General features: G+C 33.0%; 3 protein-coding genes across 3 annotated transcripts; 2 read left to right on the forward strand and 1 right to left on the reverse strand.

The window, feature by feature from the left end:
* The first annotated feature begins 16,330 nt into the window (after nucleotides 1–16,330).
* Nucleotides 16,331–19,597, forward strand: LOC126847677 (uncharacterized). Its single transcript, XM_050588055.1, has 2 exons — nucleotides 16,331–16,588; nucleotides 18,672–19,597. The coding sequence occupies exons 1-2, from the start codon at nucleotides 16,473–16,475 to the stop codon at nucleotides 19,324–19,326; spliced, it is 771 nt and encodes a 256-aa protein (XP_050444012.1). The 5' UTR covers nucleotides 16,331–16,472; the 3' UTR covers nucleotides 19,327–19,597.
* Nucleotides 19,598–29,860: 10,263 nt separating this feature from the next.
* LOC126847657 (uncharacterized) lies at nucleotides 29,861–32,827 on the forward strand. Its single transcript, XM_050588041.1, has 3 exons — nucleotides 29,861–30,541; nucleotides 31,346–31,992; nucleotides 32,377–32,827. The coding sequence occupies exons 1-3, from the start codon at nucleotides 29,861–29,863 to the stop codon at nucleotides 32,825–32,827; spliced, it is 1,779 nt and encodes a 592-aa protein (XP_050443998.1).
* A 12,294-nt stretch (nucleotides 32,828–45,121) lies between these two features.
* Nucleotides 45,122–46,142, reverse strand: LOC126847658 (uncharacterized). Its single transcript, XM_050588042.1, has 3 exons — nucleotides 46,108–46,142; nucleotides 45,526–45,782; nucleotides 45,122–45,396 (listed from the first exon to the last, which is right to left on the reverse strand). Exons 1-3 carry the CDS (start codon nucleotides 46,140–46,142, stop codon nucleotides 45,122–45,124), a joined length of 567 nt encoding a protein of 188 aa, XP_050443999.1.
* Between the last annotated feature and the right edge of the window lie 25,947 nt (nucleotides 46,143–72,089).

A 72,089-nucleotide genomic window follows, 5' to 3' on the forward strand; every position in this document is an offset into this window, starting at 1 on the left:
CAAGACAATTTTTCAGTGACCTACTCTTGTAGTTGGTCATAACCAGAAAAAGCAAGAATAATAGCATGCGGATCAATCTGAAAGGAGTCTGCATCGAATCTTTCAGCCCAAGCATCAAATACCTGAGACTTCTGTTAGACCAGAAACTGTAATTCCGCGACCACGCAATAGCGATTGCCAAAAAGGCTGTCTAAACCTACGGAATAGAAATCTCTTGGGGCCAGTAGTGAACAGCGAAGGTTGTTCTCTTACTTAGAACTCCTACTTTTGTTAGCAGGGCAGTAACACCTCCACGGCTGGAGGGTACTAAATGATCGTGACTACCAGTATACATTTGTAGTCAACGAAAGACACAGAGCTATGTTTATAGATAGAGCGAAGTAAGGTATTTTCGCGAAATAGTCAAATTTAAAATATAATTTGATAATCGTATCGTGTATTTAGACGATTCACTTAAAAATTACCTCGATTGTTTAATTAAATCGGTATTCCTAATTTTAACCACTGTACAACCTAGATACTGATTCTGTACCACTATACAAACTAATTATTAATTCTACAATGTAAAATAATTTTCGTTTACTTGACAAAAAGAAACGTTTTAAGAGCGCTGGCTAAATCGATAAAGGGAACAATAAAACATACATAATCGTAACAATTTTTAACAACAACGTAGTCACAATAAACTAAACAATTATACACTTTTAAAAAGTATCTATTGTGAAGCAACCACTACCAGCTTTTGTTGAATCGGATTTCAAATTATATTCAAATGCCTCTAGGACTATCTGGCGCTGCGGGTCTATTCCTGTTCCGAAACTTGGCTAGTGATATACAATATATGTTGCTTCGCACGTCATACACGACGGACAAATACTGGACACCTCCAAAAGGTAAACCCTCACAACGTTGACAGGACTGACATTTAGAGCGTGGTTTCCATTTACAGGGTATATCGTACAAGGGGATGATCCTTTAAAAGTAGCGTTAGAGGCAACTCAACGTGCCACCGGATACTCCCCAGAAGACATAGACGTGTACGCCAAGTTCAGGCGCTGCGTGAAAGTTAGTAAATAATGATTACAATGAAAATGAATTGGTAATTTACTAGTTTAGATTTATATCTGCATGGTATCAATTATAAGTCACGATTGTTGGTTTAAAGCTCTTTATAACCTTTTATCCTATAATTACCATAAAACTCACCAAATCCGCAAATCATTTCAGCTTTCACAAAGAATCGGGTCTATTGATGATTTTTAAGTACTAAAAGAGCAACTAAATATATTGTTCGAAACTAATTATACACCAGACATTCTTTTTGTAGATTATCCTTTAATTGAGAAATACCTATTTAAAATATTTAGATTATAATATGAATTTCAAAATTGATTAAGACCCTTGGTCTTAAAATACCGACCATTTTTAAGGAGTTTTGTATTGGCAATATTAAAAAAAAAGTGGTTTTAATCAATTTCGACCATGTCAATAATTAATTTACTGGTTAATTTCTATAAGCTTCATGGTATTATTTGTAATTTAAATAATTTTGTCCATGAGTAAAAGTCATTTTAGATAATGTAATAGTAAATTTTTTGTCCATTGCACAGACTGAACTAGTGATCCGATAAGTAATCTGAAAATAGATTTGAATTTGTCATGAAATTCAGAAATTCATGAAATTGAGATCGGTCGGAGTACTTTTTTTATATCTTATTTCTACTACGCATAAAACACGTTTGAACATTTTATAAAATTTGGAAATGGTTAAAATTACAAATTGAAAAAAATACTCTGACTGATCTCAAGTAAACTTCATGACGAATACATGTCTGTTTTTAGATTGCTTATCGGATCACTGGTCCAGCCTGGGCGATGGACGAAAAATAATGTGTTTTGACTGAAAAAAACGGTCGGTATCCAGGAGCCTTAAATAAGGTTTAAATAAAAGACATATAAGAATCGTATTTATTTTGCAGTACAGCGTTAACGGTCATGACAAAGAAATCCTATTCTATTTAGCACAATTGACCAATAAGACAAAAGCACCGGTTTTGACCAAAGGGTACGATTGCGTCGTATGGGCCGAGATGAATAGAGCATGTACAATATTAAAATTCAGGGATATGAAAAGACTTACCCAAGAGATGAACAGGATCATTATTGAAAATGAAATGTAAAATTAAAATTAAATAGCACTAAAGTGTATTTTCAATAAAAAAGTATAAAAATATCCTAGACGGTGCGTAATAGTTATACCTATTGATATCATAATTCTTGATACATCAGAATCAGTTCATTTTGTGCTTAAATCTATACGACTGCTATCTAAGCTTTCAGACTGGAAATACGTAAGGATAGTTTTGACTGACCAAACTATAAAGCGCGGGTTACACTATGTTGGTTGCCATCCGCTTCTGTCAGCTGTCGATCAGCTTGGTGTGATCACAAAATTCGTCGCTGACACTGCCAGCCGCCGAGTATTTGTCAGCGGCTGACTTAGTTGGACATGTTCAACTTTTGGTGCTACTGCCAGCCGCTGGTCATCAGCAGCTGGTAAGCAGTCTAGTGTGACCCGCGCTTTACTAAAATATCACGTGACTACAAAGTTATAAATCCAGCTCAGTCCAAACTAAGCACAGTTCAAATCAGCACCGTTCAAACTAGCACAGTCCGAACCAAGCTTTAAATATTACAACCAGTTTATGAGTGAAATTGATAGGCAGGACCAGATGATGAGTTATTACCCATTCACAATATAGACTATTAGATGGCACAAAAAAACTAGGTATACATATAATACAAATGTTACTTTTGTACTCGTACAATTAATATAATGAGTACCACATTGGGCCAAAATAAAGTTTATATGATTTTTGCTTAGCTGTCTTGAGTGAAATATTACCTAAGCCGGACACCAGTGGCGGCTATCCTATACTAAAGGTGTATCCGTCGATATACCTTTAAAATTGGGTGGATGGTCATGGTGAATGAGTGACTTGTATAAAGTCATAGAATTATAGAATTAAATAATATTATATTTGTGTTATGAATGTGTACTGTACATATTAAGGACTAATAGTCCTTAGAATTTTGTGTTAGGGAGTGTGGGTTGTTTATGGCTTTAAAATTGATACACCATTATTTTGCAAGATAGCCGCACTATCGGACACACCTACTAAATCTTTGACTAACGAACATACACCATCTACACGTGAAAATGGGATAAAAGTGTATTTATGGTATTTTTATGCTTTCCTTGTGTTTCTAGTAAAAAGTCAATGAAAATAATCAGAACGCCTATAGGCGTGCATACGCTTTGTTTAAAAAATTATTTAACAATGCTAACGATGCCATTTGGCGTGATGAAATTTCTAAAGCTCAAAGTTAAAAAGAATTATTTATATGTATTACAAGTTGTCCGGACCCGACTTTGGCAATATCATCGATATTGCGCGAAAAAATCGTATACATGGCCTGTGGAACAACGTACTGACCCTGGCCTGGTTAAAAATGATGAAGAAACTGACGATTTAGAGCTAGAACTACAAACAGTTGCTGTAGATAGGGAGACAAATTAGGCCGAAGATGAGAAGACAAAAATAATAATATTATAGTTATCTGGCAGAGTTAGGCATTATTCGAATAAAATGTTATTAGAATAATTATTCGAATAAAACATTAATTACTAAATTATTTTTTATTTGGTTATTTTTTGATTGATGTTATTCTTTATTATGAATAACATTATATCATTCTTCATTTATTATTATCAGTTATTATTATAACTCTTTGATTAAAAGTATTAATATTTTTAACTCTACGTTGTTATAACACATAATTTTTTTTTTTTTTAATTTAAAAGTTATATTTTTTACACAATTAGTAAAGTTAATATTTAAAATTTAACTTTAATTGTTCAACAGTTTTATCGAAAAAATTTTTTTTTTCATTAGCCAACAATTCTAAAATATAGTTAAATTAAAAAGTTTTAAGACATTATGTAAAATAATTGTTATTAAATTACTAATAGTTGCGTTTTGTTTATCGAATGAGTAACACGTATGTTCCGCTTTCGAGTGTCGAATTCGCGCGTTGTGTTTAATAAATATTATATCATGAAAAATGTTTTCGCTAATAACGGAAGAGTGTTAAGTGTTTTAACATAAATTAACTAGGTCACGCGCAAATCGCGTCGTTTTGCAATGAATTCTACTAATCAGCCAGGCAATGTTTACACGGCGCCAAATCAAATTTTTATTTACCAAGCAATTTTAAATGGAATACAAAATGAAAACGAAAATTTAAAAAAAATGGTATTAGATCTACAAGCGAATATCGCACAATTGCAGAGCCAATTGTTAGACTTCCAAGTGAGTAAAATAAATAATACTAATACAAATAAAAACTCTAGTCATACAGAGTTACATGAAGAAACGGGTTCTAGCTCAGGTGCTAGTTATAGTCCGCAGAAAAAACGCGTAAAATTGGGAGAAAACACTTCTGTTAAAACTGTGCCCAAAATATACAAACCACCACCGATTACGGCTTGTGGTGTTCAAAATATACAACATTTAATTAGTTGTTTAACACGCGAAGAAGCTGCTGGTCACGAGCAACAGCTAAAAACAAATGCTACGGTGACATAAAAATCCTAACAGGCGATGAACACCAATTCAGACGCACGTTAAAAATGTTAGACGAAAACAAAATTGAGTATCACAGATATCAGCTAAAAACGGAAAAAAAATTTCGTGTTGTATTACGCGGTTTACATCCAGATACTGATATCTGCGAGATCAAAAGAGACCTTGCCGACCTAGGTCATTCTGCAGTCGAGGTTTCGAATATCCAAACTAAAAAGAAACTTAACCCAAATGAAAAAAACAGCAAATGGAAGTATATAAAACTACCTTTTCTTTTTGTGGACCTAGATCCGCAAGCAAATAACAAAGATATCTATGGAGTAGACAGTCTTTGCTACCACAAAATTAAAGTCGAACCTCCCAGAAAAAAAAAAGAAGTGCCACAGTGTAAAAATTGTCAATCCTTTTTACATACCCACAACTTTTGTTACAAAATACCGGTTTGTGTCAAATGTGGCGAAGATCATAAAACAGAAAACTGTTCAAAACCAAAAAAATCAAAAGCTAAATGTGCAAATTGTGGGAAGCTCACACCGCCAACTGGAAGGGGTGCTCTGCCTACAAAAAGGCTGAAGAACGAGTGCATCCAAAGAAGACAACTGCGGTACAGCGTATTCAGCAAAAGTCAGTTAAAAAAGTAACTACGAACAATACCTATGCTCAAACGGCTAGTTCTTCTAGTACCCGACAGATGACGGCACAAAAGCTTTTACAGCAACAGCAGGAAAATAATGATGCCTCCTTAAAGGAGGTATTATCCGCTCTGGCTAACATTACAAAAACGCTAAACAATGTTACTTCTAGATTGGATAGGTTAGAAAATAATAACCAGTCCAAAGCTAAGAACAACGCGCAAAAGAAAAAGAAATGAACCGTACACTGCGGATCATAGCGTGGAACGCCAACGGGTTAGTACAACGTAAACAAGAACTTGAAAACTTCTTAAATAGTGAAAATATTGACATTGCTCTTGTATCTGAAGTACACTTCACATCATGGACTGTTCTAAAAATAAAAAACTATAAAATCTATACAACATTACACCCGAGAGGTAGAGCACGTGGAGGTACAGCTGTAATCATAAGAGATACCATAAAGCATTTCGAGCTTGAAAAATACTCAGAACTGTAGACGGTTACGGCTATTTATTGCCCACCGCAAGGAGGTGCAGATGAAATTAAATTTACTGCATTTTTCCAAACGCTAGGAGACAGATTCATTGCTGGTGGTGACTACAATGCCAAGCACTCTCACTGGGGATCAAGACTGATTACCCCGAAAAGGCGTGCTCTACTAAAAGTAGCTAACACTATTAACGCTGAAATAATTTCTTCTAGAGAGCCAACCTACTGGCCAACCGATTCTAAGAAAATCCCCGACCTGCTTGACTGCTTCGTTATTAAAGGCATCTCCTCTAATTATGTTGAAGCTGAAGGACTAACAGATCTAACGTCCGACCACATCCCTGTGTTATTATCGTTAAGCTCAAATGTCATTATGAAAAAACGAAAACTTTTTCTAACAAACAAATACACAGACTGGGACCTGTTTAGAAATACTCTGGAAGAAGCTATCACTCTTTCTGTGCGGTTAAAATCGTCAACAGACATTGAAATGACAGTACATAAACTGACTAATGACATTGTTGAAGCGGCAAAAACGGCAACACCTGAAGCTCAAAAGGGCAACGACCGCGAGTTTAACTACCCGAAAGAAATCAGAGAGCTTGTTCAACAAAAACGGCGAGCAAGACGAATTTGGCACAGAACTCGACACCCATCCGATAAAACCGAATGGAACTGCGTCAGCAAAATACTACATGATAAAATCAAAGAAGTGAAAAATGAAACATTTAAATCGTATTTGTGTGGCTTATCTGCAACAGCCGATTCCGATTACTCGTTATGGAAAGCCACAAGAAGATTAAAAAGACTTTGAGTTCATATACCACACATCTGAAAGGAAGATGGCACTTGGGCGCGCAGTGAACAAGATAAAGCTGAAGTATACGGACATCATCTCGAACGTGTATTTCAGCCAAACGACATAATTTCTGAACTTGACAGCATTCAATGTCAGCCACTCATTTCTACAAGAGAAATCATACGGCACTTTACACCACTTGAAGTAGCCCATGAAATCGATACCAACATCAACACGAAAAAGGCACCTGGATACGATGAGATCAGCCCACGCATCCTTAAAGAGCTACCTAAGAAGGCAATCATCCACCTTGCTCACATCTTCAACGCCATCTTGCGAACGAAATTTGTTGCCGAGCAATGGAAAAGAGCGGAGGTAATTATGTTGCTCAAACCTGGGAAACCGCCCGAACAAGCCACCTCTTATCGGCCGATATCGCTTCTACCATTCATGTCAAAGCTATTCGAAAAACTTCTTCTTAAACGACTTAGCCCACTTATTGAAGCAAAACAACTCATACCAGATCACCAGTTTGGATTCCGCCATAAACACTCGACCATCGACCAAGTTCATCGCGTAACGAACGTGATCAGTAAGGCGTTGGAAGAGAAAAATTGCTGCTGTGGTGTATTCCTTGATGTGGCCCAAGCTTTTGATAAAGTTTGGCACAAAGGTTTATTACTAAAACTGCAAGAGCAGCTCCCACATACGTGGTGTGCACTTCTCAAATCATATCTGACTGAAAGACAGTTTCGTGTTAGATAGGAAGAAGCGACCACTAACTGGAAGAGTATATCAGCTGGAGTACCTCAAGGTAGTGTTCTCGGACCTATTTTGTACCTACTCTATACAACTGATATTCCAACTAATGACGACACAACGATAGCTATGTTTGCCGATGACACGGCAATACTGTCAACTAATATGGACCAACAAGCTGCGACTGAGATCCTACAAGTGACAATCAACAACGTTTACGACTGGACAAAGCGTTGGAAAATAAAAATCAATAGTGACAAGTCGGTGCACGTCAACTACACGCTACGTAAGACCGCATATATCCCAGTCACGCTAAATCAACAGATAATCCCACAAAATGATTCAGCAAAATATCTGGGAGTGCACCTTGACTCGCGACTTAACTGGAAACATCATGTACGCCAGAAAAAGTTGCAAATCAAAGAAAAAATGCGCAAACTGTAATGGCTAGTTGGGCGACACTCCGAGCTAGACCTAACCAGCAAACGTCTCCTGTATGTATCGATCGTTAAACCGATTTGGATCTATGGTATTCAACTGTGGGGTTGTGCCAGTAAGTCTAATATCGAACTCATCCAACGTTGCCAGAACATCATTCTTCGTACCATTGTTGCAGCATATCGGTATGATAGGAACGACATCATCCACCGCGATCTAAAAATAACATTCGTTTAGGATGAAATTACCCGGGACCTAGGACCTACTTACTACTTCTATGAATTATGACGTTTTTATTAAAAAAGTACTCAAAAAAAAAAAATGTTTTAATTTTTTTCTAAATTATTTTTTCTATTTGAACATTGAAATAATATAATTGTTTCGTTGTATTATGTTTATTATTTTTATGCAAATATTTATAATACAAGTTAAACATATTACTTATAATTTATTATATAACGTGGTACTGATGCCTTATAAAGCACATTATTGTGTTTACAATGATTTTTCTTGATATTTAATATTTTAACCATCTACAGATTCGCATTAAAACGTTTTTATAAGTGAAAATTCATTCATCTGGCTATCAAAACCATTTCTAAAACAAAAGGTTCTAGTTTTCATAAGCAACAATGTACTAATTTTTGTAAGATCCAAGATTTTGAAAGGAAAAAAATAATACGTATCGGTACATTCTAGATATAAATTGCAGTGTTTAAAAAGTTTACAGTATGCTGTATGCATAGGCGGAGATTTCATTAATTTTTTGGAGGGGCTAGCATTTTTCTACCTAAAATGACCTGCAAGGGATTTACACTCTTATTTATTAATATATAATACTATATAACATTACAAATGTATAAATAAAAATCATAATAATTATAATATAATATTTGTATATTATTTAAGTAAACACATATTATTTTAAGGCAATGTACCTATTCTTAGATCCAAATATATCAATAATTTTTTCTACATCAATATTTAAATCGTTTTCAATGTACAATATGGATGAATTATTAAACCTGTCTTGCAACATACTAGTAGGTAACCATGTCTTAATTTTGCGCATAGCTGAAAAGCTGCGTTCGCATGTAGCTGAACTAATTGGCAAAGACAAGGCGACTTGAAATAATTTGAATAAGCTGGGAAATACATTTAGGGTTAGAGCCTTTTGAATTTTATCAATATTTATTGCGTTTTTTGAAAAATGTATAACTTTATTTAGCACTTGAATTAAAATTAAATGATAACGTTATCAAAAACATTGTTATAATGTTTTGCCGTTTTGGAACTGAAATAATTTTCATAATTTATTCTTATTAATAATTTTAGTTTTTACTCCATTAATTAAGGAATTTATTACTTTGATGAGTGATCAAATAATTGAGGGGGCTATTGATAATTTTGAGGGTGCTAAGCCCCCCCAAGCACCCCCCAATCTCCGCCTATGGCTGTATGTTACAGCAGTACATTTGTGATAAGTATTTAAAGAGACTTCGGTACGCTCTAAGAATACGTGCATCTCAAATAAAGGTCGGGACACCGGAACACTCTCATTGAACATTAAATTTACTAAACGTTTCAATAACTAAGCGATCTTCCTTTAAAATAAGACCACCGAAAAAAAATCTACTCATAAAATTAAAAAAATGTACTTATGTATTAACATGTTTTTGTTACAGTTGCAGTGAAACTCAATAAGCATACATATTGCATATTGCAATAAAACATAAGGGCATCATTTGGTGGTGGGCAGGGTGTGCGACAGCCCCACTAACTTAGAATTATTAATAATTTACCTGCCATTAAAGTACCAAAGCGCTGTCATTATTACCTAATAAATTATGTATTCATGTATGATATGGGTTTTTCCAAATGCAAGAAAAAAACCTGAGTAAATTCTCAGGGGCTCGTTCGATTCAGCAGGCGGCACTCGATCGTTGGTCGATCCTTGAGCTACACAACTAGCATGGTAGGATCTGAGAGATGGTATGAGAAGCCTACAACTGGACGGCATAGCTATACCGGCACAACAGGAGCAAACAAAGATGTATGGTGCGAGGACATACTGTTGAAGTGAGTGCCCTATGCGGTATTGGTTATTGTTGACAAGGATATACCCAACCACTGTTACTTGGCTTGCGGAAAGCATACCCTGCATATAGGTCCGCAAACCAAAATGAGTGCGGCAAGCTTCTATGGAGATCATTGAGTAGGTCATAGCAACGAGGAGATCATAGGCCTAATAGACATACCGATAAGAGAAAAAACATCTGTTCCCTTTGAGACTCTCCTACTGTATACTCGCCAAAATGTACTCAGGGGAAATTTCACATAGACTTCCGTGGAAAACGCTTAAACGCAACAAAATATAAATATAAATTATAATTTTAGTATAAAGGGAAACTTAATGTTATGTAGTTATAATTAACTATGTGTTATTTTTTTTATAGTCGTTGTAGAAAACTTTCAAAAAATAAAAATAAACAAAAGCTGATAGATTAGGGGAGGCAGGACAAGCGGCTAAAAACTTAAGTGTGCATAATGAGGCTCGGTCAACAATTCTTGACAATTACCATAGTTAAAAGTTTAAATACATGGAACAATAGGTACAATTAAAGGACAGGGGTGTAATTGCCAAAGAAAAAATGGCAGAAGATATTCTAAGATTAAAGCTTTAAAAGAGACGTAAAGTAAGTAATATAGAGCAGTCAGTAAATTGTATTTAAAATTAATTTTATTCTATTAAACTATTTATTTATTGTGTTTTTGTTATACTTATTATGAACTATTTATGATTTAATGTATTAATGAACCAATTAACTTTTTGTTTAATAGGTGCAATTATTGTTTATAAAGTGAACAATTTTTTAAAATTTTACAATTATAGAATTACCATAAAAAAAGTAAACTAATATAATTTATAAAAATATATTATTAATGGACATTAATCATTGTTATGAAGATTAAAACTTATTTGTAATCTATTAATTGAATTATGAGTAATTTTGATTTTATTAAATACCGTAAATATTTATTAACCCATATAGCATTGATTTTAGAATATACAGATAAGCGGTAGTATACGAGTTTTTGGTGACTAATATTTTGTTTCTTCTAATCGTCGATAGATATCGCTGTCATACTAAATTTTTTATTGAATTGAACATTTTCTATTTTGTTATAAGCAAAATGCAGGTACTAGAGTTTGGCCGGGCGGTAGACCGCCGACGGTGCCTTATCTACAGATTACAACCGGTCGGCAGTCGGCACTTGACAGTCGTCACCATTGTTTTATTTTCTATAAACCTGTTTTATACAGTTATAAAAACAAACGAGCGTGTATTGATTCCGTCGAAATACCCTTTTTATATTTTAAAACTAACGGCAATAATATTATGGTTATGATACGAAAATACAAAAAAAAAAATTAAAAATCACATAAAACATCTATAGGAATATAAAGGCATTGATTTTAGAATATAATATAAAATCAATGATAAAGGGTTTCAATCCAATCGATTTTGTCGTGACAATAATTCAAATACAAACACAATATTTAAATTTAAAATACACGAACAAAAATTCACTATATAATGTAAAAAAAAAAGTAATAATAAATTATACGGTTATTTGATTATTTAAAATACGGTTATAAAATATAAATTATACGGTTATTTTAAATGTGATTTACAATTTTTAATTTTGCTAATTTAGATTGATGTGATGTAAGTGAAAATTGTTTTGAACGTCTAAAAATTTTACAAATTAACAATTTTTCTATTATAAAAACGTAATGGTCAGCGCACTTATTTGTATTTTCATTAACCCAGCTAGATATTAATTGGTCATTTTTTAAAATATTAGTTAATTTAGATCTTATTTTCTTTTTGTGTTTAAGTTTTTCAAACGTTGATTCGAAAATAGTCAAAGCGTGATCTATAATATTATTTAATTTAATTGATGGTGCCATGAGTCCTATATTTCTGTCTATGCCCGAGTAATTTTTGTGAATTAATAATATTTGATTTTTGTCGATTAAATTTTTGAATACATTTATACGCTAGGTATCCAGAAAAATATGTGACGGAACAATCTTCCAGCGTAATAAAATCGTTTGTTTTTACCGAGTTAGATTCATCTGTTACAAATGTAGGCGGAGGAGATGAAGAAGAAGACACTGTGTCTGAAGACATTTCTGATGAAACATCAGAAATTACTGTTTCGTCAGTCGTAATCACATCTTGTACTAAAAATGGTTCACCTAATTCCTTACTTCTTTCACAGTTAGTACCTGTTGATGTTATTAATGAAAAAACACAAGTACTACGAAAAGAAGTTCGGATTGTCCTAGCCGTAGGATTTTTGTTATAACCCCCATTTTGACGGAAAATTGAAAAAAGATTTTCGAGTACGTCTTGATTTAGTCTGTTTGTAAATAAAAACACTATATCATTGTTTTTTAATTCGTCATCAAAAAAACTTAAGACACCAATTGTTTGAGTGAAGCCATTAAAACAGGGGGGGGGGCGAGTCACTTTGCCTTTACTATTGATTTTATGTAGGTCTTTAAAATAATCTTTTGCTTTCAATAAAAATAATTTAACTACACCTGAATTATTTAAAGCACAAGTGTACGGATTTGCACTAAATAAATTTCTACTGTTGGATCCGCTTACACACACACACGTATGTGGTGAATTGGCCACCCTGTCTGTGCCGCCACCACCGGTTTACGGGATAGCGTTAATATAACGCCTTTCGATACACTCTCGCTCGTTCTTCTGTCCGGTGTGCGCATCGAACGTTTTGGTTCCCGACGCGAGCGCCGATTTCCATCGCCGCCATATTAGCCTTCGCCTCATGGTCGCTAATTAGCAAAAATTCATTTTGTGTTGTTAATCGTCCTAACGATTCGCGCGTGCCCTTGTACGCATTATAGTTAATCGCCCTAGCGATTCGCCCGGACTACACATAGTCGTGTTTTGTTAAAATCGCCCATGCGATTCGCATGCACCCTGGTGCATAATTAGCTCGCCCAGCCGACCGGTGGTGTGTGTGTCGGAAGATTCATATGTGTTGTCATCATCGAATCAACGTCAACACGTGCAAATAATCAATGGTCGATAAGTACCGTCTATTATAATATATTTGTTGTTCTATATTGTTGCGCCGGGTGGCATTAGATTATAAGTATTCTCCCCCCTGTCCCCATTATTTAATAGTTTTACATTAATATTATCATTTGTTAATACATACACTTTTATTGCATTTAATTTCTACATATCTATTTATTGTTTAGTACCGTCTTTTATCTCCATAACATACAGTCCACTTTATCCCTTTTTATCTTAAGAATCCTTTAAAAATTGAACCACGCTAATAATCCGACCCAACCCGTCTATAGATATCCGGGCGGTCGATTAAACATCTACTGTTAAGGCAATCAAACAGGTTATTCATGAATTCGATAAAATCAGCTGTGTCAAAGGCCGCGTTACTTTTTAATTCAGTAGTAGAAATGCACGTTCGAATAGCCGATGCCATAGAGTGGCTAAAAACTTGAGCAGCCAATTTAACACTCATTTTTTGGAACGAATTGGGGTGAATATGAGTATCGGTTATTTTTAGTAAAGCGTTACTTTTTTGATTATTTTTATCTATATTACATGTTAATACAACGTCGTTAAACGATATAATTTTTTTTTTTTTTTTTTAAAGTATTTCCCAATAAATTGTTTCTCACACTTTTGAGAAGGTGGGGCGTATCAAATAAAGAAAAAACTATGGAATCGCGGTTGGTTTTAATTTTAATTTTTTATCTGTACTATTCATAAATGAATCTGCAGAAAAATGTTCCTGACATATGTAGCGGTTATAGAGCTTCGCCTTATCGAGAGACAATAAGTTTACATTTCCTATAGAGTATATTATTATTACAACACTTATTAAATATAAGTCATTGTAAATATCGAAGAAAAAATGTATTTCTCACTTGAATTAATTATCCATGTTTCATGTCTTTCATCTTTTGGAATTCGGAACATTGATAAATTTGGAAATTTTTTTGTCGATTTAAAACAGTTAAAATATTGGCAGTTAGTTACTACCCGGTATTTTAAAATAAAATGTAATTTATTATACACAAAATTAAAATGACACTCAAAATAGCTATCAGAATACGAAATTAATATCACACCACAAGAAACCCCGTCCGTCAGATCACATGAAATCGAGTTTGCACATTTAATTTTGTACATTGGGAAATCTCGAACGAACTACAAAGTAGCAATTTTTAAGGGGAACGGAAGGCGCTTATTTATTAAAGGGGCATGGATAGGCAATATTTGACAAAAATTTATCTAGTAGCAATTTTCAATATGCCGACTTATTATAAGATGAAAAATGATTAAGGTTTTCTAGTTTTAATACTTCTAGTTATTTTTTTACGAGTTATGTTGAAAGTTTGATAAAAAATGACTTTCGCAGAAGTCTTTTTTTAGCGTATCTTTTGGACGGATTGCAATTTTTCTTTTTTTTATATGAAGCTTACTATTTTTTCTATAGGGGTTAAAAGACCGATATTTGATTTAGCAATTAGAAAATTAGTTGGATTTATTAGAAAAAACTATACAATTGTAAAAATTTAAATGCTTATACATTTTTTTGAAAACAAAAATAAAAAATCAACTTTTTAGCCCCCCTAGAAAACATGTTAAACTTAATAATAATAAAAAACGTTCGAAATCGGTCCGATAGACACTTTAGAAAGTGACTTCGCGTTTTAGTCTTTATTTGTAAAAAATTTGACACGGAAAAGTGTCATACGGTAAATTGATCACCTTGAATGGTCACACTGTTTGCCAGCGGCAGCCAGCAATTGTCGGTCACCGGTTTTGTCCCAAGCACCGCTTATCTGTATATTCTAAAATCAATGCATATAGTATTTTTGACATATTAAATTATTTTCTGTGATAGTTATTTTAGATAACAGATACACGGTATACCGCAAGTGTGTTTTTGTGACTGCGAGGGTGGCCTATCAGCAGTTATCAAACATAACGGTTCAAAGAAACATAGAGCCCGACGGAGTTGTACTCAGAACCTTACGACAAGTTAAATGTGCACCAGCAATTTTAGCCATTGCTAAGGTAATGATGGCATAGGACTATGTTCCATCAAAGCTGAGACCTGGGCGAACCATTTTAATTTTAAAAGGTAAAGGCACAGAAACTGACTTACAAAACCGGAGACCAATTACTACCTTTAGCGTCATTCGTCGCATAATTGAACGGTGTCTTGACCAGGAAATAAGAGAAAGGATCCACTTCAGCCAATTACAGAGAGGATTTGTTAATGGAGTATCTGGTGTTCACATAAATGCATCTATTGTAGACGGATGTCTTCGTTTAGTCATAGAGAAACAGCATGACATATGCATTGTAATGCTTGACTTGTCAAAAGCGTTTGATAAGGTAGGTCATGATCACATAAGAAATACGTTTAACTCTCTTCTACTAGCTATAAATTTAACAAAACTAGTAACAACATTGGCCACAACAAATTAGAACAAGAACTTACTATTACACATGTAGGTACTCTGAGCCATGAGGAATCTAATATTGAGGAATGTATATTGAGATAATATTGTTTTTCTTTTAGACAAAGTATGGACAATCTTCTGTCAAATTTAGTAGTAGAACCATCGGATGAATTTGAAAACTTCACCCGAATAAGAGAAGAATGTACATAATATTTGTTCAATAATACGCAGTAGCCATGGTCAGTCAATAGAGTAGACCATTAAATTATTTATAATACGTCAAAATCATTTTAATTAATTTAAAACTAAAATTCTTAGTTTGTAAGTTATGCATAGTGATAATAATAATTTTAAGAACTAGAATTATTTGTACTTACTCCAATTTTTGGAGCCGTTATTGATTTTTTTCAAATTTTGACTTTTGGATGTTGTTAGGTGTTATTTTATGCACATTTTAGACATAAATCCAAAATCATACCTTAAGTAGTTTGCGCATGCGTGGTATCAACTTTTGAAATTTAAATTGGAACTGTAACGGTCAGGTGAAATATGATCGTTACAGAACCCCCATATTTTTTAAGATATTCTGTTAGAAATTAATATTTAAAATAAAAAAATGTTAAAAACACTTTTTAATATCATAGGGTTCAAAAGTTATTGCTATTTAAAGTTCATGTTAGTGCTCTATTCAAAAGCATTTTTAAGTATGTACAAGTCAGATAATTTGATGTGGCTTTTATCAAATGTGTAATTTAATATCTGAACTATGATTTAAAAAAAAAAAATCACAATTAGGCCCCCGTCACACTTGTGGAATTTCCGCAGCGGAGATTCCGCAGCCGAATTTCCGCCGAAAAGTTTTTCGGATACACTTGCGTTTTTTCAGTCGCGTTTTTGGGGCGAAATTTTTTCAAAACAAATTGTTTTTTGTTATAAACGAACGTTCAGTCTGAACTCAGTTACCATCCAATATGGACGTGTTAAACCAATTAGATGACACTGAATTATTGTGTATTTCATTAGCGTTTGACGATACAGAAGAACGTCAACGAGTGCATTGGGTTCATCCACTAAATTCTAATAGAATAACTTTGGGTGAATTTAGTTGTTTATACAGTCACTTACGACAGTATCCTGACCGTTTTTTTAACTATTACCGAATGTCATTAAAATCGTTTGATGAATTAGTTAGTACAATGCGATCAAGCATTTCAAAGAAAAATACGAAATTTCGACAAGCTATCAGCGTAGAAGAACGATTGACAGTTACATTGAGGTAAGATTTTCAATTTTTTTCAACACTGTATACTACTAAATGTATTAAAATTGAATATGTGTTTAAACTTACTTGAATCCTATGAATTGTGAGAAAAATATTTTTTGTTAATATCAAATCTGGTAAGCAATATATTTATCAAGATTATGTACGTACCAAGTTTAAAAAAGAGATTAAATATTTTAATTGTTCATTACTAAATTCTGTTACCTATTATGAAACCAAATCATGCTTAGCTACCTGAAAAATTAAAAATGATTTACAAACAATATAAACCATAGTCCAGTTATATCCTTTATGTCACAAAAAATTATTTGTATAAATGTATATTAATTATACATATATAAAACTAACAAAAAATAATAATCAATATAAATGTTATATTATTATAACTAATAATAACATAACAATTAGTTTCATATATGTATATATATATATATGAAACTAATAAAAGTAATATTATATATCATACAGTTAAATTTAAATTATGACGCATTTACAAATTAGAGCCTAATTAAATTTAACCAAATCAGTTTAACCAAACAACAGTCTAAACAAATATTAAATTCACTTTAAAAACTTTTGTGAATAATAATTATCATAAAATAAAAAACATAAAAATAAAATAATTTCTATACAAGGCTTTTGTATAGGACTTTTTAACTTTTCAACAATAAAAAAATAATCATTATTTTATTGTAGTACATAAATAAATTGGACATGTTAAGGGGAGCTCAGGTCGGATGAATAAGAATCATGAACTCCATAAAAACTGTGGATAGAATTTGTTTTAATAGGAGGATGATACTGGGAATTCTCAGAACTGGACGCAGAATTTGGTTGAACAGCAAGTATAAATTGATATTGGGCATTATTAAAACTGGAATCAGAATTTGATCGAACAAGGGTATTGAAGGGCACTGGGAATTATTAGATGTGGAAGCAGAATTTGATTGAGCGGGGGGTATTGAAGGGCACTGGGAATTATTAGATGTGGAAGCAAAATTTGGCTGATGAGGAGGTATAATGGGGTATTGGTAATGATTTAATATCGTGTTATTTGTAGATGGATTGTGATATTGGTTATTTAAATATCGTACTGGAACATTAGTTATAGGGTAAGTATTTGACTGAGGATTGGGATAGGAATAGCTTTATGTTTTTGGATATTGAATATTTTGTAAAACCTGTAACATCTGAATTTTAAAATCATATTTTTAAAGATCAGACAAACGATTTAAAATGGGTAAAAAAGATAGCAAAAATAATTTATTTTCATCGCTGTCCTCGCAAGTACTAGCCTGACTATTGTGTTGTCGTTTAGATAAAACTTCTATAATACCTCGTTGAAATTCATTAATTTTAGATGATTTACGGGAATTGGGTACAACAAAAATCTCACTATGCTTATCCATTTGTTGATTTGCCACTTCTTGGTCATCAATGGTAATAGAGTCCTCGTTTAAACTTTCATCGTGCTCTATGTTGCTAGCCGTACTATAAACAAATTAAAATTGAATTATTTATATTTAATTTTATTAGCTTTATTAATTATAGATTATACAAGTATGTCATTACCTTCTTCGCTCTAATGTCTTGTCCAAAAAGCCAAGTAAATCAAAGTAAATGTACTTTTTTTTTGCTGCTGCTCCAGAGGGCAGCCCTGCTTTTTCTTTCCGATAGTAATCTTTAATATTCTTCCACTTTTTTTTGATATCGTCAACTTGAAACCATAATACATTTCTTAAAAGGTACAATCCATTATTTTTAAATATTTCTGTACTAAATACTGTAGTACTAACAATTCATAAAAAAATAAAAAACATATAGATAAGACAAATTAGTATAAAATATCAGTAAATATTACAATATTATAATGGTATTTATTATAAATAAAAAATAAAAAATAAGAACAAATCTAAATTATGTACGTAGAATTATAATTATTAATCATTATTATTATAAAAATGATAGTAATTCATTTTTCAAAAGGGCTTTCAACATATTTTTGCAATAAAAACATATCTATTCAATGCAGTTTGACTTAAAGCTGTAAATTATAACAATTCAAATCTTTTTTTAGATTTTTGGTAACTGGAGCGCGGTTTACAGCTTTAAGCCATCAGTTCAGAATGGGTAGAACCACCGTAAGTAATATAATAAAAAACACCTGTGATGCATTATGGAATGTTCTACAGCCAATTGAAATGCCTAATCCTACAGCTCAAAAATGGCAAGACATTTCAAATGTTTTTTATGAAAAAACTAATTTTCCAAGCTGCATTGGTGCAGTTGATGGAAAACATATACGGATATTTAGTCCTCCACATAGTGGCTCTAATTTTTTTTGTTACAAGAAATTCTTTTCAATCGTTCTTATGGCAATTGCTGATGCAAATTATTGTTTTACCGTTATTGATGTGGGGTCGTATGGACGTGAAGGAGATACGAATATTTTTAGGCAATCTGCTTTTGGTAAAAAACTTTATGACAACTCATTAGCCTTACCAGACTCTACTTGCTTACCTAATACTGATGGACCGGAATTACCTTATGTTTTGATCGGAGACGAAGCTTTTGGAATACATAGGAATTTATTAAGACCTTATTCAAGTAGAGACCTGAATCATTCAAAACGAATTTTCAATTATAGACTAAGTAGAGCAAGAAGATATGTAGAGTGCACCTTTGGAATTCTTTACAAAAATTTTAAATATTTTATGGTTGTATCGCGGTAGAACCTGATTTTGTAAGTATAATTGTTCAAGCAGCAGCAGTACTACATAATTTCATAAGACGACGAGATGGATTTGCGTTTGAAGACAGTTTAAGCTGCGACATGTTGTCTATTGAATCTCGTGGAGCTGCATCACGCTCTTTAGAAGGAAAGCAAGTGAGGGATCAGTTTGCCAATTACTTTGTAAGTGAAGCTGGGAGTGTTCCATGGCAAAACGATAGGATTTAATACCTACGTTAAAATTATAATTTTTACAATAAAAATGACTATAAAAGTACCTACATAGTTTTAATTTTTTCTTATTTTAAGTACTTAATAAATATCAATAAAATATTATAATAGTTCCTAATATTAAATACTAATTGTTTTTATTACAATATTTGTTTAACAGTTTTTATAAAAAATGAATTTCTTCTATAAAATTCTGTTTGTTATAGTCAAAAAATTGGTCTGATTTTAACATGTTTTGTTTAATTTTATAACTTTTAAATGAATAACTATTTGTGTTTATAATATTATATTTTATGTTTTCGATATTTGTTGATATTTAAGTCATCAAAAAATATATGACATATGTTAAGAACTATGTTTAACGATTATGCATTTAATTTAAAAATACCTAAAAAGTAATAAAGTCATTATTAGCGATAACACTTATTAAAAATATTAAAATTTTCTGTGAGGTTAAAAGGAACCTATTAATATCGCTATTAAAGTAAAATAGTTTTTTTGGAAAACTAATTATCTCTTTATATAAACGCGTCATTTTTTGTTAAAAAGATTTTATGTAAATTAAATTAAATTAAAATATACTTATATTATCATTTTAAAGTCTTTCAGTTTAAGTTTGCCCACTATCGCGCATGCGGCATGCATACTGAGCCGTCAGTATGTTCAGACCCCTTTGGCCGAGGTCAGGCTGCTCTATGATCTATACACTATATATATATATACGATATAAAACGCGGCACCCGCGAATTAAATACACTGTCAATATTGCCCGCTCACATGTGTTATTATTATTATTATTGTATTATTAATACAATAACTATTAAACGATAGAAAAAATAAAACTTCTTATGTATTTCTTATTTAAGACACCCACTAATAATTAAGTATTAATATCACTATTATTATTTCCTAAATTATAATTTAATTAATAATAGGTAGGTATTATACTAACAAATTAAAAAAGCAAAGTGAATTATTAATTAACTATTAGTAGGTACATACTCCTTTACTTATACCTATTTGAATTATTATTTGATTAAAACTGTATTTAATGTAATCGAAACATACTCAAAATCAGCAAAAAATATCTATTATTTTTATCAACCGAAAAAACGTTTTTTTATTTAAAACTTAACAAAAAACAAATTGAATTTAAAAACAATTTTTCGCAATATTAATCATAAACTGATAAAAAATATAGTTTGGTTAACCCGTGTCGGCTTAAATACCTTTTAATAAAAATACGTATTAAATATAAAATAAGTGTGGGTACTTACCTTTTTTTTCTTGTCGCCTGTTTCTAATTTGTCCCAATCAGAGAATATTTTAGAGCCAATTAATTCCCATTTTTGTTTTACAACCTCCCGGTTCTTGTAGGACGGATCACCCAAATCCCACAAACACGGGTTCGCTTCGACCTCCGAAATTAACAACTCGACATCAATGGTGGTCATTGTTGAAGTGATATTGATCAAACGAGTAAAAATTAAGCGTTTCCGCGGCAAGTGTGAAATCGATAATACAAAACAAGGGTTTTGGATTTATTTTTAGTTCCGCTGCGGAGACATTCCGCTAGACCTACAGAAAAAATATCGCGACACGCAGCGGTTTTTTTTTCCGCGCCGGAATTCCGCCCTAGTATAACCAGTCCCATTCGATAAAACGTACCTCGATTCTGCGGGATTTCCGTGCGGTATCTCCGCTGCGGAAATTCCGCAAGTGTGACGGGGGCCTTAAATTGAATTAATAGCTTTAATTGTCATTTGGAAATTTGTTTAAAAAAACCACTATTTTTTGGAGACGCTAATTGTGCGTTTCAATGCTTTAGTTTCACAACGAAAGACCGTCGGTTCGGAACTTTTCCTATAAGAGTTCGTACAGGTAATAAATAATAATGACTGGCGACCGAGCGCAGGTCCGGCCCATTGTCTGCTATCACAATGCTATTTCAAATAATGGTTATTACTTATCAAATAGGTACGAACGTTTTTAAACCGACAGAGGGCCACCGCTTTTTTTTTTTACCTGCCGTGTGTAATGAAAATGATAACTGACTAGTATAATAACAGCTGACGTGTGCGCGGCGATCTCGCATAACCAAGTCTAATCTATGATTGTGTTATCAATTACATAAAAACGGAATACGGATTTTAGATTATTAAAATCAATTATCAAATGATGTCAAAACTCAAAGTATAGCTAATGTGTACAAAGTATTTGCAATTAAGTCAGTTATAATTTAAAATGTATTTTGCGTGTAAAAACATGCACTATTTTGTGGATTTTAAAATTTAAATATTCTTTTGATAAGTTGCCGCAAAAGTGCAAAATTATTGTTTACACAAACATTAGTTACTATTAGTGTAAATACTTCAGATCAAAATTTTAAATTAATAATATTATACTGTTTGTGTTAATAGTTTAATTTTGTTCATAGAGTACAGTTATACAGTTTATCTTAAATGGAGAATAAGAATGTTCATACTAAAAAAAATTAACTGTCAACGATAACTGTTTAAATATTTTTTCATTATTATTTTTATTATAATAATAATTTAAATAACATAAAGTTTAAAAAGTATTTGATCCTAATTATTATTATATAATATAAAATGTAAAGATAATAATTTCATTTTTTACCAAATCCTAATGTCAGCTGTTGCATTATCTAAAAGATAGTGCTATATAATTTTGTTTGTTAATTGTTTTTTAAAACTAAATAATTTGCACTACATACAGAACAATTGGTACTCCACAAGATATGATAATACTTTATGCGGTAATTATTAATTTTAAATATAATCAAAGAATAAAAACAATAATGAATATCTATTCTTAATAAATATATTTTTACTGCTACAAACAATACATAATTTTCAAAGTTTGTAATACAAACATCACAAGTTTAATACAATAATAAATTATTTTACAAACTCATTACTTTATATAAACTAGTATAATTATTTAATTATATAATTTACAGCTTTTTCTTCACAACTATAGACATTTTTTTTTTAAAGATAAAATAAAATGTAACAATTTCAACTATGGCGCCAAATGTATATTTTGTAAGTTGAAGTGATGGGGTTTGTTCAATTTACAAAACACAGCTATATATAAATTGTTACATGTTAGTTTAAAATTATACTCAAATCTGTATATCTTAATATATATTAAAAAAAAGGTAGCATAGTCCACCTCATTATTAGCTAATAAAGTAAACAATATGTTATGAAGGCTTGCTTACGATCACTTTTTTAATAAATTGTAAAAAATAAAACCAATTATTGGTTAGTGTTTATAATGTACTTAGCAGTATACTGAATTAATATTTTATTTGTAAATCAAAGAAATGGGGAAGTCTTAAATTTACAAAAAAGATACCATTCAGATTTTAATATACATAATACATATAAAATTTAAATTTAAATACAACTGTACTATTGTTATAATGAATTTCATAAATTTAATTTATCGCGTTCATATTTTATTTGTAACTGAACACCTACAATATATTCCTTTAAATTCTAAAAAAAATATTACTTAATATCTACAGGTTATTATTTTAAAAATTCAGTATGATTAATATAATAGGTAAAATATAAATTTAATTTAAATTGTATACACAATACATTTGAACAGAAATTATAATGTTGAAAATTGTTATAAAATAAAAGTAATATCTGAAACATTAACAAGTAAGACGGCTAGTTAACTTGCCGTAAAAAGTTTTAAAAATAAATGATTAAAAAATACCATTTTCTATTTAACAAAAAAAAATGTACAGACAAATGTATGTTTAAAAGATACTTTGTACTTCTAAAAGAAGTATTATTAAGAAAATATTTTACCAAAAACATCATATTTTGCATTGTTTTAGCTCCTAAGTCATACCAGTGGTTTGATATTAAATGGCATTGTTAACATTTTTCCTAATAGAAAGTATTTTCTAATATAGCCAATTTCACCTGAAACAAATAGGTAAAACCATTATTTAGATTCATCTTAATTAAATAGGATATTTAAAAACTTACTATTATGTGTATGTTTAAGCCAAATGCGCATATTTTTTTATTGTGTGCTGCAAATCTGGAATTAATCAATATTCCAGATTTGCAATGGATTTTGTGCGCTTCAAGCTTCTACATTCTTGTCTTACGGGATGCCATCGTATTGACACTATTACAAAGTGTTCTGTTACCTGACAATGATAATAAATGATTAACTCGTTAAATTTAGAAAATAAATATAAATATTTCTGTTCAAAATAATAATAGGTATTTACTTTTATAACATTTTTTCAAGTTTTACAATCAAATATTAATATCTCATTCATGTGAACTAAAATGATTATACATTTTTAATTATTAATTAAAAATAATCACCAAAACTCTTTTAATATGTAGATTATAACATGTAAAATAGTGTATTATAATGGCACTCGAGTATTAAATACAAATTTCAGAAAATATTCCTCAATCAAACAAAAAATCAAATAGGTTATGTTAAATAAGAAATTATTGAGTTGATAATAGTTTTTCGATGATAACAAAAGTTACGAATCGACTTATAAGCGTGAATATCGGCTAATGACGTCATCTTGGGTGCAAGCGTGTTTGGTAGGAAACTTCATAAATTCAGTTAAGGTATAAGAATTCGATTCCCATCCAAGCCCGGTTTAATTTGCGCGTTTTCTTCGGGTATCTGTGAGATGGGGCACATTTCATTCTAGGAGAACGTGCAATGCAAGTCGGGTAGGGTGGGGGGTCGGACATCCTATCAAACCCGTTCGCACTCAAAGATCTCGCTGCTGCCAAGGTGATTCAGGGGGGGGGGGTCAACTATTTTCTCCTCTCTCTGAATTGTCTTTGGCAGTGGCGGGAACCATTTTGCTTAATTTCTTTTTATAATTCTTTTTGAAAAAATTAACTAAAACTTATGTAATAGCAAATATTATAATTGTTAAATCTTATAATTTTATTTAAATTTATTTGTTTATTAATTAATAAACATATTAATACTTAATTTAAAAAATTAGTTTTTAAAATTAACTAATCATAGAATAGTTAATTATAGTGTACAAATATTTATAGTAATGTATTATAACATAAATACAACTTAAAATTAAATATCTCAATATTCAAAATCTTATAATTTATTTATGGTATTAAATACATGTTTTAGTTTCAGAAATTAATCGTGATTAGTAAATAAAATAATTTTCAAAGTTTATAACGCTCACAAAATATTAAACAGACAAATATTTGTAGTAATGCATAGGTAATATCATAGGTAACAAATAAAATTGCAATTTAATAAGAAAATATTTAAAAACTAATAATACAATCAACGAGTCGAATAATAAATAACAATATTTTATGCCGCATAATATCAGAGATGATAGGATATAAACCCATAACAATTTCCGTATAATAACCTGTTAGCCGTCTCTTAAACGATAATTTATCGTCGATACAGTGCAACGGCGGTGTTGATACGGTGTACTAATGTTGCAAGTGTAAGCTTGGCTCTCACAAAAAGCATGAAATTGTCAAAATTTGTCATTTTTGAGCGATAGTATTACAAAAACTACGAGGCAGAAATTCAAAATTAGACCAAAATTTTCTTAAAAAATAAATAATCTAACAGAATATCTAAAAAAATATGGGGGTTCCCATTTAAATTTTTAAAGTTGATACCACGCATGCGCAATCTACTTAAGTTAAGATTTTAGATTTAAGCCTTAAATGTGTATAAAATAACACCTACCAACATCCTAAAGTCAAAATTTGAAAAAAATCAATAACGGCTCCAAAAATTGGCCGTTTTCGAACTTTTTGAACACCCTGTATATAATTACTGTCTTTGTAATCATAAAAATACTATACCATAAAAATAAATCGTATTTTAAGTACACCATCACAACGTTCTATATTTGATCGTGATTTACAAAATGTGGAGTTGTATGCAGCCTCCGGTGTACCATCGAGAAGATTTAAAAAAGGCATCATCATCCATGGCCGGAGTATAATCACCTTTACATAGTGATATCATAATAAAAGTAATGGAAAATAAATATGGTACGGCTAAAGGTGAAATGAGTAATAAATATTTATTTGCTTCGAAATATTTACTTTCTATAAGGCAATCCATTAAATCCATTTTATTTCCAATAGAAATAATAAATAGTAATAACACTAAATGTATAAATAGTATAGATCTAGTAGTAGTAGTTAAAACTGTACTTATTTTATGTATGGGATTTTTTTTTGGACAGGTCCATTGGGTTTTAACATCTACAACTTTTAGTAATATACACGGTACTCGAACACGTATAAAACGTATTTAAAATATAGCTCGATTTCCATATTATTATTTGTTATTAAAATTAAATAAAAAATGCCAAGATGTGTAGGTACAATCGAGTTGTAATGTTACAAGGGTAATTTTGCATGTGACAATTATACTAAAAAAAAGTGTCGTCTAGCCGATTATAAAATAATATAAGTGATTACTGAATAGTTTTTTTTAAATTTTTCTATAGTTACTCGGGTTTCCAAGGCAGAGAGTGGAGATAAACACGTTGAAAACATTACTTTTGTACACAACACACGGTACAACTACATATCCGATATTTTTTATTAACTGTTACACTCCCGTAGCGGAGATCTTGAATTTTAAAGAAAAATAAACGAGCAATGGAGAAATGCGAGAAACTGAGGTTGGAGAAGAACGCGAAAAAGACACCGCCCAAAATACATGATCCACAGACGCATCAAGACTTCTCGTATAATTTGGACGCGTGCGTAGTTCAGGGAACAAAATCGGACAGGCAAGCTGCGAAAAGTCCACCTGGCATAGTCGAACGGGTATGGATTATGAGCCGCCCGCCTACCCTTGGTCGAGGAGTGGAGCCCACAGTCACGGCTCGTAGAGCGTACGTGATGCAGACTCACATCCAGGGACAAATGATCGACGCGGGCGACCTGGTATGTAAAAAAGTATGCACCCTAGGTGGCGCCACCGGTCAGGACAAAGACCTAGTCAATATGGGCAGCGCCAAGAACCCCAATCGCCAGTCCACGGCTTGTGGAAAAAGTGCTACGTGCGACTAAGATATTATCCACCAAACAATGTCTTGGCTTTAGTGAACAAAACATCTCGTTGTAACGCCTTGTTGTAACCGAATAAAACCAAACCATTTTAACGCACGATAATATAGCGTTCGTTTATTTTTATACAGGAAGAAAAGGATTTTTTTTTTGTCATGAATTTACGTTACGCTTAGGTTAGGTTGGATTTAGATTAGGCCTAACCTGCATTTGCGACATCAAAAGAAGATCGAGGAGGGGAAGATAGGGTGGAGGGAAATATAAAGCAAGGGTAAGAGGATTAGTGCATTTTTGTTGACCAGTGTTATAAGTACACAATCCTCTCACGATTGACTACCAAAAATTGATATCGGGATGGTTATGTGGGGTCCGAAAATATGGTGAACAGAAATCTGTGGCTTTAAGTTATTATTACAAAAGCTGTGGAAATCGCGTTATGAATGGGACGAATCGTTATCGTACGACATCGTAAACAAATGGTATGATTATTTATCGCAGCTACTTGTGTTTAGTAAACAATATCGCAATTCCCCATCGTTATATCGATCTCGAAAATTACTGTTTTATACAGGTACACCGGTTCGCCAATGCGTCAGTCAAAGCGTGGTGTGAATGTTATATTTAAGATGTAATGCCTAAGTTTGGCAAGAGAACATATCGCAGGTGCCATCATGTCGACGGGCAATGGGAATGCGGCTATGTTAAATATGGCCAGTTAATGGAACCATTAACGTTTATCCAAAGAATTGAAACAAATTACATTTTATTTCAGTCAACTAAAAATGAGAATTTTTTTTTACAAAACACTCAACAGCAAAATTATGGGTGGAAGAAAAGAGTTAAACCCGCAACCTAATTAACTAGTCAGTCGTAGAAAAACCAGGAGATTTGTATTAAAATGTAGAAGAACCAGATGTCCTAGATAGCCACAGTGAATTATTAGATGATTGATCGTTGTTTAGTTTTCATTCACATGGAAGTGAAATGTTTTGTTGGTTATTTGAAATATCGTACTTTACGTTGTTTATGATAAAGTAGTCTCGTTGCTTACACAGAAATTTGTATTTTACAATAAAGAACTATTGTTAAACTTAACAGAATACCTATTTTACAAAACTCTTTTCACACCGTAAAAAGAGTTTTTATTTATACTTTATATTATATGTAATATGGTTTTAGAAAACGAAATAACAATAATGTTATTGTTTCGCAAAAGGTTATATTTACTATTAATAAGCCTAAATCATTATAAATAATACTACGATCGCACTGATACTAATATAACAATCGTAGCTCTTGGCTCGCAGTGGTTATGAAATTGAGGAAAGCCGTGTTCCTTAAGGGGACGTCAAATAAAAATTTAACAAATAAGGATCAAACAGTTTTTTATAATACTCTAACTGATTTTCTTATTTCGGAATAAAAAATCGGCCTTACAGCCCCTATAGCAGAGACAATCGTAGGCTTCACTTAAACAAAAAACAAAAAAAATGAAATTCGTCTAGTAGCTACGCCAGAAAATGACAAAAGTCATTTTTCATGAAACTTTTACCATAACTCTGAGAAAAATAACTTTAAAAAGTATTATAACTAGAAAAACTTAATATTTTTTCACTTTAAAATTAGTCGTCATATTAAAAATGGCTACTAAATGAATTTTTGTCAAATGACAGTCAAAGGCAATTTTTGCCTTTACTTTGTACTGAAATATAAATTCCTTCGTATTTAATTCAATTAGTTAAATATTGATCGAAAATTGTTAATGCTACGTATTAACAATCATTAAATATAGTCGATTTTAATTGCCATTAAAATTAAATCCTTTGCCTATTATGTTATAAAGCAAATATTCGAAAACCAGGCTTAGAAGATTTAAGCAAGGTCAATTTAATTCCAAACGAAAGGCAAACCATGGACTTATTATCATTTTGCGAATTTAACAAATTTTGCACAGTCAATTGCTGTATTTGCCTCCAGAGAATGTGAAAGATAAATTAAAAATTTGAACTAAAAAAAAGTTTTAGTTTATATTATTTTTATACTTGTAGATCGACATATTTGATCAATAAATTTTAAAATCACATATTATGCTGAAATATAAGCAGTCTCAGTAAATTCGTCTAAGTTTTATAATTTGAAATTTACTAATTAACTTTAAGAGGCATACCTGCTGGAAAGACGAATTGTATACAAAATATCAAAAAACGCAAACTGCAGAATAAGTTTTATGATATCTAAGTTCATGTGGTTCCTTTCTCACTCCTCGTTCACTATAGTTTCACAACAATCTATAAAACGGCGTGTGATAGGCAATAGCGATAGCAGCTGCTTATAACTACGTCGAAGTATGCAACATGTATGTTAAATTTCCAGGTAACATAGAACTTAACCAAGATCGCAGAGAGTAATATATACTATGTAAAAAGTAGCGGTTTACTTAAAATTGCATTACTGTTTTTTATTTTTTTCTTATAATATAAACTTTTATTAAAATCTATAATTGTTAAATTGTTTTCTCTTAATACGTGCGCCTGACATGCAAAAATAGAAATAATTTTCTTTATATTTTGGATAAGTTCAACCAAAATGCTAGCAAAGAACTAACATTAATTATTAATTTATCGCCTCATCTATTGTTAATGTTCACATTATCAATGGAATTTTTCATAGATAAAAATAGTAGAAATATTCTATTAAAAACGGGGTTTCCATTATCGTCTCCCAACTTATCCGATTCGTGTCTGTTTTTGTCTTTGATAATTTAAAAACGTCTATCGTTATTTAGATCCCTTCTAACAGCTCTGTTGTTATGTGGGGAACACTTAAGACTTCTCTACACAGAGTTTCATAAAATTATATTCATATATATATAACTATATTTTTTTTTTGTAAATTAACAATTTGTCAGTTTTTAATCGTTAATCTACTGATTCAGGTCCTCCTTAAAGCTTTAATCAGTGACTATTTGAATGTTTTTTTTTTTAAAGATGTCTGACGTTGATTCGTGAGAAATCAGTATGGCCAGAACAAACACGGCGACGGGCAAAAGTAGGTTTTATTCCCAATATCTTCGGTTACTACGTATAATAACCGAAAATTGACAGTTGTTTTGTTTGGTAAATTTTTGAATTTTTTTTATTGATATTTTGCGAGTGTTTTTTTTTAATTTGTTTTAACGATTTGTTGTCGACAATGTCTAACGACTTGGATTTTGACGTGATGGTTAGCGAAATCAGCGAACGGGTTGCCACCATCCGCGAGCCACAGGTGGTTGTGACCATCGAAAAGTGGGTCAACAAACTGGTGGCCGAGCCGCGTGGGCCCAACGAGCTCAACTATTTGAAACTGTTAAACCGCATGATGAACAACAAGCGAGTCGGGCCACCGTTTCTGCGGCCACCGCCGGCAGGGCCGCTGTTTCCGCTCAGCCGGTACATCAACCCTAGACCATGCGACGGTCGACCGCCGACCGGTCAGACGGCGTTGAACTGGTACTCATCTAGCCAAAACCGTTCGGTGCAGACCGCGGTCGCGGACAGGACGCCGTCGCCGACGCCGTCTGCCGTGCCTTCGTTGTCATCGACCGACGGCCACTTGCCCGCCGGCGGATGTCCGTGCGGTATCAAGACGAAGCCGGGCGGAGGCAAGTCGCGGGCCAGAAGCGACAACGACGTGTGCAATCCGTGCCTGGACAAAGTGTTGCGCACGGCAGACCAGGTGTGCGCGGGCTTACCGGACGAGTATAACGACTTGCTGGGAGACTGCACGCTTCCGACGTTTACCGAAGAAGAACAGAGGACCGTGGGCCCAGAGCTGTTGCGGGTACTAAAAATAATCGACGACACGACTACTCTGCAAGATTTTTACTTCCAAGTGAGCACACGACGTTTTCTACTTCTTTTTTCGATTATCAATCTACATCCGTCTATTTCTTTATTCACTTCAAACCAAATCTATACTTTCACAAGCTCGGTAAATGTTCTGGGTTTTATAAGCTTAGTTTACAAAGTCAAAATGTTCGAATTTTGGTTTTTTTTTTTATATTTATGAATACTAAAAACTCGTAAAGAGTATGCTCATTGGGGACGCCACGTCACCTATTTATTGGTAAACTTTATTTTAATATTTATATTTTCATCAGACTAGCACCGTCACTTCTATAGAAGAAATACAATTTTTTTCCATAAAACCATCAACTTTTTTTCAAGTATTGTACATTCTTGAGATAACTTAGACAATAGTATAATTAACGAATGAAAGTTTGAACTATGTTTTTTTGGAAACTTACTGTGGAAAAAAATAGTATGATACAGTAATTTTCTAATTTTTTTTAGTTACCTTTTAACAATTATTTTTAAGAATTAATTTTCTAATAAATGTTTAAATGCTACACCACAACATCTGCAGTCGGCACAATTGTCGACAAAACAATGATACTTATGTACCAACAACTTAGGCAAAAATGATTGTCTTTTAAAACAAATATTTGTTTACGATTTTTTATGAATTAAATTGTATTAAAATTTCAATGTAAAAATATGAATAAAAATATGCATAATGAAGAATTAAGTATATAAAAACTTAATATATATATCATATTTGCATAAATGGTATATCATCGTTGTAACCTAATCAAATATGTTATTATGTTGTACTAGTAAATTTTGTGTTGAACAGGTATCGCAGTACACTTGCGATAAGGGAGCAATGCTGATGAAAGTGGCCGACGCTATGATGGCCGAATTCGAGGCGTTCGTGACGGACGTGTTCGAGAGCCGGGCGCAGCACATCAGCGACGGACTGGCCAAGGAGCAGTTGGCGCTCAGTGACAAGTACACGTTCCTGGCCCGGCGGTCGCTGAACCGGGCCACGATGGCAATGGACTACCTGAAGGAGCAGCTGCCCGTGTTCAACTGGGACAAGTATAATGCCGAACCGGAATCGTACATGCAGAAAATGATAGCGTCGGCCAGTGCCGTGCAGGCCAGAGGCGGAGGCCGCGGGCCCGCTGGCGACGACGAGATGCAGTCGGCCGACGGCGGCGATGACGACCCTCAGCACGCGGCCAACAAAAAGCTTTTATACACGCTCAACTGGATGCGCACCGAGGTCAACCGAATGGACTGCGAGTGCCAGGCCTTGTACGATCAACGCAAATGTCTCACCAACAGCTTGTCCGCGCTCAACGCCAAGCTGTCGACCACCCAGTGCCAATCATCGGCCGACATCGGCCAGCTCAAGGACGAGCTGACGGTGCTCCGGTCACAGTCGGCCAACCAGTCAAAAACTATTGATCGGCTCATGGAAACCATACAATTGACCATGCAAAACACTGCAACCAAATGATGAAATAACAACGATGTCCGAAAAACACAGACATGACATCCAATTTTCACACAAACATCAACACACAAGAGTTTTCGTTTCAAATACATACAACAATATTGTATTGTGCTGCAATACGAAATTAACATGTTCTTATTAATTTAAAAGATACAATACATATTATTTTTAAAAGTATTAATTTACAAGTTATCAAAAAAATATAAGTTCCAGTGTCCGTCATTGAGTGCCCTATTGAGCCCTAGACAGTATATAAAATTTCCTAGAGCCTAACATTTCTAGACACTACATGTATATTTTAAAACTTCCCACTATCTTTTATTAAAGCAGCTACCTACTAATTTTTTTTGATCGCTCACACTTAGTTTGGAAGTTATAGGCACTGGTCACACGTCGCAGTTACTAGAGCTGGCCATAAACCCGTCGCTGATGATGGTGAGTAACTGGATGGAAGAACACGGTCTGAAGATATCGCACAGGAAGACAGTGGCCATAGTAATGACTAGCAAGAGGAACTTTAGGGACCCAGTGTTCATACTACACAATGAACCAATAAATCTAAGCAGGACCGTCAGGTACCTAGGAGTGGAACTCAGTTCCAACCTCGGCTTCCGTGAACATCTGCTAGTGGTCAAAAACAAAGCTTCCAGGACAGCCGGAGCGCTTGGTCGGCTCATGCCTAATGTTGGAGGACCGAAGCCAGCAAAGCGTGTTCTGCTGACCTCGGTGGTTCACAGCCAGCTATTGTACGCAAGTCCCGTTTGGGACAAAGCTCTGGTATTCCAAAGGACCAGAGAAGTCATTGTTAGCCCCTAGCGTGCTATGGCTTTAAGGGTGACCAGCGCCTACCGAACTGTATCCTCGGCAGCCATACTAGTGGTTGCAGGGGTTACCCCAATTCACCTGATGGCCACACAGAGAACAAGGGCGGCTGAACTCGAGACGGAAGGCCTAACGAGGAAGGAGGCTAAAACCAGGGCGGACACGGAAATTATGTTGCAATGGCAGGCTGAGTGGCTACAAGAGACGAAAGGTGCTTGGACTCGCCGCCTACTGATCGACGTTAGCAACTGGGCGCGGAGGAAGCACGGTGCAGTCAACTTCCACCTGACGCAGTTTCTGACCGGAAACGGCTGTTTCGGCGCGTGACTATATAGGTTCAAGCGCCGAGACAGTCCGTCGTGCATATACTGTCTTCATCCCTGGGACGACGCCGAGCACACCTTTGAGTTTCATCATGCAATATAATACATCATGCGTGTAACCAGAGGACCTGCAACCTCTATCAATTGTGGAAAATTCAGCTTTTCAGCAGATGATAATTCTTTTAGATTCTAGGTAATTAATAAACTATATTATTAATTACAAAGTATGTTGTAGAAATTATGAAAAGTTTAAATAGATTCATGTGATTTGATCTTGATAATTTTGATTTTATTATTTATGGGTTCTTTCGTCAAACAATCCGAACATTCCGTCCATTCCTCACAACTGCCAAAATCATACATGTAAAATTGAAAGTAATTGAGGTGTTTCATTCTGCATTAACCATTTAATAAAATATACAAATTATTTCATTTGTTTATTAATGATAAGAATAATTTATTTCAGTTATAAAATACCCAGCAGAAGGGCTCTCATTAAAAAAATTATTCCGGATTTATTTTCTACTATTAAAAATAATGTTCAAGAGATCCTGAACGACACTTCGTTTATTTCAATTACAACAGACATATGGACATCCATGAACACCGATTCTTATAAGATTATCATGGCACATTTTTTTCCAAAAGGACAGTCTCATCTGAAAACTGTTGTTTCGTGTATAAACAAATTGGAGAAAAATCATACTGTGGTAAATTTGGCTGAAATAATGATGACTGAATTTAATATATTGTAGGGAATTTTAAGTAAAGTAATTGCGAATGTGACGGATAGTGGCGCCAACATTGGGGCTACAGTGCGGTTATTGAACATTCAGCATATTCCCTGTACAGCACATAAATTTAATTTAATAGTCCAGCAGACTGGCAAAAAGTAATGAAGAGGAGTCCAGCAACTGAAATGAGTTGAAAAATATTTTTAAAAAATGTCATGCCGTAGTTGATTTTTTAAGCGCAGCGAGGTAGGGAATAGGTAGAAAAACAAAAACAGCTAAATATTACACATATATTAAAGCTTAAACAAGACGTCCGTACTAGATGGAACAGCACGTCGTTCATGCTTAAACGTTTATTGAAGTTAAAAGAACCACTAACACTCGCAATAATATCATTAAAATATGCTCCATCCAACCATACACCTGGAGAATAGGACATTATTCAGGATATAATGCCATTATTAAAACCCTATCCCAGAATGACGGTGGAGCTTTTTACTGAACAATACCCTACTATATCTAAAGTCATTCCATATCTACGAGGTAAGTATTATAATGTCCACAGGCCCAAGTTGGTCAGATAGGGAAATCTAGTTTACATGAGAAAACTAGAGTTTAGGAGTATAAAAAAACAAACGTTAACACCATGCTTTTCTCGAGCTGCATTATTAGATACGCGCTTTATAAAAGCTCCTTTTGCAGTTGACAATAATGCTACTAAAGCAGAAAAAGTAAGATTTCAGAACTATCCGTTTTAATGAACAACACACATGGAGCTGGTAAATAATAAATTTAATAATTAAATAATAGAACGATTAATTAAACTAATAATACACCCAAAACTTTTCTGTAGATAACCAATTATAAGTAGATTATAATAAGTTAATAATTATTTAAATAGCTTACTTAAACCTAATTAATTTTTATTTTAGATCAAGAAGTATCCGATTCTGGCGACGGCGAACAACAAAGCTCTGAAAGTCTGTGGAGTTTTTTACAGGATAGAGTGCAGGGTATGCAGTCGTCAACAACATCGACAAGCAGTGCTATTGCACTGATAAAACAGTACACCAGTATGTCGTTTGAGCATCAAAGCGGTTCGTAATCAACTAAGCTATATTGCATTAAAGTATGCATCAATTCCTGCCACATTCGTTCCAGCACAAAGAATTTTTTTTTAAAACAAGCTAAATAATAAGTGATAGGCGAAGCAGACTATTACCAGAAAACCTGCATACACTCAATTTTTAAATAAAAATATAAAGTTAAAGTAAATTATTATAAAAATAAAATAAAATTAGGTACTATAAAATAAAATAAAATAAAATAACTAATCAATTATTCTAAATTATTATAATTATGTATTACAAGATTGTAAAGATGCAGTTAATACATATATTTTTTTTAGTGCTATCAGGCCATTAAGGCATTTTGAACGCTGCTCCCATCTGCCTCAGCCTCTCATCCTCCTCCTTTCTGGACAGGACTGAATCGACAAAGGCGTCTATGATCTGCCATCTGTCCTTGGAGACCATCATATACTCTTCCACTCTGTCTGGCGTCAGTTCATACCCAACTCGATTTCTAATAGCCACCTGATACGCCACCACCGATCACACACAAAGAAGGTGTGCTCGGCGTCGTCCCAGGGATGTTGACAGTAGACACACTGCGGGTTATCTAGACGCTTATACCTGTATAAGTAGGCGATAAAACATTCATGCCAATCAATACCAAAGTCAGTTAGGCGTATTCTAAAAAAAGACTTTAAGAGAGAGTTTTCTCATCCATCATTTCACAGGCCACGTGTAGAGACTTGTAGGACATGCGATATGTTAAATCTCAAAGTACTTGCCAAAAACGAATTCAGTGAAATATCAAAAATACAATTGAATGAAAATCATAATCAGTATAAAATGTCTATGAACCTAATGGCTACTGATATGGCAAACGCAAAACTTCCAAATAATGAATTTTCTGTTATTTCATGGACCATTACTATTAAGTACTACCTTTGACAACACTTACTCGTAGTAATATGTATTACAGCCGTTATCAGTCATTAATTGAATAATAATTCTTAGTTTACGATCGCAATTTCACTATAGTTGAAAAGAGACGTCGAGTTAGTCAAATTTTCGCTCCTTCTGATTCGCAAGAGACGGGGAGAACAGCAAAGTTAACAAATCAATTTTGAGTGATTCCAATGGACGAAAACAACTTTTTCTCTTGTAAAGACATTGCGAACAATTTTCTGAACACAACCAAGTTACCAATTTCTACATGCTCGATGATTAAAATTTCATCTATAACTCCCGAAAAATTCAATTATATAAAAACATTTTCTGATAAAGAACACTGAAAAAATTTTAACGTTTTTAATAGAAATGTTATTACAGACCAACTTAAAAATCAGACATTGATACCTGTACCAAAACCCACATTGTCGCCAGAGAAGAAAGAAGATCTGTTGGCAATGATTCCTTTTTTACCTGAAGAGCATAGAAACATCTTTCAAAATATTACGTCATGAACGTACTTTTTCTAAAATGTATTATAAAGTTATTATTTGCAATCAAGGTTTTTTTTTTTTGGTTTGTAAATTTATTTTTTAATTTGTGATATTTAAATATGGTAGGTATTGTTTATTTTGTATTGTATTTTTAAATGAAGAAAAAATGTTTATTTTTCGTTAAAGTTGTAATTTTATTTTATTAATATAATAAAGAATGATTCTCTGTTATTTACAATAAAATATTGTTACCTGGAACAACTATCACACCATTTGTTACTTATAATTTTTACTTATTTGTCACTCCGATTCACGTCCCATTATTATAATACTTTTTGGAGCCCATAACAGCACATACACACACAGACAACGACGACGCACGCCACCACCGCGGCCGGACACGCACACGCGTTATATAGGATCACAGTACGCAATAGATTCGATCGCACTTTACACCTATACGGACAGCGAGGACATAGACATCTGGGTTCCTTTCCACATTCGTTTTACAGGTGATTCTTAAGGGAACTCCTCCACTTGTTAGTACGGCTAAGTAAATAAATCGAACACAAGATTCCATTTGGTAAAGTAGTGCAGTTATTGAAAGAGAATAAAAATATGGCAAAAACTATTGGAATCGGAATGGCCACTGTCACTGGAACTTTTTATAACGGACGCTTGTCCGAGAGAGCTAAACGAAACCATCAGTTCAAGGTAAATTAAAGAAGAAAATGAAGACAAGCAACTAAAAAGGTATATACAGCTCAAATATGACAACAAAATTAAAAGTCTGGATAAATAAATAATGAAATGCAAAGAAAAATTGAAAAGTTAAAAAAAAAGAGAAAGTAATAAATAAAATACTCAAAGTCAAAAGTTCGGACAAAATTGAAGATTATAAAAATATATAGTATTTTTAATCTTGTGTTAAAATTATTTTAAAAACAATGATAATATTAACAATATAATACTTGGCACTTAGAACTATAATTTACAAATATTTAATTTTAACTAAATAACTTAAAAGGGACCTAGTCGACTTCCTCAGTGAACTCATCTTAATTATGTTGCACAAACCGATGAAGACTTTCATATTGGAACTACTTCTATATTAGCTAATGTGCCTAATTTTGATGTTGTTACTAGATTTTCTTTAGATTATCAACATTTGGTTTGTCTTGGTATAGTAAAAAAAATTGTTTTTTTATGGATGAAGGGTCCTCTTTCAGTCAGATGTCCATCTTGGAAAATAGAAGAAATATCAAAATCGTTAGTTACCTTAAGGCTTAATATACCTTGTGAAATCAATAGAAAACCACGAAGTTTAGCTCAGATAAAATATGGGAAGGCCACAGAATTTCGGACGTTTCTGTTGTATTTGGGTTTTACTGCGACCAAGACTGTGTTATCAAAAGAACATTGGAAACATTTTTTTGACTTAAGTTTAGCAATGACAATATTATTGAGTCCTGATTATGAAAATCATATTGTTCTTGCTAGAAAACTTAGACAAATTTGTTAAACAGTTTGAAAATTTGTATGGTCGACATCTTATATCCCATAATGTACATGGATTAACACATATCAGTGACGATTACAATCTATTTGGTCCACTAGATAATTGTTCAACATTTCCATTTGAAAATTATATGAGTACGTTGAAAAAGCTGATAAGAAAACCTAACAACCCACTTATTCAAGTAGTTAAGAGATGTAATGAAATAAATAGTTTAAAATCTCACATCCAAAAAGAAAAACCAATGTTCAGTTTTTCTGGATCTCATAAACGTGGTCCACTTATGGATTGTATTCAAGGTTCCCAGTTCACAAACTTAGCTATAAAAAACTTTACTATAAAATCAATTGTTGTGGCTGATTTTTTTTTTTAACAAAAAATAACGATGTAATCAAAGTTTTGAATATTGTTGAAAGCCAAAATAATATTGCAGTTTTAATTTGTCAGAAATTTAAAAACAAAAAAAAATGTATTTGATAAACCAATTAGGTCATCAAAACTAGATATGTATAATGTAGATTATTTAAGTCAGGAATTTTATTCTTATCCTGTGAATGAATTTAAAAAAAAATGATTTATAATTTTTTACATTTTTACTTACATTCTTTACATTTAGTAGGTAAATATTTTTTATTTTAAGTTATTTATAATTTATGTGTATATTTACAATAAAATATTAATTTGACTAATAAAAATGTATTTATCAATCTTGTTATTTATGTATTAATGAAAAAAAGCCAGTACAGTGGGTTTGGGGCATAGTGGGGTCAGATCAAATGAGTTCACCGGTGTAGAAGGTATTGTGAGTCCAGAAAAAAACAGTATATGAAAAATATTTGTTTTATGTATAATATTATCAAAAATAATTACAACCTTTTTAAATTAATTAAATACATCTATATTAAGATTAACAAATAGATAAACCAGTAACAAATTATAAGTAAAATTTAATTGATAAAGTAGCTATAGCTGTATAAAATTTGTATACAACAGATTTTATACATTAATTATTAAAAATATATTTATGTAAAATTAAAAATTACAATTATTTTTTATAAACCATTTAGTTGAATTCAATAATTAGGTAATAAATATTTCTATAAAATAGTGTTGATACAGTAACTGTTAATTATAACGGATTTGAGTGTAGGTGTACATACAGGGAGATCCAACTAACGTAAGACCTTATTTTCTCTGAAAGTATGAATATTTTGCGAATTTTTTTTTCCCTAAAATTTTAGGTACATATTTAACTACATTTTTCAATATTTAGAACATTTTTATCTTCAACCCTTATACGTTAAAGAAGTACGAACCTCGTTTTTTCAAATGGGAACATATGTTTTAAATTCCATAAATATAAAGACAAAAAATCTAAAAAAATGTTAGCGTTTAAATTTTTAATTTTCATCCATTTGTTCGCTGTTTATGACTTTGTATAGATTTGAATTTTTGTCTATATTTCTTAATAATTTCATTCGATTCGACAAAGACAAGTAGTTTTATTACGACGGTCATCACATCAAATATAATAATAATTTGATGTTAACGCATTCCGTATCATAATCAGATATAATAAATAACCACACATTATTAGACGAATGGTAGACTGTTACGGATAACGGACTTTACACTTTAACCTAATCTAGCTGGAGCTAGTCATTAGCTGGTTATCTCGGATAACAATCTAGTATCTAAACTATGCATCAGTTACCACGGAATAATCGAGTGACCAGTACCCATAATACATTTTATTATTTGTACATAACCTCTGTCACTAACAAATTTTGACTTCACAGTTCACACATTTTCCATTAGTGAAATGAGAAATTACAAACTTAATCAAAAAATGTTAGTAAATTTACATTTTACTTTATAGTAAATACGATAGCATGCTCATTGTAGTTATGTCATAACTCGTTATTTTATAGTTTTTGAAATATTTGCATAAATATATCAATTGAATATCTTTGCTCTCGACTTTAATTTGACGTTTCATTCTTGGATACACCATTAATTTAATAGGTAAGTGTATTAAAGTTTAATAGATAATTTAATACAATACGAATTCAATTAGCTTTTTTATTTTAGGTTGAATGCTTTTTATTGAAAATATTTCATCTTTTAAAAACCAAGGATATCATGTAAAATTGGTTTTGAGTATGACATATCAATTGCTATGGGAATGTCTTTCCAATTGGACCCAAGACCTCACAATTATGTATCAAGGTGTAAATTATAAGTATAAAACATTTATTTCTAATGTGACATTTTTTCATGTGAATGTATAATATCAATACTAAGAAATTTGAATGAAAAGTGTGTTGTGTTGTGATTAACTTAAAATGGTATGTGGGTATGTGGATTGATAATACTCACATACCAGTTTCATTTATTTTTAAAAATATCAGTAATTAAGGTATGCATTTCATATTACTACATACAAGGAATCACTTCTTGATAATACTATTATTGTTTTTTATTTTATTTTGAGCCTATGTAAGTATATTATTTTTATTTGATTAAACTTATCTAAGGTAGTTCAAATGTCTGCTTTCAGTTTAGTTATTTCTTACAATGAGCTAACCCATATATTGTGTGTTTAACATACATTACGGATATTTGATCATAAAGTTTTAGCTATAACTGACACAGGTATTTGGCTATCAAAGTTAAATTTTTTATCAAATTTATTAATATACAATAATTCTCTCTTTGAAAAGTTGTAATTCTATTAATTTGTATTTAATGAATTCAGTAAATCAAGTAAATTATTTTTTTGAACTTGCCTAAGATAATTCTTATAGTTAATTTTATTTATTGAATTTTGATTTTGTTAGATTTGTTTAATTACCAACGATTGTTAAAAGAAAAAAATTTAAATCAGTATTATAGAAGTTGAACAATTTCAAATGTATAGATATTGTTTTTGTTTAATATTTTTGGTTGAATATTTTCAAAATAGTAACATTTGTAATTTTTAAATTTATTGTTGTATTAATAGTTAGTTTATGAATATTTTATTAGTTAAATACTTATATTATCAGACAAGAGTATTATTGTTCTTTAAATGTTATACTATACTATATATTTGTCATTGAAATTTATCAATACAATTGTTTTACTATTGTTTTACAATGTTTAAATTTTGTAAAGTACACAGTAAAAATTAATAAAAATTGTTCTTTAACTCTTTGAAGTAGGAAAATTGTCACATACGCATTACAGCAAATATTCTTTTAACCATTATTTGCATCATTAAAGGTAAACAAATTTTCTTTTTAACAACTATGCATTATAAGTTAGTATAATTGATTTTATAATTATTTGTATTTATACATAAATATAGTATACATGGATGTATGTGTATAAAATCAGACAAAACTTGTCGCGTACAAATTCCATAAAATTTAAATCCTTAAAAATGTGTTTTATTACAGAATAATTGTTAAATTTAGAGACTACAATTTAGGTAAGGCTATTTTTGATTTAATATTGCCACTTTTACATAATCTTAGTAAAACGTACCCGTTATAATAGTTTAATAATGTCAATACTTTAATTTGTATAGTAAACAAGGAAATATCAAATAATGGTTTTCTTTTTAAACAACTAAAATCTATTAAGCTTTTAATTTTCTAGACATTAAATAGTGAAGAAAATAATAAAAATAAGAAAATACTGATTATACATAAAATCAAAATAAGCAGATTCAACTGTAAAAGAATTAACTTTTCAATTTGAAATTTTTGAAACAGACATATTTTATTATAAAAGCTTTAGAATTACTATTGTTATAACATTATACATCTTATAAGTTATAATAATAATTAGTAAGTACTCTGTACTAATGAAAAGATTAGAAACATAGAAACTATTTAATTTAATAGTTATTAATAAAATAAAAAAGACAAGTTCTGATAATTTAATGTTTGCGTGACACAAACCCTAACTTTATTTTTAAAGTTTGAGTATCATTGTGTGATTTTGTGTATTTGACTCACAAACTATTGATCCATTTTTTTTAACCTTGATCTCGATAAGAAATACTTGACTTAAAAAAAACGAAATATCAATGGTGTTGAGAAATTTACAGTTACAGAAAAATCAAATCTTTTTTGCCAACAGGATGGGGAAAACAGAAAAAAAGTAAAAGTACTTTGAATCACAGTTTGGAACTACCGGCTTAAATTAAGTCGATAATTAATACAATTTCAAACTTAACTGTGATTTTGTTGTAGGTTTTTAAATCACTGTTTACAAATATCTAGTCTTTAGACAACTTAATCATTTAAAAATAGTCCACTTTATTGTATTATTTTTTATTAATAAAGTTGTTTATATAATAAAAAAAAGTTAGTTATAAATGTAAAATAAGCAACATTTTAAATATTTACTGTAGAATTAAAATAGTAAGCAAATTAAATCGAAAATTCCTTATTTAGTGTATATTGTTTAAAACAATTATTTGAGCACAGAACATATTTTGAATAAATTGAACATAACTAAACAAATAATAGTAACGCTTCGCGACGCTTGTCCATTCAATGTATGCACTTATGAGATTGTAAGCCAAATTTTAAAGCTATTGTTTACTACTTATAAAAACAATAAAAATTATAATTTTCATAATAGCATAATAATAATCTGTTGTACTGTGCTGTTACTTGTTGAATGTAGAACATAGATAGTAGAAAAATATGATAACTAATGATAATAATATTTTGTATTATCATCATAGCAGCAGTTATCAACCTACTTGTACCGCGGTTTTTGATTGTTGTGGTTAAATAGCCATTCGTTAGCCACTGTCAATATAGGTCTGTCAACCTACCTGTCATGACGGTGTGTTAGAAAAGTCGGTAATCTATAAATATGAATCGCTGGTCAAACAAAATATCACAAAACATTTTATTATGTTTGGTTATCTGTGTACTCATCTATCGGACAATGCGATCATAAATAAGTATTTTATTGGCTCCCGGTCTTTGGAAAACCAAAGAAATATAACAATATTTAAGAGAAAATGTAATATCTTTACAAAGTCATAGCTAACGACTAGATGGATAAAAATTAATAATTCAAACGATAACATATTTTAAAATTTTTTGCCTACAAATTTATGGAATTAAAAACATATGTTGCCATTTGAAAACGTGAACTTAGACCCTTTTTATCGTATAAGGGATGAAAATAAAAATTTTCAAAGCATTGAAAAATGTAGTAAAACTTATACCTAAAAAAATAGGAAAAAATTTTTTTTCAAAATATTCATATTTCCCGAGAAAATGAGTGTCTTACGTTAGTTGGATCACCCTGTATAGTCGCCATATTACAAAAATAGTTATAAATTGAATAGGTACTTTTATATTTTATTAAACAATATTAGGTGTTAAATATTTTTGAAAATTGTTGTAGAAAGTTTTTAAATGTGGCCAGATATCTAAATTTTAATGATTATTTTTTGTAGGTATAGTGTTTTAACAACTATGTGGTAAATTGTTAAATTTGAAGAGGACAAATCGATTGAAATTGTTCCTTCATATTGGTACAGAGAAAAAAAATGTACTTGGCCAAGAAACAATTGTGCTAGACATATTTAAAAGAGGACACGACCAAATAAATTGGAGTTTGATAATTTAGTAGCGAGAGTCATTGAGAAAAAATTAAGTGAGTAAAAAGTATTTGGGTATTTAAATTAACTATTTAATATACATACTTGTGAAGTATATGATATACATAATTACATTTTTTTAACAGAAAGTTACTCAGCAGCACAAGAGTCTATCAGAAGAGCTCAAGTACAAAGCGAGTTATCGTCAGCTGAATCGTCTGCTAGCTGTTCTGGCAAGAAAAAATTTAAAAAGAATATTGAAAAACCTAATTCTAGTGATGATACATTTTTATGGAGTCCAGGATCTTGTGACAGTCTATGTAAGTTACTCAAAATTAATAGTTAGTGAATTCAAACAATAAAACAAAATTTATTAAATTTATATTTATAGTTGATCAACTAGAGGACATCACTAAGAATTGTAATACTGAAAAAAATGATGATACGATTGAAGGTACCTACCTATTAAATATTTAAATTACTATATAACAGTAAAAAAGTATTAGAATTGAATGACGTAAATATACTTAACAATTAAATAAAATTTACTGTCCATCGTTAAATATTAATAATTGTCTATTGAAATATAGTGTTACTGTTTGAAATTGGCTGCGTGTACATACATTGTTATTTGATTTACAATGTATGTGTTTCAGATGTAACACTACAAAACACTAGCCAAAAGCCAGCTGAAAGTTATAGCTGCCCAGACAATGTTAAAAAAAGACTAATTTTTGTTCAAAGTAAGTATATGTATAAGTTATTTATTTTAATACAAAGTATTTATAAATTTCAGACAAAATTTAAAAGAATATCTGTTTATTTACAGTTGATATTTGTAATTGTAGGAACTATATGTGTTGTTTATTAAACAAGTTATTTATCCTTAAAATTGAATTTTGAAACAGTGAGCTTTTTGAAAACTCATATGTGTAGGAAAAAGGATACAAGTATTCATTCAGTGTTTTCTATTTTTCATTGTTTATAATTATTACATTTATTGGAGTTGCTTCTCTTTTATAATGAAATATATGAAATGTAGAAGACCGAGGAGCTCTATGGAGGTGAGGACTAAGGTGGCCAACCCCATGTAGTTGAGAATGTAAGGCGGGGAGGAGGCCTCTGTATAAGTTCTCTGTTACTAAATATTTGTTGTTGGCAATTACTTACATGAAGTTAAAAAAATATCTGCAATTAAATTTGTTTCCTAATAAGGGAAATGCTTTTACATTTTTTATATTTTCCATTAGTTTAAAAAAGATAATTATGAGTTTTTTATTTAATTATTATAGGTCAAGAAAAAACTTCTGAAACCATTATTACTCCTGCATCACCATTTAAAGTTGCAAACAACTATGAAGCTTCAATGCAAATAAATGACAATACAGCTGTTATGGGTAAGTATATATATATTATTTAATGGAACATAACATATAGTAGTAATATATTTTGTTATATAACCAGATTTTCTACTGTTCTGTTTTCAAATTTATCTTTTTTTAACAATTTTATAAACAAGTCTGGATAAAAATTGTATAAAACATGTGTATTAATGTGCTCTGACATGTGTATGGTAAAATATAAAGCATCTAATTTTTCGAATGAAATTCTTCGCCTTTCTTATCGATGTACTCCATCAGTCGCCTGTTGTTTGGTTCGTATTGGCCGGCCGGCGATTTTATGGTACGAAGAAACTGCACCACTGTGATGGCTTGCATCTCGTCAAAGTCCTTTGCATCGGCATTAGGGTTCGATGCCAATGAGACAATAAAATTGATGGCCTCTTCCAGGTTGTCAATGAGGTTGGCGTTTTTGGCAGGTGCCGTTTCCTCTAACCACCTTTCGTATTCACATTGTGTTTCGCCTGTTAAATATTTCAATAATAATAATATAATACATGTCAATATTCATAATAAGTGTACATTATTTAATAAGTAGGAATGGCTATTATTTGTATAAATTAATTAAGTCATATAGAGTCAGCGTAGATTACCGTCGTCTTCGTTTTCGACCAAGCATTTATCAAAAAGAGATTCTTGAGAGATTTTCGGCAAGTTCAAGTTTCTTATTGGCGTGACCGTGGGAAATGGTGGATTTTTAGCAATGGTTTTTTCTATTCGGTACTTGTCTTTTTCCATGTCTTCCACCCGATTCAGTATGGTTTGGTATTGGTCGAACTTCAGCACCTTGTTTTTTTTATCCCTAACATCCTTTTTTATTTTTATTAGACCACCCGGTCGGGGAATAGGTCTGCAAAATTATTAACATGATTCGTTTAATTAAAAAATCATAACTTAATTTAAAAACTCAATTTGGTCAACTTTCCTTCTCAAAATCAGAATAATAAAGTATACGGTATAGGTTGTTAAAGCGAATAGTGAGTGTTTGCATAAAGTATTATAAATTATAATGAACGACGCGTTTATAGTGGAAAGTGCAACTGATACCGTAAATACTTTATGTTATTTGAAAACTTTTATATAGATACTATGTTGAATGTTTCCTTTTTTTAACAAATCATATAATTATAATATTTTATATAATTTGACAATAACTGTAACTGTTCGCTACTCACATAAACGTGTCTTTATTTTTTTCCTCTTGTGACATTATGGTTGTTCAGCTTTAGTTTTCTCAAAGTATAATTTTGAAAGAATTAAATACTTAAATTTTGATTTTATTCATTGACTACGTACTACAATATGGCAATTAAAAAATTCCAGACATTTTTTAAACAGTTTCTGTGTATATTTTTACTAGCCAACTAGGTAACATAAAATATCCGCTTTTTATCTGCTCGCTTGAGCACTTTTGGTTCCCTCTGTTATAAAATTAACCAGACTTTTGTAATGCTGGCATTAATCTACTGAATGTAGTTTTACCGGGAGTTCTATAACTGGGAAAAACTTCTCTATACATTTCATCGTCCTTTTGAGTATTTTTAACGCACTTGTAATAAAATTCTAACATGACAGTTTTTTTAGCATTTGAATAAAACATTTTATTTAAAATAAAGAAAATAATTAAATAAAAAAATTATCAGGAGTTAGACTTTCTAAAACTGACGGAAAAAAAACCGAACGTCAAAGGAAAAATAATAATAGTACCTATTAATAAATGTTATAAGAAAATTCATTATGTATAACATGAAATATTACAATGGCATTGTTATCCTATGATTTGAATTGCATTTAGATGTACCTGACTATATAAATTTAACAGCGATCAAGATAATACATTACTACCGTTTTATATTTTTTTAGTTTGAATAAACTCTCACAGTTTGATCAGCTAATCTAGATTTTCCTAGAAACCCAAAACGCAATTGCCCAGAAATCAAAGACGTAAAGTGTTTTTCTACAAATTACCATCCCATTCTAAATTTTAGATATTTTTGTTTTATCTAAAAATATTTTAACCTTTTTAATTTGGTTTTCCCACTTAATGAAGTGATATGTTAATGTATATTTTATTCATACCACTGTTTTTTTACTTAATGCGAAATTTCTTTTGTTATTATCTAAGACAGTGATGAACCTAACCTGAGGTTATTTTAATAGGTAGGGTCACCAGAATATATTTATAAAATACGAATATGTATGTATACTTTAAAAGTGTTAGTAGGGGGTCACCTCATCATCATCATGTAGCTTAACAAACCGTGAAGGCCCAACGCTGCCAACATAAGTTGAGTATTTTTCTACGAGCCGCCACTGTCGAAAACATCTTCAAAGCGACCTAACAAAGGTATAAATAAGGGCCCTTTCACTTCAATGTTTTTAAAACATACTGTTGACCGAAGTTGTAGAAAAAATCTACTTAAACGGAAACTATTTTTTTTGGGGTTTTTTTTTAATCCCTAGTACTTTTTATGCTGATTACGAATCTGCAAAAATGTCGCCTGGATTTTGCTTCGAAGTTACAGACGTTTAATGCAAGGTGCCGTGATGTTTTGCGCTGCAAGATCCCAAAATAGCACCTTTTCCAGTTCACATTTTTCAAACATCTTTATGGAGTGGTTTGAACAAGAAGCTGTCTGAACATCAAAACACAAATCAAAGAAATGGTTAAGGTACGTGGATGACACGTTTGTCATTTAGCAGCATGGAGTGGAAAAGCTTGAAGAGTTCTTACAACACTTGAACAATATCCACGCGAACATAAAAATTACAATGGAGAAAGAAGAAAATGGCAAGCTGGCGTTCCTAGACGTATGTGTTAAACGATGGGTGGATGGTACTTTTGGCACAGCATTTTACAGAAAAAAACACATACAGACCGATACTTTAATTCTTAATCACATCATTGCCCCAAAAAAGACAGAAAGGGGGGATTCTCCACACGTTGGCCACACGAGCTGTTCGCATTGCAGATAAAGAACATATAGAAGAAGAAAAACAGCACCTCAGACAAACGTTATGCAGCAACGGTTATACTATTAGTGCAGTTAACAAGGCCCTGCGAAACGCAGAACGTAAAAATAAACAACAAGTCGCAACAAGGATTATTCAGGAAGAAGAAGATATCCAAGACACAGTGGTAATTCCTTTTATAAGTAGATTGACCGAACGCATAGCACGAGTAGCAAGAAAATACGGTGAAGAAATTGGAAGATTTTTCCGGAATCCAAAAGATGAACTACCGAAACTACAAACACCGGAAGTCTACGAACTTCAGTGTACCTGTGGTCATTCATACATCGGTCAAACCAAACGACCTATTGAAGTACATGCAAGAGAACACTCTCCGCGGCGTCTCTTTAATTATATACATTTTAAAGTTTCTTCTTACTTTTCACGTAAGTCGTATCCATTCCATTTACCAGTAAGCACCAATAAGTATGTCGCTAACCAATCCCTAATGGTGATGATTCAAATTAAAATAATATAAATAGTTTTTAATCGTCTGACTGACAAGTTGTCTAGTCTCATATCATTCACAAAACTGACATTACAATTACGATGTTTGTGATACTGAAAAAAAATTGTTTTCGCGGGGTTAATAACTTTAACTCATGATAAATTTAGCTAAGAAGGTCCATATCTCTGTTTTTTTTATATATTTTGCAACCTGTATGCCTTTTTTATTAATTTGTTGTGCCTAATCTGTTATATAGCTCTTGATATTTTTTTACCTTTGATTCTTTTTGGACATTACACTATAAGCTAACCACTCTTTTATTCCTCTAATTTTCTACCAACCTTTAATTTTGATTTCATCCTCAATTCAGCTACTTTTATTTTCCTTTTGTCTGCCTAATTCAATGCCTGACAATACAATATTGCTGGCCTAACTATCGTTTTGTAAAATTTTGTTTTATTTATTTGATAGTCATGAATCAATTTATAACCATGGAGGTTGATTACAAAAAATAACAATATTTGTTTAAAAGTCATATACAATCAAAAACTTTTCTTCTATTGCATGGGATTTTTATTTTATAGTTAAAACACCCACAATGGCAACATCGCTTTGGCAATGTTTTTTGTTTCAAACACTGTTGTTGTTTACCGTTTTGGCTGGCGCAAGGAGCGATCATATATTGATGCGTTTGTCGTCGAGACCTTCAGTCGTTGAACTTAACCGGGAGAATGACGGTTCGTCGGACATACACGAACAGATATCAAAAGACGTGGCCGCCAAGAACAAATACGACTTATCGGTGCAGACGTCCTCGCAGTCCATGTACGCAAAGATTACGAAGAAACCTATTATGCAGACCACTGGGAGGTGCGGTCAATCGTGCACTACATTGGACCCTTGTTGTTTGTTGACCACTCCTATATGCTGCACAACTAAGTCGCCTTGCTGCCCAACCAAGTCACCTTGCTGCCCAACCAAGTCACCTTGCTGCACAACCAGGCCACCTTGCTGCACAACCAAGTCCCCTTGCTGCACAACCAAGTCGCCTTGCTGCACGGAAACACCATGTTGTACAACTAGCCGTTGCTGTACGACAACGTGTTCAACTCAATGTACCGAAGCTTGCCCATACCTGTTCAACAATGACAAGAGCGATCTATCTAAATCACCATCTTTGCCGTCTGTTAAACAACATCAGTTTTCGTTCGACAATACTTTGCAAAAGCCAACAAACGAGGAGGTCTATTGACCGTATTATGGATTTCCAACTTTCATTTATATAAATAGTTATAGTGTTCTAATCACAAATTTGGTTTATAAAACTTTATTAAATCATTTTTTTTGAAAAATAATTTACAATAGTAATAAATTTGATACTCGATACTTAATCGACGGGAGTATTTACTCGAATAGCCCGGTGCAGTGATAATCATTAATAAAAAGTGATTTGTTAAGGGGCTTCTACACTTATAAAGGGTCCGTCAGAACAAACGCATGTTTTTCAAAATGATGCTACACCAAAATTAATTGCAGTAAAAAAATGTATTATATCAAAAAATGCAGTTTTTTATACGTAACAAAATTTAGGTTCTGAAAATAATGTCAGTCATATGCAGGAATCCAGGCGCTCTCGAACGAGTCTATCGCGTCGGTCAGCATCTGTCTCGGAACTCTCACCACTTGTTTGATATCGTTCTTCAATTCATCAAGGGTTCGTGGCTTGTGTTGATAAACTTTTGATTTTAAGTGACCCCAAAAGAAAAAACCACATGTTGTTAGGCCAGGGTAGAGAAGGGGCCACGAAATGTCCACAAAGCGCGAAATGAGACAATGAGTAATGCGCGCAGATAAAAACATCTCTACTCTCCACCCTTCTTCCCATCCTTAATTTTAAACCGTAATAACTTACACTAATTATCCAAAACTGGTTTTCGACCAATCAAAATATTAAGCAAATTATTCTTAATTTAAAACGTTAACTAAATATTTACGTTACTATTTAAAAAACTCAAGTTTATAAGATTTAAAATGGACGGAGTTTTAATTTAAAAAAAAATACTAAATTTGTCTCAACTAATAGAATTATAAAAAAAAGTAATATCATCTAAGTTATTGCCTGGTCCATAGTTAACCAATCACCCAGTACTGTGGTTTGGACATTACTAGTTTGAAAATACTTACTACTGTTCGCATCGAAGCGTTTATTCGAAAGTGATTTTATCACTTTCAGTTTTAAAAATTCCTTTAAACTTGTGTCCTCCCCGTCAACACTATACCCTGACCCCACTGCAGTGGCGTAGTTATGGGGGGATGATAGGGATAGACCCCCCGAGACTTTTTTTTGTGTTAGATTTATCATATTTGTAAAGTAAAAACATAATACCTTTAACCTACCACGTCCTTATCTTTGTTTATAAATTATACCTATCATACGCAATAAGCCACGCGGAAAACCAATTTTTTTTCAATATTTAATTGTGATGATAAGTGATAATCACTGTCACACTACCTATGACCACGAATCATGTTTTCCTATTCAATACCTTTATCTATTTTGTCCCCGTACTATCCACGTGCCAGTGTAAATCGATTACACTGATACTTTTATCAAAATAATAGTACTCTCTAGATTTACAAAATTTTGATGTTTCACTTGTTGAGCTAAAGTTCCGAAGGTGCAAAATTAGCAGAACTAATACAATATTGTAAACGATATTGTATAAATTATTTTACAAACTACACACTAAAATAATAAACAAAAGGCTAGGAGTCAGGAGGCTAAGAGTCATATGTTGTCAAGTATAATTTCAGTGTTTATTTTTAGAAACTTTGACAATTATTATGGTGACCGATGGGTAACAACACATTTAATAGCATACGTATTTTAGTTATTTCCTCGAGCCACGTTAAAGGTTTTTCAGAAATGTATTTTTTCGCTATTTCACTGTTAATAGTTATGTGTATTTCACTTGGACGAGCTGGAGTAACTAAAATAACCATAGAAGATTTAAAGTTGTCAATGATGAATTTAAAAGTTAGTGATTGTAATCATTGTATTTAATTGGACACCTTTAGTTGTAGTGAGTTTTTGAACAACATAAAAGTATGTATGGTATCAGTCAGCGAATGTCAGTTCAAAAAATTGCGTCATATTTTGCAGTATGATCAAAAAATGCCTCATTGTTGAGCTAACCAAAATGTAATAAAACATATTCATGATTCATATTACAGTTCTCCTTGAAGGGTATTTTTTCTAATCTTACCGTATGTACAATGTGTCCACAAAAGATTGAGTCGGTTTCAAAAATGAATACTTTTTGAACCGTACAAGTTACAGAGTTGCGCCACTTCTTAAAAAAAAAGTAGACTCTCCAGTTGCATTGTCGGTAATGAGCATTATTCACAGCGATAGATTGGCCGCTTTGTGAATCATGATGATCTCTCTCTTTATGCCTGGCTACTAAGACCGCCGGACCTGACGCCATGTGTCACTCAGAACATGCTCCAAAGTGTTTAAGCAGAGTTTAAGTACAGCATGGATATTTTTATCACTAGAGACGGGCACATTGAACATTGGTCACATTTTTATTTTAATAAAATTACACCTACCGGTTATTTTATGAGGTCACTCAGCTTTGTAACTTGTACAGTTTAAAAAATATAGATTTTTGAAACCGACTTATTCCTTTGTTGGCACTTAGTATTAAATTAACGTTCGTCTTATTCATAAACCGTTATTGTACATCATTTTACGTTACATATTAACTGTCAAATCCTCGAACGCGGATATTACGTTTCTATTATTAAGAGGTATTCATTATCGTTTTAGTGCAACGAACAGACGACAGCATGTAAGCCTGTAACGCCGCCATGTTTTACATGTACGACACAGCCTTATTCTACATTGCCGATGTGCTCGAAACCCGTGCCGACGTATAAGTTTGAAAATCCACCAAACACCTGTGTAACTTACAATTGCAAGTCTTCGACAGAAGCGCCGAAGACTAGTTGCGTTACCCAAGAAACTAAGATAACACCCGCAACCTGTACCACTTGTATTATACAAAGTAAGACGAGTTGCAGTACAACTGAAACTTGTACCACCCAATGTGAGGAAAGCTGCAGTACAACCGAAGCTTGTATCACACAAAAAAAAACGATCATCGGTATAACCGAAATGTATATCACACAAAGTAAAGCGATCAGCAAAACAACTGAAACTTGTATTAAACAAAGTTACGCGATCAGCAGTCCAACCGAAACAAGTGCCACCCAAAATAAGGAAAATAGCAGTACGGCAGAAAATGATGCCACATCAAGTAAATGTCTATACATTTTAATTTTTATAGTTTAAGTATTATATGTAGGGCTTTCAAATTTCATAAAAATATATATTTATCATAATGACCTGTCACGTTTTCAAAATTGTATTGTATGTTCTGAATTGTCTCTTACTAAATATAATTTTGTAAATCTGTTAATCAATTAATAACCTACAATAATTATGTATACTGTTATAGTTTATTAAATATATAAAAATGTATATATATATATATATATATATATATATATATATATATATATATATATATATAAATTTTTTTTAATGAAAGTTAAGTGTAACAAAGGATACATTTTTAAATACAGGGTGATTAACTTAACGTAAGAAACTCATTTTCTCGGAAAATAATTGAAGGACACAGGGAAAGAAGGGAAGTAGTCCATTTTCTTGCAATTTCTAAAAAAATACACTAAATAATAATACATTGGGGCTACTATTAGATGTCGAAATCCATTTGGTAAAAGAGGGGCTATAGTGTGGGCCAACTTAACGCTTTAAAAACGGTTGACATATAGATTTTTATGCGCAAATTAACTGTTTTTGCTTTCCTGGAAAATTGTCATAATTAAACTACTACCCTTCTTCCCCTGTGCCCTTCAATTACTATTTAATTTTTTTTTTTTTTAATTTAGAACGGGAAATGAAGTGCGGTTGAGTAATGCGGGTAAATAAAAATAATACTTCAATCCATCCTCCCTTTCATCCTAAACATAAAACTCTAATAAATTTAAATGTAATTATCTAAAACTAATTATCGATTAGTCAAAAGTTTTAAATATGCTTAGCTATAGTAAATTATATTATATATTATACAACTAATTATGTATCTAGGTGTTTAGCCATTAACTCAACGAGAACATCATCAATAAATGAAATTGAACAATAATTTAGAGAAAAATAACTGTGACCGGTCGATGAGATTGAATTTACGTATGGTAATTGTTGTGATTTTAATATAAAGATTGTAGTTAACTTTTTTAGCAAGTAATAAATAAAATATGAATTGTTATGTTTAAATAAACGCATTTAATTTGTTAAAAATGTATTTCTTCTTCTTTGTATTGTCCTACCTTCATGTCTTAATGAAAAAAATACACCCACTTTTTAGTTACTTATCACTTTTTTAGCTTTGAGGCACACCAGATAAGGTCTTATGTAGAAGTTCAATAACGATGTTTTCTCTGTTAAATATGTTATAGATTCATATGAGTATGTATCTCTATCTCTAAATTAATTTCCAACCAAAAGGTCCTAAAATTATGGCTGAAAAGTTCAGATATACAAAATAGATATACGTTTTTGGCTTTCGGTTACATTTGTCTGGGCTTACCGTCTAAAATTCACGTGTAAGTATATACCTAAAGCTTCTTAATATTGGAGCGAATAATTATTACACTCACTTTGGAACTTGTATTGTTATCTTCATGAATATTATAAACCATTTAATCTTGTATAGAAATTTAAACGTTTTTGACACTATTGGTCATTATTAGTTGCATTCTAAAAGAGGTCCTACACTATTTTTTTTCGCCAGCGATTTTTTGAAAAATGGATTTGACATTAACTATTAATTTTGTATGTTTAATATATCAACTTAGCCAAAACTATATAAACACAAAAATACAAATTTTCCGTACAAAACTTTTCTCTAAACGATAACAAAAATAGACCATGTTGTACCAAGGTGGTTTTATTTATTAAGTAGACAAATATACGTAGTTAATATATAAAACTCTATACCCCTGCTCATGTCGTGCCAAACGCGTTTTATACATATTCCTGTTAATTGGATATTCAATTATTAAGTAGATCAGTTTCAGCAGCAATCAAACGTCTTGTGTTAAAAACTTTAACATCAAATTTGTTTACGTTAGTAAATGATATGTTTGATTCTGAATATAGAAATCATAATAGAATACCAATGAAAAAAACCTCAAGTGTTCTATACAGAAAAATTATTTTTTATTATGACAAATCGTTTGACCCAAAACCCATTAAAAAATCTATTCTCTGTAATGAGACAAAAATATAGTAAAACAGGAACTCATCGGCTCGAAAATTTAGATGTTCTTCACTAGGAAGCATACCTACATACAGTTTAATGAAATGTTTAGATAAATGTCATTGTAAAGAAGAAAAAGATGAATTTTTAGCGATAGACGAGTTAAAAGATGCTTCAAAGAATCCTCCCATCGCCGATTTTAATATGGTAACAAACTGCGAAAATAAATTAAGTTATTATTTATTGTCTGATAAATTATTTTCTTGTAGTCCAATACTCAAGTCTACATCCCTTGAGTTATGCACTACTGTTTATTTTTCTAAATATTTGGCTTATAAATGTATTGAACTATTAAAATGTACTGATTGTAAATTAAATTTAATAATTGACAAAAAATCAGCTCAACAAGCAGATAAATTAAGTATATTTATAACAACTAAACATTTTTTTTTCGGAATTCTGTATAATATACTTTTTCAAATTGTGTATTTAAAATTCATTGATTAATATTTAATTATGTTTTATTCTAATTAGTATGCAGTATATTGCATATGCACCAATTTGATGTAAATTGTAGCCTTTAAGTATGTATTTTGTAATTAAATTAATGTCTTATTATTTTTAATTATTAAAACTAAGCCATACAAGTATAATGTTTACAACAGACACCGGTATTTGTTGTCTCTCCCAGTAAAAAAATTGCCACAGGTCGCGGCCGCTATAATCACTGTGCCGCCTGCGTTGCTCTAGTTTTAATCTTGACGGAAACCGGGTTTTTTCGCACAACTCTCGTCGCTTTCACTTATCGTCGTTGTCGTAGTCAAAATGTTAATATAAAGCAATATATCATAACTTAAAGAATTAGTTCAATAGACAATATATAATGTTTCTAGATTTAAACATTTTCTAGATATAAAGACATTTAAAATACAAATTACTTTGTTATTACATAATGTGTATCTACTCAATCTTAACGCGTTCACTGCGCACATAACATAGTTGCCTTTAGTGTGAACCTGGTTTAGTCATTAATCACGCCGTAAGTATGTTATACATAAAAATATTGAATACACTTTGTACTGTTATAATTATAATACATACCACATTCTACAGAGACAAATACATTTTTCGATTTTTTTTTATTGCTCAAGAATTATGTGTTCATTTTGAAGTTCATATTAGGGTCAAAGACATCACACTACACAATATTCAAATACTTGTACTGTATCCGTAAGCAACCTTACACTTGTACAAATTTTGTATTTAAATTATGAACAAAAATAACTTAAGATTGCATAAATAAAACATATAACTAATAATTAAATTATCGTGTATTTAATTATAAGTCGGTTAAATAATGAATATTATAAGAGAGACATTAAATAATTACGTAGGAAAAAAAATTATTGTTGAACATATTAAAAATTAAAAATAACTCTCCCTATTTTGTCCTCTGTCTCTTCTACACTCACTTCCCTTAAAATATTTGTATATCACCCTAATCTTCGTTTACAGCTATACAACACACCCTTTTCTGCCCTCCTTTATGCTCTCAATATTTGTATCTCTCCTAACTTCCTAGGCTACACGCCAAAGGACCTGGCTCGTCTGCCTAATTGTTTAGTTAACTCCCTCTTTAATAACTTTTGTTCATCCCATTTCCCTAATGCCTTATGCATTTATACTGACGGCTCTGTTTCTCCTAATTCAGGTGGTTTTTCTTTTTTTATACCTACACTTAATTTTTCTTATTCTGAAAAGTTAGTTTCTTATGCTTCCTACTTTACTGTTGAGTGCTATGCAATTATTAGTTCCCTTCAACACCTTTTTTCCTTTAACTACGACAATTTTCTTATTATTTCCGACTCCCAGTCATGCCTCCAGGCCTTGTCCTCCGATCCTTTTAATTCCTCACTCTTCCCCCCCTTATTCTTCTCATTAAATCTCTAATTTAAAGCCTCTTCTTAATAATAAAAAAGTCCAATTTCTGTGGGTGCCCGGTCATTCGGGTATCTTCGGCAATGAAATGGCAGATAAGTTAGCTTGCTCAACCAGTCTCTACACATACCCCTCTTTCTTCCGAATTCCTCCCTCGGATCTCTTCCAAATATTTTTTAAGTTACTACTTAATTCCTGGTTATCTAAATGGCACTCTCTTCCTCATAATTTTGCTGCTTGGCATAGAGCGATTTCTCCTACCATTTCCCTCGTCCTTGGTTCTGGAACTCTCCCTTACCTAGATCCCTTATTGTATCCTTTACCTGACTACGGCTTGGTCATAACCTCCTTCCTGCTCATGCCTTCCATCTCTCTTTAAACTCATCTCCCCTTTGTACCCTCCATCTTAACGAAGCTTCTTGTAATTTTAATCACATTCTCCTTGACTGTCCTTCTCTGCTCCCCAACAGGAAAAATTTACTTTCCCATCTCAGTTTGTTCGGCTATACCTCCCTTAATTCCTCTCTTCTTTTAAACTCTCGTTCTCCCTCCGTTATCGCCCTCCTAATTTCCTTTCTTTCCAAAGCTGGATTTCTTATTTAATTGTTCTTTTCACATGTTTTATTAGTTGTTAAATTTGTTTTTATTGTATATAGTATAGTTGTATAGTTAAATTGTATAGTTTAGTAATTGTCGTGCTGTAATGTTGTTAAAATAAAAGCACATTAATATAAAAAAAAAAAAAATAAATTGAAAAAAATGTTGATATACAGCATAAGTATAAGCATAAGTCTCCTCTTAGTACGAACAAAATGGATTACCTAATTGAAATAATACATTTGTACGATGTTAATTAAAGTGGTAAAAAAAACTTATTAATTTATTCTACACCATCAACGACCATGCAAGAATAGATTTTTTTTCAAATTTTTGTCATCACCTTCTGTAGATTGCATTAGTGTCCTGGAAATAAATAGATATACTGACAATTCTTCAAGACGGAATGATGTATTAGATTAATAGTATAGATTTTTAAAAAAAAATTGTTACAATTATAAGATTGTCGCCATATTGAGAAAAAAACGGCTACGTTTTTCCGTGTAAGGAGTTACCAGACCTGGTTATAAAATGGTGACTTAGACACATATATAATTGTCATTATTCATATATATTACTCAATGACTATAAATAATATTTTTTTTCGTTTAAGTAAAACATGTAATATATAATTTTTTACCCCGAGAACGTCATACCTAAAAACGTTTTAAATTTATTTGGTCCGAGAACGTTATAACAAAAACCGTTATAAATTTTTTTACCCCGAGAACGTTATACCGAAAAACGTTTTAACTATATTTGCTCCGAGAACGTTATAACAAAAACCATTATAACTTGTTTTACCCCGAGAACGTTACACTGAAAAACGTTTTAAATTTATTTGCTCCAGAACGTTTTAACCTTTTTTACTCCGAGAACGTTTTACCGAAAAACGTTATGACTTTTTTTACCCCGAGAACGTTATACCGAAAAACGTTTCAAATTGTTTTGGTCCGAGAACGTTATAAAATATAAATTGAAAATTTATATCTTTACTTATACGCCATGTATTTGTTCCAAGAACGTCATTATAAATATTGTTATATAGTTATACACCCTGAGAACATTTGACCGAATAACTTATATTTGTATATTCTGACTAAAACTAAACTACCTCTTTCGAGCAGGAAGTTTTTTTATAATTGAGATATTCGAGAGAAAAATAGAACTGCCCATAATTTAACCTAACCTGCCAGCATTTCCTCCTAAGTAAAACATAACTTTTTTCTTTTTTTTTTTTAATAATAACAAATTACATCTAGTACCAAATTAAGTTTGTTAATGTATTAATTACATTAATTGAAATTTTAATACAATATTATATTTTAATTAATAGTAATTATATTTAATGTCTATAAGCTAACTTATAACAATGATTCATAATTTGCTACTACATATTAGTTTAAATTGTGTAGCTGAAAAGATAATATTTTACAATACTGTGGTTACTTTTTATTTTCTGATTCCTTCTTGTAGCTAGTCAATATATCATGAATAGTTCATCGTAGGTTTATCACTTCCCCTTCAAAACTGAGAAAAATATCTGTCAACATAAGTAATTTAAGCTCATTATGAACTAAAAGTTTCCACCCCTCCTAGAGAAAAAAGTTTATGATATTTTTCTGATTTGGCAATGTTCATCAGTTCAAGAATGATAATCCTGTATAGGTACAAAAAAAAAAAAAATAGAACACGCCGTATTTTTTAGTTGAAAAATATGAATAATTTGTATAGCGTTTTTATTGATTTGAAGATGAAGCAATGACCTTTTTAAATTTTTGGCCGTATAAAGTACTCGATTATTAATTAAAAATTACGGAACACTACAGTTTTTTGAAAAATTTATTGAGTTAGTTTAAAATTTGTGTAAAATGTTTTACCGAAATATAGTCAAAACGAAAGGACATTACCCTTTCCTCTAGGATGGTGAAATCTTTTCTTACTTCGTTATTTTTGGGTCATAGTTTTAATATTAAACACACAGTTTTGTAACATGTTAATTCATATTTAATATTTTGTAAATTTATTTTATTCAATAGATAACTACTCTATTACGCCTCCACTACTGTGTTAATTTACTTTTATCGTAATATCTGGATTAATTTGTAATTGATATTTTTAGAAAAACGTTGATAAAGTTATATACGTCCCAATTAAACGACATATGGTGATTCAAGGTTGCGTCGAGATGGTGGCTGTCAATAGAAGACCATTAAAGCTAATGGATGTATTAAAATGGACACTGCAACTAGGCACAATCGAACTATACTTGGGATAAATGTACAGTTTATACGTGAAGGTAAAATGTTGCATATTTAATAGTACTTTTATTAGATACACCTCGACGATGTAACCTCTAAACTCAACAAAATATCATATATGTTATCCAAAATAAATTTTATTACTATTATTTAAAAATATATATAATATATTCACAAAGACTAACAATCTAGTATATTAAAGCTATTTTAATTTAAACATCAAACAATACATTATTTATCATTTGTTACAAGTTACCCCAGTACTAGCGTAAAATGTAACAAAAAAATAATCATGACACACTTTTTTCATCAAACTATGTTTATGTTATTGAGAAACTGCAATGCATAACATAAGAACTAAAACAACGTTCTCTATCTGTATATAAATAATATATAAAAAGTGTGATAACTGTACCATCAGAAATTACCATCAGAAATTTGGCTATTAAAGAAATATATTTAACAACGTCTGACAACTTGAAATTAGAACTTTTGAAAGTTTCGGAAAGATATAAATTGAGTCCTAATTATATTTATTCAATTACGACTGACAACGGGGCAAATATGTTGAAAACAGTTACATTACTAAGAGAGATGGACAAAGTTATAAATGACAATGAAGAGGAAAATAATTTTTGTCATTATACTACTGACGAAGGAAGTGGTGTTGATGAGTGCAGTTCTGGTACACATACTACCATTAATGATGAAGAAGACGAACATCTTCATTATAGTGATAATGAGCCGATATCATTAAGTGATCACTTACAATCATCAGTAAAGACATCCATCATACTAAAAGGTATGCGTTGTGCTGCACACACACTGCAGCTTTCAGTTTGTGATGTATTTAAATTGGAAAATATAAAATTAGTTTTATCAAGAGCAAGAGAATTAGTAAAGGAGTTGAGAAAACCAATAAATTAAGAAGCTTTAACTAAAACCAAAACAGTACGACCCATGCTTGACTGTGTTACAAGATGGGGATCAACCTTTGATATGCTGGATCACATTTCAAAGTGTCAACATTTTTGCCAGGTTTTTTGTTCACACGACAAAGTAATGCATTTTGAAATAGTTTCTGGTATACCATAAGTGATCTAAAATTATCCTTAGAACCAGCTAAGAAAACTAGCTGTTTGCTACAATCTAAGCAACTGTATCCTGGTGATTGTTTAGTAGAGTGGAAAAAATGTATTATACAAACAAGAAAACTGAGTACGTGTAAACACTGCTGTTTAAGATTGTAGGTTGTAGGTGATAGTGTATGTTAGTAACTAGGTAGGTTTTAATAACGCTCTAGTTGTCGCAGTGACAGAAAATGTTTTATGAACATGAACGATGAATGACAATGCATAAAAGTTGATTTAAGACATAAGAGAAAATAACAATGCATAAAAGTTGATTTAAGACATAAGAGAAAACAAAAAAAAAACACGTAAATAATAACGACAACTAAAATAAACGCGACGTCGGTCGTACTGACGGGACGGTGGGAGAGCTGCGTCGGACGGTCGGACAACCGGTGTAATGCCGGAATGACTCTGACTATTACCCCATTGGATGCGACGTGTGTGACGACCGATATAATGCCAGAATCACTCCGACTATTACACCACTGGCCGACGCACCAACCGCACGACGAGCTCCCGGGAAACAAGGGAGAAGTCAGTTTACTGCCAAGCGCAAGTCTGCCGCGGGTGGGTCTTGCTACAAGGCAAGTAAACGACTGGATGATTGACCATCGGTCACTCAGCCTTTTATACCCGACCTTTCGGCGATAATAAAGTGACGGATTCGTGTTCTGTACCGAACTTTGTCAGGTAGGACTAGTGTTCTGTGACGGAAACCGCCGCTTTATTATCGCCGAAACGTCAGGGATACAATTTTAGATTAGATAACAAAAATAATAGTAATAATAGAAAATAAACGGGTGGCGTAGACATCCTGCCCGCCTTGAATGCGTCCAGCATTTAACAGACTGGTAGTGGACAAAGCTTCACAATTGGTCTCTTAATGATTCCGGTGGTGGTTTGAACAGTAGCAACTCGAGCAATCCCATCCTGGCCGGGAGACAACGAGAGAATCCGTCCGAGTTTCCAAAGCAGTGGAGATGTGGGCTCTCGAACCAGGACTAACATATTGGGTGTCAAGTTGTCACTATGGTTTGTCCATTTGGTGCGCTGTTGGAGAGTTTGTAGGTATTCATTTTGCCATCTTTTCCAGAAATGGGTGTGGAGGTCCTTGATCAGTCTCCACCTCTGAAAATGAGATAAAGGAATATTATCCAGGTTGGGTTCAACATTTGCGGTACTAGTCATGAGGGTGAGAAAATGACTCGGAGTGAGGGCCTCAAAGTCTGATGGATCTGAACTCAAGGCACCCAACGGACGAGAGTTTTATGTAGCTTCGATACGACTCAGCAATGTGTTCAATTCTTCATATGTCAGTCGTTGAAGCCCAAGAGTTCGGTAAAGTAGCGTTTTTACGGACTTGACCCCAGCCTCCCATAATCCTCCAAAATGAGGAGCGGACGGGGGGTTGAAATGCCAACAGATGTTCCGAGCTGTTAAGTAAGCTTGACACTGGTGTTGATACTCCTTGGAACGGGTGAATTGATCGACAGGCTGGAGTAATTTAGCCGATCCTGTGAAATTGGTTCCGCAATCACTGTGCATTTCTTTAATTGGACCGCGTCTGGAGATGAATCAACACAGAGCCATCAGAAAAGCCATCCTCTACAACTCCAGGCCCCCCATGGCATCCCCCTCACCAGCGCCACCCCACCGACTCAAACAAAATGTCCAAAGCCGGCCCAGAAACAGTGTCAAGAACCCCAACCAAACCAGCAGCCCACCCGTGTCTTCACCCACTCAGTTGTCAATTCTCCCTCAGAATTGATAGAAATGTTATTAGAAAAAGATATAGGAAATCCTTTTCTGAGATAAGAAGTTTCCAGAAGAACTAGTATCCGAACTCTTAAATAAATATCAAACAGACAAGTTAAACAGTAAACTGGATGAATCGTTCCTAATCGGGTTTGCAGAGGGATACATGACAGCCAGACATTCCGCCAATGAATTTGCAATAAAGGACATCAGCAATCAATTAACTAAGGTGGCCAAATCCCTTGTGGAGCATAGCCAACAGCGCGCAAAGTCTAATGCAGACGCTATAGCCAATTCTATGACACTACAATCGGGGGTTAATAATTGCATCAGCAAATTGGAACAAACCGTTTTAAGCACTCAGACCACATTAGACAAACTAGCAACCATATCCGGCAACAAAATCAAGTCCATTAAACCCTCCGTCGTAACTCACGCACCCGCCCACGCCCAGCTTTCCAATGTCCCCCCCTCACCAAGCCACTTTCCAGAACAACAACCCGCCACATTAGATCTGATGTGAAGATCAAGTGGAAAAAGATGATAAAGCCGCACCGACCCACCAAAGTCATCCGGACACATCCAAACATCATAACCACTTTTAGACTAACACGTTGTGTCTGATCCACAACCTGTCTCTCGAAGACTCCTCCCATTTAAAACAGGGTATTGTTCATACCAATTATCAATACTTCTTCCAGTGAGATCAAAGTGTTAACTCCCACCGGTTATCAAAACTGTCGTTTGACCAAATCACAGTATACTGCCCTATCTAATCAATCATTCACGCCCAAACCTTGTTTAAATAAATTTCCTTTGAGGAGTTCTCACAATTTATATTATTTTAATCCAAAATTTAAGAAAAGATTCCAATCATCCCACAAAATCACCCCGAAAGCGAAAATGCCCCAGATCAAAAAACACAATTCCAGCCGCAAAAACTCCCCAAAATCAACCACTCCTTCAGGGTCCCAAAAGAAGAAGGAAGAATCCATTGAACAAAGCCCTAAGCTTATAAAACCTAGTTTCACAGCAGAACTTACCACCTCCCTCAAACCGTTCATATCGAGAGGTCACGAGCAGTCTCCAGCCAACCCGAATGAGGAAAGACCTGAAGCGTCTGACAGATTTGCCCCGGCCTTTGTTCCAATGATTCCCGGCTGTTTTTGCAATAGATTCTGCATCTAAGTTAGGGCCCAACAATACGCCAATCTCCAAAATATCTATTGAAAAGATGATAAAAGGAGAGAAATCCAGAGAAACTGTGTCCTTGATTAATCCTAAGCTGATTCAAGAGGTCTGTCAAGAGGTCTGTCAAGAGGTTAAACTCAATCTCGCAGGTTCGACAGCGACGGACAATCCCACCACTTCCCGTTCAAACCAAGCTAAAGAGCCCAGAACAAACGAGATGGAAACCGCCGCTTTATTATCGCCGAAACGTCGGGGATACAATTTTATATTAGATAAGAATAATAGTAATAATGGAAAAGAAACGGGTGGCGTAGACAACTGCCTTTTATGTAATTTAAAAACTGTATTTTGGAAGCCTATAAAATGTAAAAGTATATCATTTTTTTTAGATACTTTAATATCAAACAGTGTAGTGGAAGCGATGGAGAAAAGACAGGACCGTTTATTTGACTCTGATTGCTTTTTACTGGCAATATTTTTAGATACGCGAGTAAATGTTTTACTGGATAACGACATGAGAAACAGGGCCAAAAAACATTTACTAGCCTTATCATCTCTGGTAAATAAAGACTCAATTCAGTTTAATGAAAGTTCAAGCCACTACCGAAATAGATAATAGTGAAGATGACTTGGATTTAGAACTACGTATGGTTTCAACTGAACGCGTTGGTTTCAATGATGAGAATGAACAGTCGGTTAGGTTGTTAATTGAAACCGAAATTGAACATTTTATTAAACTTCCCCTTCATAATAAATAAAAAAAAAAAATAATGGATATATGGGTAGAGCTTCGTAAAAAATATCCATTAATGCATGCATGCGCAATGGTCGCTTTAGCATTACCAACGACTCAGAGTCGATCCTCCATTAACTCACTAAGTTAGAGCGATTTTCGTTTTCTCAGTGTTAAGCATACGGGCTTTAAAGGTAAGAAAACGTGCTATTGCAACAACATCTCACTGTTACAAACGGCAAACGGCATTTTGCCGTTCAACTCCGACGTTTTAGTTGCCAATTATTATTTTATAAAATTATATCGGGTGCAACAAGACCGCTCCGCGCCACTACCGGGTGTGGGGAACCCAGTTTTTGGACTAGCCGTATTTTCGGTCGGTACCCCCCCCCCCCGCAAAATTTAAAGTGCCATAGCACATTCAATATGCGTCGAATCCACCTCAGACCGCAGGCGTTTACCTCGGAGTGCTAGGGCGAATATCATATTAAAAGTAACTTCCCCTCCCGCCCCATTTTTTGGAAATTTTGAATCGCTATAACTCTGCGGCAAATGGTCGCAGAGTACTGGTTCAAACGTTGAACATTTTGGTTTAAGTACCTCAACAGGTATGTCATAACTCCAGGGACCTACCGTCCTTTCTAAGGGCCCCCCTCAAATTTGGGTCTAGAGGTCACATACTCAGCACACGCCTTAGGGTATCCATAAAAGGTCCGATTACCAAATTTAGTAATTCCACCATATTATTTACGCTCGTAATCGGCAGTTTAGTTTAGGTGTAGTTGTGAAATATAGTGAATAATTTGGATAGTGGCAACTAGTTACAAGTCAGTAGTGTAAGTGCTTACCCTTCGTAGCCATGCATGCTGAAGAGAAAATGGATACTACCGGTTCTAGTACCTCCAAGGGGCTTATAAGTCCCATGAAATCTGCCACTAAAAGAGGTGCCGAAGATAATGAAACATTTATCCAGATATTGAACATTATAGGCTGGTACAGGATGACCTTCTCCTCAGAAAAGACCAAGAAGACGATCTCGCAGATTACTTACAATGCCCTGGAAGCCAAAACTAACGAGCTACATAACAAAATCTTCGAGATACATCATAGAGGTTCGTCCAAAAAAAGGGCCGATACATCCACAATCAGCCCGGAAATAAATTATGGGCCACTTATGAACGAGTTTTCAAGGGCTATTTGCGATAAACAGATAGAAATTGAGGCTCTAAAACTAAAAGTGGCACACCTAGAGTCTACTCAAGTTGTCCCACCAGTCAACGATCAGCCGATAGACACGGTACAGGGCGATAAAGGCCCTAAGGGAAGAAGAAGCAGGAAAAATAAATCAAAAAACAGAAATCGAAGTGCCTCTCGAAAATCTAATAGATCGAAATCTAGGACCGCTGCTCTCAACGAAAAGTTGGCAATCAATAGGGATAAGTCCTCCCCGCCCACGTATACTATCCGTGTAGGCGACCCATCCCGTAAAGGCACAGTAAAGGACAAAGAGCATTGAAATTTTGTCTTTTATATAATTTAACTTTTGCAGTTAATCCCAATTTACATTTTTTAACTAATTGTAATTGTTTAGTCATCAGCCTCGAGTTGCCGGAAGCACTTCCTGTATATATTTTGTATTTAAAAATATCATATATTAAGGACGTGATCATTATTAACAATTGTCTGTGTTGGCGTGTGCTTACTTGCGTATTTTATGATATTTCTTTTATTTAAAGGATCACTTCTTTCATACGCCTCTTGAGTTAAACTTTTTGGTATTATCACCAACGTCGGCTAACCACCATAATCCCACACCCTCAAATTTTTTTTGACTTAAACGATCAGTCTTCAAATGTCTCATCCGATCTAATTCTATCATAAGAACGGTTCTGTATATTGTGCATTGTGCTTAATAAATGAAACTTATTCTAATATCAAATTGCTTTTCCAACTTATAAATATCAACAATATATCTTTTAAATTTGTGTCTGACTTCAAAACGGACAGCAAACAGCTACATCTACATGTCTTTGCCGTTATTGTTTGGATACGCTATACAATTTATGAAATTAACAGAATGACAACTACCCCGTTGACAATTCATCTGACGAAAGTATGATTTTTGACGTAAGTGATGGATTACCTAATAACATATGGTGATATAAAAAAAGATATTAAAATATTTTGCTCAAGGGAAAAAACTAGCAAAGCTTTGTCTCAGTACTATAAGTTTACCACTTTTCCATGAAGATGACAGGCAGTACTTGCATATTAAAAAAGTGTATAATTTCCGAGTTACATATTTTGCAAGGGTTGTTGACCATTTATTTTGGAGTCGTATAGTACGTAGTATTGGCAGAGAAAAGCCCCTTTTGTGGCAAAAAAGCTTAAGGTCATTACAATTAACAATTAATTAAAATTATTACAATTAACCTTTCGTTAATGCTTTTCGATTAATGAACAGAGTAGTAAAGCTGTTTTTCTGTTAGAAGTGTCAATTCAGACGTAGGTGTACGTATAAACATTTTTAAAATGCCATTGCGGCTACATTAGTTTCTTAAACCTTAAAACTATGTTCATGTTATTTTAAATCATACTGAACAATGTTTGCATTATCTAAAAAACTCAAGAAATCTTAAATAAATTGGTTTGACACTATATATAACAAACCTGTTCAAGTTGACCGAGTGATCAAAGCATCAAAGATTTCTCTGGGGGAAACCATAGTTGAATATGGTGGTGGTAAGGAGAAGATAGTATTCTTTGAAGTCCCTCAGGAGAAAGAATCTTTCAACTTCGGTTTATGATTTTATACATCGCCTCTAGAGAGATTGAGTATACTCCTGAACACAGTTTGATCATATTTGCCAATACCGGACCGATTTCGAACGTTTTTTTTTATTATTAAGTTTAACATATTTTCTATGGGGGCTAAAAAGTTGATTTTTGTTTTAAAAAAAAAATGTATAAGCATTTAGATTTTTACTATTGTATAGTTTTTTCTAATAAATCTAACTAATTTTCTAATTTCTAAATCAAATATCGGTCTTTTAACCCATATAGAAAAAATAGTAAGCTTCACATAAAAAAAAAGAAAAATTGCAATCCGTCCAAAAGATACGCTAAAAAAAGACTTCTGCGAAAGTCATTTTTTATCAAACTTTCACCATAACTCGTAAAAAAATAACTAAAAGTATTATAACTAGAAAACCTTAATAACTTTTCATCTTATAATAAGTCGGCATATTGAAAATTGCTACTAGATAAATTGTTGTCAAATATTGCCTATCCTTTGCCCCTTTAATAAATATAGCGCCTTCCGTTCCCCTTAAAAATTGCTACTTTGTAGTTCGTTCGAGATTTTCCAATGTACAAAATTAAATGTGCAAACTCAATTTCATGTGATCTGACGGACGGGGTTTCTCGTTGTGTGATATTAATTTCGTATTCTGATAGCTATTTTGAGGTCATTTTAATTTTGTGTATAATAAATTACATTTTATTTTAAAATACCGGGTAGTAACTAACTGCCAATATTTTAACTGTTTTAAATCGACAAGAAAATTTCCAAATTTATCAATGTTCCGAATTCCAAAAGATGAAAGACATGAAACATGGATAATTAATTCGGGTGAGAAATACATTTTTTCTTCGATATTTACAATAACTTATATTTAATAAGTGTTGTAATAATAATATACTCTATAGGAAATGTAAACTTATTGTCTCTCGATAAGGCGAAGCTCTATAACCGCTACATATGTCAGGAACATTTTTCTGCAGATTCTTTTATGAATAGTACAGATAAAAAATTAAAATTAAAACCAACCGCGATTCCCTACAAGTATAATTCTGACGGACTTCTATCTACATCAACTGGTAAGACATATACAAGTATTATATTATTAGTTAAGTTGATAGATTTATCATATTGAGCAAGGTAAAAGTTTGGCGTAATAGCCTTATGCAGTTCACTAGTAGCATACGGTATGCATATCAATCCCCTGTCATATGAATTCAAACTTTTTGCACTTTTTCCACCGGTTATTTACAAGTATTATTTAGACTAAACATTTAATTTTGATCAAATTAAAACTAAAATCGTATAAATAATTTTATAATTTTGGTTTTAAGAGATATTTTTACAGTCTGGGGGGGGGGGTTAGTTTAATTAAAATTTATTTAACCTCATTTCAAGTTTTTTATTAAATTTTGAATCTTAAATTATAGAATATATATTTGATCAAATTTTTAAATAAAGCATAATTTACTAAACATTTTGACTGATTGATTACATTTTAGCACAATTATTTGAAAATGTAAAGTTTTGAGACGGTGTGAGGGTGGTTTAATGAAATTATATAAAAAAAATTGTATACATTTTGTATTTCTTAGTACTCCTGAGAATATAAATACTGAATTCTTACTTAAATTATAAGTTATAACTAACTATTCAAAATTGGAGAATCAGCTGCTGTATTTAATTAAATGTTTCATCGTATAGGAAGTACTTTTTCAACTCCTATACGAACTGGAAAGCCAAAAAATTATGGAAGGTCGAAAACTAGTGCATAGGTCGAGTTGGTCTTTCCTAGTCCTTCAAAAGATATTTTAACTACGCCTCCAAACAATATACCGGATGTAATTGATATGCCCATTCCTACGAAAAAGATAAAACAAAATAACAATGAAGTAGATACCCCTAGAAAAAAAAAATTAAAAAATGTTATTATAAATAAATAACATCAAATTCCTAATAAAATTTCGCATATTTCTAAATTGAAAAAAAAGTAACAAGTTTAAAAAATAGCAATAATTTACGTAATTTAATTTACTCTCACAAATTTCCCTCCAATAACTCCAGAGCAATGGTGACAATGCAACTTCGAAACAAACGCCGACCGTGGCCAATAAAAGAAAAAAAATTAGCACTTACAATGTTTTATATGTCACCTGTGTCGTATAACTTTTTAAGACTACAAATACTTAACTTGCCAGGTCCGTCAACCGTCCGAGGCTGGATTGGTCAATCTAAATTTTTACCGGGGTTTAATAAAAAAATGTTTGGACACTTAAAGAGAAAATTTGAACACCTAAGATATAAAGAAAAGGCTTGTAGTATTTGCTTTGATGAAATATCTATTAAAGAATTTTTAAAGTACTCTAAAGCTTTCGATTTTATAGAAGGCTTTGAAGATTTTGGTCAACACGGTATGACTTGTAAAACTGCAAATACCTGTTTAGTCTTTAGGGCAAGAGGTATATATTCATCCTGGAAAATTTCAGTTTCCTACTTTCTTGCTCATTCTGCTGTTAAACACGGACTTCTAAAAATATTTATTATTGAAATTTTGCAAGAACTTTTTAACATTGGTCTCTATCCAAAAATGCTGATTTGTGATCAAGGTACAAACAACCAAAGTGCTTTAAAATCGTTAGATGTGTCTGAAGAATATCTGTACTATTATGTAGGTCAGCATAAAGTTTTATCTTTATTTGACACGCCCCACCTTCTCAAAAGTGTAAAAAACAATTTATTGGGAAATACTTTAAAAAAAAAAAGAAAAAATTGTATCGTTTAACGACGTTGTATCAACATATAATATAGATAAAAATAATCAAAAAAGTAACGCTTTACTAAAAATAACCGATACTCATATTCACCCCAATTCGTTCCAAAAAATGAGTGTTAAATTGGCTGCTCAAGTTGACGCGGTCGTATGTGGACGCAACTCACGGGTTGGGGTTAAGTCAATAAGTTCAACACGGGGTTGCGGCGTAAACACAGTTTATTATTCGACCACGCAATATATAAACTAGGTTTAAAATTAAAGTTTACAAAAAACGCGGACGGATCCGGAATGATCGAACTAGCGGGCTAGTCGTGGGGGGTCGCTAGAAGTTAAGTCGGGATAAGGCGTCGAATTAATTCTAGGTGATACGAGGGCGGATGGAATACGTTGGGAAAACGGTAAGTTGTCGTTCGTCGCGCGTCGTTATCGGGAAGTGATTAGTGCGCAGTGCGCGGCGTCCTATTAGTAATATGTATCACGGACCGTGTCAACCCTCCCCCGCCAAGCTGTCAATCCGTCGGGTAGTGGTGTAGCTAACAGGGCCGAGAAGGATTAGTCCCTTATCAACTCGCCCTCAGGACCTATTGTAAGGTATCGATGGCGGACTACGGTATGGTGGATCGCCCTACAGTGGCTTGTCGATAGGGCTAGTAGGACAGGACTGGAAGTCTTCCGGTTCGGTGTCCGTCTTCGTCCAGTCCATTTCGGCCATCTCCTCGAGCTCCTGCTCCAGCGATGAGGTTTCCTCTTCCGCTGAGACAGTGGGTGGCGGGTCGACGGCGGCCTCCACGGGTGACCTCGGGGTGGATCGGGTCGCTCGTCGGCGGTTCCTCGGCGCGCACGTCTCTAGATGGCCCGGCGTCCCCATGGTCCGGTTCTACCAGTCTAAACTGCTGCGAGGTAGATGGTGTCCTCGGCTTCTGGGGTTGAGCTGTCTGCTCCTTCTTCGCCTGACGGAATGCCCGGAGACGGAGAGCCGACTTTCGCTTCGCCGAAGGGGTTCTGGGTTTTTTCGGGACGGTCCCCTTTGCCCTGGGAGGTCCCGCCGTCGCTGGCTTTCCGCTGCCGACAAAACGCACCGTCTTTCCCACCTGGACGGTCGTCGGTCGATGGAACGGGCGTACCGGAGGAGTTGGCGTCCTGGACGCCACCTGCGGTGCTGCCGACCGTGGTGGTAGCTGGTGAAGAGGAGCCGTCGACCTGGGCTGTGGTGCCCTAGATTGCCCGTAGGTGGGCCCGGCTTGGAGTTGCCGATGTGGCCCCGTTGTCGCCGGCGGACCGACCGGTATCTGATTACCGATGGGGGTCGTGGCCAGAAGGGCAATGCAGTCCCGCCAGCCACGTGAGTAGAGGGCCCACGCGACTGGGTCTCTCCGAATGACGTCGGGGGAGGCGTTATTGGCCTCGTCAGCGGTGTTGAATGCATGGCTGGGGAAGCGCACCCCTCTGCTGCTCAGCATCCGCTGCATCGCCATTACTTGGTCTGCTAGTCCTTGCAGCAAGGTTTGGTCGGCGCTCGGCTGTCGGCTGCTGGCCATGATGCGCTGAAACAAAGGGGAGAAAGAAAAGAACAGAAATGGGGGGGGACAAACACGATATAATTAGTAACAACAATAAGCAACATAATTACGTTTGTTATACTTCCCGTGTCGGTCAAGTATCGCTAGTCTCTTTTGTGTGTATGTCGGTGGTAGCGGAGGGTTTCATGCATGATACATGGAGTTTCTTTGGTGGGCGTTGATCGGTTAGGTATATTCCCCTTCCAATCTTCTTCGCCAACCTCACCGGACCTGACCATTTGGGTGCAAATCCGGCGTGAAATCCTTTATCGGCATTTGAAAGAGGGTGCGCCTTGTGATACACCCAATCGCCCACTTTGAATTTTGAGTTCTCAGGGGTTATTGGGGACCCTTCTGATTTCAGAAGATTCATGGCCACTCTTTCGCGGCTCCGACGCTCTTCGTCAAATTGTTCGATTGGGACAGTCGATTGAAGGTTTAGGACCCAATCGCCCGGTCTTTTTCCTTCTCTACCAAGGACTAAAACCGACGGTGAGTAACCTGTCATCTCATTCGTTCTGTTCCGAATCGCGAAAAGTACCGACGATAGTTTCGTATCCCAAGAACGATGACTATCGTTCACTAAAAGTGTACGGAGTCCTTTTTTCAG

The sequence above is a fragment of the Adelges cooleyi genome, unplaced genomic scaffold (assembly GCF_023614345.1).
Source record: "Adelges cooleyi isolate 19-005CV unplaced genomic scaffold, UGA_ACOO_1.1 ACOO_flye_CR_arks_rails_tigmint_CR_PRNA_115, whole genome shotgun sequence".
Classification (NCBI taxonomy): domain Eukaryota; kingdom Metazoa; phylum Arthropoda; class Insecta; order Hemiptera; family Adelgidae; genus Adelges; species Adelges cooleyi.

What these genes read in the sequence shown, in the direction of transcription:
- LOC126847657 (XM_050588041.1), top strand. Translation starts at nt 29,861, where the DNA reads ATGTCTAACGACTTGGATTTTGACGTGATGGTTAGCGAAATCAGCGAA. An exon ending in TGCAAGATTTTTACTTCCAA is followed by an intron (nt 30,542 to 31,345) that starts GTGAGCACACGA and finishes TGTGTTGAACAG; the next exon opens with GTATCGCAGTACACTTGCGA. An exon ending in GAAACCATACAATTGACCAT is followed by an intron (nt 31,993 to 32,376) that starts GCAAAACACTGC and finishes GCTCACACTTAG; the next exon opens with TTTGGAAGTTATAGGCACTG.
- LOC126847677 (XM_050588055.1), top strand. Translation starts at nt 16,473, where the DNA reads ATGTCATTAAAATCGTTTGATGAATTAGTTAGTACAATGCGATCAAGC. An exon ending in CGATTGACAGTTACATTGAG is followed by an intron (nt 16,589 to 18,671) that starts GTAAGATTTTCA and finishes ATCTTTTTTTAG; the next exon opens with ATTTTTGGTAACTGGAGCGC.
- LOC126847658 (XM_050588042.1), bottom strand. Translation starts at nt 46,142, where the DNA reads ATGTCACAAGAGGAAAAAAATAAAGACACGTTTAT. An exon ending in AAAAATAAAGACACGTTTAT is followed by an intron (nt 45,783 to 46,107) that starts GTGAGTAGCGAA and finishes ATAATTTTGCAG; the next exon opens with ACCTATTCCCCGACCGGGTG. An exon ending in GGTCGAAAACGAAGACGACG is followed by an intron (nt 45,397 to 45,525) that starts GTAATCTACGCT and finishes AATATTTAACAG; the next exon opens with GCGAAACACAATGTGAATAC.